The 72,089-nt window shown below is 41.1% G+C and overlaps 2 protein-coding genes across 6 annotated transcripts; one reads left to right on the top strand and one right to left on the bottom strand.

The window, feature by feature from the left end:
- Nucleotides 1-10,459: 10,459 nt before the first annotated feature.
- LOC115176407 (zymogen granule membrane protein 16) lies at nucleotides 10,460-32,371 on the top strand. 5 transcript variants are annotated; one of them, XM_029736433.1, is made up of 5 exons: nucleotides 30,128-30,210; nucleotides 30,524-30,545; nucleotides 30,967-31,019; nucleotides 31,266-31,431; nucleotides 31,756-32,371. In XM_029736433.1, exons 3-5 carry the CDS (start codon nucleotides 30,968-30,970, stop codon nucleotides 32,120-32,122), a joined length of 585 nt encoding a protein of 194 aa, XP_029592293.1. In that variant the 5' UTR covers nucleotides 30,128-30,210; nucleotides 30,524-30,545; nucleotide 30,967; the 3' UTR covers nucleotides 32,123-32,371. The 5 variants fall into 5 exon arrangements, with proteins under 5 accessions (XP_029592296.1, XP_029592297.1, XP_029592293.1 ...); XM_029736432.1 differs by having other exon boundaries at nucleotides 30,137-30,214; XM_029736434.1 differs by lacking the exon at nucleotides 30,128-30,210 and adding an exon at nucleotides 30,395-30,420.
- Nucleotides 32,372-68,298: 35,927 nt separating this feature from the next.
- On the bottom strand, nucleotides 68,299-69,931 carry LOC115176437 (CKLF-like MARVEL transmembrane domain-containing protein 8). Its single transcript, XM_029736480.1, has 2 exons — nucleotides 69,727-69,931; nucleotides 68,299-68,457 (listed from the first exon to the last, which is right to left on the bottom strand). Exons 1-2 carry the CDS (start codon nucleotides 69,877-69,879, stop codon nucleotides 68,299-68,301), a joined length of 312 nt encoding a protein of 103 aa, XP_029592340.1. The 5' UTR covers nucleotides 69,880-69,931.
- Between the last annotated feature and the right edge of the window lie 2,158 nt (nucleotides 69,932-72,089).

Genomic DNA, 72,089 nt, shown 5'->3' on the forward strand with positions numbered 1-72,089 from the left:
GGGAGAGGGAACTACGTCTGTCAAGAAGTATTTAAGGAAGGACTTATGATGTCATTTCAGTTCTCTGTCTGCCCTGCGTGGTGACACAGTGAGCCCGTATATACGAACATCATATTTACCATAAATGTGTTTGCATTAATTAAAGGACAAAGAAATCAGAAGTTACTCTGTGTTAACTGTTTTATTCCAATACCAGATTGAATTGACGCAACCCAACAGTAGTTGTTTGGGTTATCTGTACTTTACTATTTATATTTTTGACAACGTTTACTTTTACTTCACTATATTCCTAAAGAAAATAATATACTTTTTACTCCATACATTTTCCATGACACCCAAAAGTACTTTTGAACAGTCCAATTCACACTAAACACGCATGCTTCGTTTGTAAATTATGTCTGAGTGTTGGAGTGTGCCCCTGGCTCGTTTGCTTAATATAGTGACTTTTTAATTATTTATACTTTTACATTTGATACTTAAGTATATTTTAGCAATTACATTTGCTACTGATACTTCAGTATATTTTAAACCAAATAATTTTTTAGACTTTTACTCAAGTAATATTTTACTGGGTGACTTTCACTTTTACTTGAGTCATTTTCTATTATTAAGGTATCTTTACTTTTACTCAAGTTTGACATTTGGGTACTTTTTCCACCACTGGGCATGTCCAATAAGGACCATAGTCCTGGCCTAATGTACCTTTGCTAAATCAGACAGTTGTTAATGTAGTTTTCAATCATTGATTAGTTACTACTCTCTCCAGTTAGAAACTCGATATCATCACCATGTCCTCAGTGTGACAGTAATAAATGTGTTCTGTGGTGATGTCTAAACTGTACCAGCAGATGGCAGCATATAAACAGACAAAGATCATGGGGAAAGGCAAAGGAAAATGTGAAAACAACTCAAGGCTTAACTACAACTTGTGTATTGTCTTAACAACCAACGTAACAGGCGATGTAATTACATCAAAACAAAATATTATACACGTGTTAATACTGCTAAGAAATGTAGGTATGGACACTTAAGTTCACCCTGTAACAAACTGAAGGGGATTGCATGGCCAGGGACAGGCTGAGAGAGCAGTGGGGAGAGGCATTGTGTGTTAATAAAGCTAGGCTCCTATCTGGGAACCCTCCTCATCACAAATAAATAAATGCAAAACAGGACTTAATCAATTAATTCATAAGTGACTTGTGTTTGACTACGCTACATCTTGTGACCTTGTTGTTTAGAATATTCATAATGATATTTTTTTGTTTTAAGTTCGCTATACACCCAAATGGTATGGAGGCCAAAATACCACTGGGACACTCCATAGTAACCTTCATCAAACACACATCCACTTTGTTGTTTGCATTGTTAATTTATGATTATACAATGGGTGGGTCTAATTCTGAATGCTGATTGGTTAAAACCGCATTCCAGCCATAAAACCGCATTCCAGCCGGTGTCTATTTCACAAGTTATCACCGGCTAAATCTATAACGTTAAAATGCCTATTTGCTCTGTTCCATTTGCCTGCGCAATCCACTGTCTCATCAGCCCAGCCAGGCAATTTATAAACTTGATCTCCACTATAAAAAGCATCTAGACATTACCTCAAGTTTCTTTTAGACTAACATTTTGTTTTCAACAGCGGAGATTTGTATAAACCTTGGGGTCTGTCTCTCCGACTTTGGCAACATTGTTTCAATATTCAAATTCGATCTTCAGCTGTCCCATAGTAATGAACGTGTCAGAGGAGACAGACAGGCAGGCCGCGTTTCTCAGCCAGTCGAGATCATGAATCAGCTGGCATAATTTTTATGGATATATAAGAAGAAATGTCAATAGAAAGCAGGTCAGTTTGAAGTGATTGTGTTAGCTGTGTTGTTGGCTAGCTCCTCTGAGCAACAATGTCCTGATGAGAGAGCACATTTCCTATGCCAGGTGAAATCGCGGCTTATTAGCTCATTGTTATGGATGTATCCAAATGTCACTAGAAAACTGCGTAAACAAATGCAAATACAGCTACTTTGTTGTTTTCTGTCTGCACTGTTTGATGTGACTGAAAGTTAGCCGTAGAAGGCTAGCTAGTAAGCAAGGGATGAGAACGTTGCCAGCTAGTATGGCAATAGAACATTTAGATCGAAAGACTGGGTCGTGTCCATAGATACAGAACAAAAAGACTGAACGACTGGGTTGCGTCTATGGCAACTGAACCGATACAACGAACAACCAGCTGGCATGGGTAGCAACCCTAGATTTGTGTTGGGAGTATATCTTGTGGAAGGATGAAATAGTATGAATAAATGAATCAAAATACATTTTTTAATGAAAATATGTCAATCATTATTTGAACATGTTGGTAACCCTTTGTATAAAAGTGATAATGCCAGAGAAGCTGGTGTTTGGAGGATATATTGCCCCCAGGTGGTAAGGGTAGGTAACAACACATCCGACGCGCTGATCTTCAACACAGGGGCCCCGCAGGGGTGCGTGCTCAGTCCCCTCCTGTACTCCCTGTTCACTCATGACTGCATGGCCAGGCATGACTCCAACACCATCATTAAGTTTGCCGATGACACAACAGTGGTAGGCCTGATCACCGACAATGACGGGACAGCCTACAGGAGGTCAGAGACAACAACCTCTCCTTCAACGTGATTATGACAATGGAGATGATTGTGGACTACAGGAAAAGGAGGACAGAGCATGCCCCCATTCTCATCGACAGGGCTGTAGTGGAACAGGTTGAGAGCTTCAAGTTCTTTGGTGCCCACATCACCAACAAACTAAAATGGTCCAAGCACACCAAGACAATCGTGAAAAGGGCACAACAAAACCTGTTCCCCTTAGGAGAGTGAAAAGATCTGGCATGGGTCCTCAGATCCTCAAAACGTTCTTCAGCCTCACCATCGAGAGCATCCTGACTGGTAGCATCACTGCCTGGTATGGCAACTGCTCGGCCTCCGACCGCAAAGCACTACAGAGAGTATTACGTATGGCCCAGTACATCCCTGGGGCCAAGCTCCCTGCCATCCAGGACCTCTATACCAGGCGGTGTCAGGCCCTAAAAATTGTCAAAGACTCCAGCCACCCAAGTTATCTGTCAATGTGTTGTCCCGGCCCTACCTGTAGATGCACTACACCCCTGCAAGGCATTTTATCTGCTCAATGTTTATATTGATGTTTTTATATGGTTGTGATTTGTGTTTTTATGTTGTAAACATGTCTTTGTATGAAACTTTATGTGCTGCTATTTCGGCCAGGTCTCTCTCATAATATATATATATATATATATATATAAATTCCCATTTGTTTATATTTTTTATTTTACCAAATTAGTCTTATTGAGATAATATATATATATATATATATATATATATATATATATATTATCTCAATAAGACTCATTTGGTAAAATAAAAAATATAAACAAATGGGAATTTCGAATTCATCTGGATTTTGGCATATTCATATAATTGGTATTTTGTTTAGTGTATATATTTTTAAAATTCCTATCAGTGGCGCGTATTCATGGATGCCAAGGGAAGCCAGGCTTCCCCGCAAAAGAAATTCTAAGAAAGAAAGATATAAAATAATGTATCTTTCGTCTGTCTGTGTTTCATAATTTTGATAGTTTTGCTGATAGTGTATCATCATCAAGTCTAAAAACAATTTTCTTTGAAGGGAAGACTTGGTGCTTTTGAAATACTTTAATTTGTCTCTTTCATTATTCTGTTCTCATTTCTCTCTTTTCATTTGTCACACATAAGGCAGTTCTAGGTCTTGTGGCATATTTTGGTTAAACTATCCCCAATTCAATGGAATTGCAACCCTCTGCATGCACAGTGCATTGTTCCATCACATGTGCAGTGCACTCTTCCATCACATGTACAGCTGATTCTCAAGATCTTGCACACTAATGAGATGCTATTGAGCCCACACTACTACACTGTCTGAGCCAAGGACTACATACATTTTGATTACAATACTGGGTGGGGTGAATATATTTTACATGACATACATTTTTTGTTAACTAGGAAATAGTAGCCTACAGCAGTGTTTAAATCATTTCTAACTTGTTATCAATTTCTGCTAGTTAGTTTTTGCAACCATGTGGATTTTAGCTTGCTTGAGCCTGAAGATTGTTAATTCACCTGTTTCCAGACATGTTTCATTTTAAAACATTTATCTTACAAACGAGTTGTTTAACTTTACTAGGGTAGGGGGCAGCATTCGGAAATTTGGATGAAAATCGAGCCCAAATTAAACTGCCTGCTACTCAGGCCCAGAAGCTAGGATATGCATATAATTGAGATTTGGATAGAAAACACTCTAATGTTTCCAGAACTGTTAAAATAATGTCTGTGAGTATAACAGAACTGATATGGCAGGCGGAAACCTGAGGAAAATCCATCCAGGAAGTACTATTATTTTGAAAGGCTGTTTTTCCATTGAAAGCCTATCCACCATACAAAGACTTAGGACCCAGTTCATGATCTCTATGGATTCTTCAACATGTGGCCAGTCTTTAGGCATTGTTTCAGGCTTTTACTCTGAAAAATGAGGGAGATACAGCACTTTCAATGAGTGGACAGGGGAAATTTCCAGACATGAGTCCAGCGCGTGATCGGGAGCGCGCCTTTCTTGTTTCTCCTTTTCTATTGACGAAGCTTTTGTCCGGTTGAAATATTATTGATTATTTATAACAAAAACAACCTGGGGATTGATTTTAAACATCGTTTGATAAGTTTCTACGAACTTTTATTGTACTTTTTTGACTTTTTGTCTGGGTGTTGAGAGCGCGCTTTGTGCCTTTGGATTACTGAACTAAACGCACCAACAAAACGGAGGTTTTTGGACATAAAGAGGGACATTATCGAACAAAACGAACATTTATTGTCTAACATGGAGTCCTGGGAGTGCCACCAGATGAATATCATCAAAGGTTAGTGATTCATTTAATCGCTATTTCTGACTTTTGTGAGTCCTCTCCTTGGCTGTGAAATGTCTGTATGGTTTCTTGTGGCTAGGTGCTGTCCTAACATAATCGCATGGTGTGCTTTCGCCGTAAAGCCTTTTTGAAATCGGACACTGTGGTTGGATTAACAAGAAGTTTATCTTTAAAATGGTGTAAAATACTTGTATGTTTGAGGAATTTTAATAATGGGATTTCTGTTGTTTATATTTGACGCCCTGCAACTTCACTGGCTGTTGTCGAAGTGGGACGCTAACGTCCCAATGATACCAGAGAGGTTAATCTAACTGGTTAACTATTTATCTGTACATGGAATTGTATTTGTTGTTTTTTTACTCATTATTTTCTATTCTTTACAGGAAAATGCCACGGGCACTATCTGTTGTGTGGAGACATTTCACTGCAGCTAATTAAGAAGGAAAGGCTGTGTACATTTGCAGATAGTGTGCCAAATCATATGTGAAGAAGGCAACAAAGATGCAGAATCATCTGGCCAAGTGCATAAAGTTCCCTCAGCACTCAACAAGCAACCTCTGACAAAAGTCCCTCTACATCTATTCGAGGTGAAAATGATGAATCAGACACCTTATCGATAGCAACAGCTCATGGTCCTCCTGGAATCAGACGTTTTTTTGAATCAATGGAGGAACATAGTCAGAGAAATGCTGATGAATGTCTTGCTCGAGCTGTGAATGCAACTGGTTCACCTCTGATGCTCACTGGCAAGATGTATTGGAAGAGGTATTTCTGAATGTTCTTCGCCCAGCATACTTCCCTCCCACCAGACATGTGTTGGGGTTCGTTTCCTTGTTCCTTTTCAATCATTGGCTCATTGATGAAATTAGCATTATGACAATATCTTTAACCTGTTGGGGCTAGGGGGCAGTATTTGCACGGCCGGATAAAAAACATACCCGATTTAAACTGGTTACTACTCTTGCCCAGAAACGAGAATATGCATATAATTACTAGATTTGGATAGAAAACACTCTAAAGTTTCTAAAACTGTTTGAATGGTGTCTGTGAGTATAACAGAACTCATATGGCAGGCCAAAACCTGAGAAGATTCCATACAGGAAGTGCCCTGTCTGACAATTTGTTCTCCTTCTGTGGCATCTCTATCGAAAATACAGCATCTCTGCTGTCACGTGACATTTTCTACGGCTTCCATTGGCTCTCAGAAGGCGCCAGAAAGTGGAATGACGTCTCTCCTGTCTCTGGGCGAAAAACAGCAGGAGATTTTGTGAGTGGTCAGGCTGGGAACAGTGACACTGGAGATGCGCGTTCATGAGAATTTTCAATTTTTTTCTTTCAGCCTTTGAATGAATACAACGTCGCCCGGTTGGAATATTATCGCCATTTTATGAGAAAAATAGCATAAAAATTGATTTTAGATAGCGTTTGACATGCTTCGAAGTACGGTAATGGAATATTTAGACATTTTTTGTCACAAAATGCACTCGCGCGTCACCCTTCGGATACTGACCTGAACGTATTTGAATATAACTATGCATTATTTGGAACCAAAAGAACATTTGTTGTTGAAGTAGAAGTCCTCGGAGTGCATTCTGACGAAGAACAGCAAAGGTAATCCAATTTTTCTTATAGTAAATCTGAGTTTGGTGAGGGCCAAACTTGGTGGGTGTCAAATTAAATAAATTATTTCGCGCCACGTGATTCCACTGGCTGTTGACTAGGGCGGGAAGTTAAAAACCTCTTACATCTAGATGTTCCGCTAGCGGAACACCGCTCCAATATCCAATGATAGGGCATGGCGCGAATTACAAACACGTCAGAAATCCAACACATCCTCCGAGAGCAACTTCTCCCAACCATCCAGGGACAGTTTGGTGACGAACAATGCCTTTTCCAGCATGATGGAACACCTTGTCATAAGGCAAAAGTGATAACTAAGTGGCTTGGGGAACAAAAGATCGATATTTTGGGTCCATGGCCAGGAAACTCCCCAGACCTTAATTCCATTGAGAACTTGTGGTCAATCCTCAAGAGGCGGGTGGACAAACAAAACCCCACAAATTCTGACAAACTCCAAGCATTGATTATGCAAGAATGGGCTGCCATCAGTCAGGATGAGGCCCAGAAGTTAATTGACAGCATGCCAGGGCGGATTGCAGAGGTCTTGAAAAAGAAGGGTCAACACTGCAAATATTGACTCTTTACATCAACTTCATGTAATTGTCAATAAAAGCCTTTGACACTTGTAATTATACTTCAGTATTCCATAGTAACATCTGACAAAAATATCTAAAGACACTGAAGCAGCAAACTTTGTGAAAACTACTATACTAGCAAACTTTGTGAAAACTAATATTTGTGTCATTCTCAAAACTTTTGGCCACAACTGTAGTCACAACTAAAGATGGCAAGACTGACTGATTCTAAAATATAATAATAAACATTCTAATAAGATTTAGAATTTAAATTTTTCCTGTGTACCTACATGATCCAACAGACAAATGACAACTATCGTGTACAATCACATGACTGCATGTTGCTGTCTATGCCTAATGTCTCTACAGAGCTGGGTAAAATGTTTTTCCAGTTGTCTGCCCTGTCCACTTGGAACTAGCGACAATAGGACTTGAAATTACAGGAGCGCCTCTCTTTCAATGACTTTAAAGGTAGGGTAAAAACTATGGTGAAGAATGAAGTGGGGGGATGTCACTGTGTTGACCCCCACCTGTAGATGCACTACACTCCTCCAAAGCATCTTGTCTGCTCAATGTGTATATTGATGTTTTTATATTGTTGTATTTTATTTTTTTATGATGTCAATGTGTCTTTATGTGAAACGTTACGTGCTGCTATTTTGGCCAGGTCTCTTGTGATTTCTTTTTTATCTTGATAAGAATAATTTGGTCAAATTAAGGTCAAATAAAAAATACATAGACAATATATTTCAAATTCATCTAATTTTGGTATATTTATGTGATTGTTCTTTTGTTTAGAGTGTATATTTTTTCAATTCCTATTTCAAATAATTATATTGTAACATTTAAAATGAAAGAACATCCTCTAACTTATTTCCTTGACACGCCCTCCCAAAGTAGCCTCGACCAATTAGAAAACAAGCTAATGATATGTTCAGCATGTATAAATGCAGGAGTTCTAAGAGGAAGAAGTAGACTAGAAGGACCTGACAGAGACAGGGAGATGAGAAGCTCTCAGAGGTCTTCACACAGATCTCAAGATGTGGCTAGTGTCGTGTCTTTGGGCACCATTAAACTGAAGACATGTTTATCAAAATAACTCCCTGTAATTATTATTACGCGATTAAACTGATTCATCGTTTAATTGTAATTAACTAGGAGATCGGGGCACCAAGGAAAATATTCAGATTACAAAGTTATAATTTTCCTAATATAACTTTCCTATATTATAACATTATATATTATATTATATTATAGTATAGGCCGATTATCTTCTGGTTTAAATGGTGTATTTTACCTCGCGTCCGTCTCATTCCAAACGTTGTAAATTGTTGTATCTGCACGAACCCAATCTTTACTAAATCATCCCTACATCAACTGTCTTAAAACCATGTATTTACTAAACAAAGTAATTCACATAAAGCATACAAACAGTAGTTATCGTCACAAAGAATTGGTAGAGTAATGTGCCCTAGTGGGCTAAACCGGCATGGCGGCTTGTTAAACAAACAAGGGGGTTGGGGCAGCTGAGAAGACACAACAGAGTTGATAAATATTAACAATTGATATGCTAATCCTTTGCACACGGGGTGTGCCGATGACTGAGTTAAGCTTTGAACAGAAATACAATTCTATCACATTAACATCAGTACATAGCCTCTCAACATATTCCAAATAGCTTTAATCTTATTAAATCATTGTATACAACCATTTAGATGCAAGTCCCATAGCTGAGGCTATTATATAAACCTTAGTATGGTAATATGGTACTATTGTCTCCAATGGGTATCACAAAATTGTACCAAGCGGACCAGTTCGTAGCTGGATTCTTCACCGGTCTTTTATACCTTCTCCAGAACATAAATGTCATTTGGTTCCCCAATTCTGTGAGTTGGAAGAATTTCCTTTGTCTCTCTATGAAACCCCTCTCTGTCTCAACTGGGCCATGCGGCAGGACATTCTCCTTTAGAATTTTACGACCGCCTTCACAGGGCCTGGGTAGGGAGAGGTAGGTAGGGGGATGGTGCAAGGGGGAGGGGGTCAACTGTGCTCCCTGTTCCCAGAGAGAGGGCAACGTCATGACACTAGGTACACAACTAACTAAATAGAAAATGTGCAATTGGAATGCATGAAACTTGTCTTGGAGCCCTGCAATAGAATATGTCAAAATAGTGACATTGTAGTTGTATATCACGAAGCACGGGAATATATCACTTATAATGATGATAGTAAGAAAATATAACATGTTGATACTGATCATCTCTTGGTACTTGGCTTTATAATTGACGACCCGTTGCATCCATCTAAGTAAAATAATAATAAAAAACATTAAAAATCTGTTAGTTTAAGCTAGTGATGTTTTTTGCATTGGATGCGTCTCAATCCACCACTTCTGCCAATGTAGCACTTCCACACCTGCAGTGAAAAGTGGCAGAGCTGGAACTGTGTTTGTCAGACCATGAGACATCCCAAACATCCGTCTTCTCACAAAAGTGTTATCACCATTCTATTGAAAGATGAGACTCGTTTTCCTCTACGACCCACACAAGTGGCAGGAGACTCATCTGAAGTCACTACCATTAATATGCCAATTTCTGTTTGGTAGAGTCCGAACTGTTTGGGCTACAAACTAATGGGACCTCACTGTGGAAAGGTTGAGATTCTCACGAACACGATGGTGTTCTCTGTTTTGCTCTATAACACCACAAGTGTCACGGACTCATCTAAAGGTAACCGGTACCGGTTTAAAAAAACAAATGGAAGTACAGTATGAAGGTTGTTTTAAGCCTACACAGAAAAGGGGTTCAATCTGTGTATTTGTTTATTTCCTGAGATTTTTTATATCTCCTAGATTTAGGACAGACACTTCAAAACCTTGATTCTCATTATTTATTTTTTGACTGTCCCTTTTTGCCATTTGTGAATGTGTTATTCAATGCATTTCTATAGGCTTTAGCAACCAAAATGAATATTTTATCAAATAATTGTAAAAAAAATGTGGGTATACCTAAAGGGATCCTAAAATTCTAAATCAAAATAGCTAAATGATCCATAGTATGACCATCTTAAAACAATTCCATATGTCAGCTTACACCACCCACCCATCGTCTTAGACTCTAAAGAAATAAACATTCTAGCCCTATTGCCTCTAAATTTCAATTCAATGATCCGACATCTATTTGGCAATAGCTTAGCACTGCAGGAGTGATTGTAGGAAACAAGAGTAGGTTCAACTTTTTAAAGCTGTTTTATAACATTTCACATCCAAGAATGGTTTGTAAAGTCACATTTCACAATTCAAAGTTTATTTTATTTTATTCCCCCCAGGAAACAGTGGTTGACCTGACAGGTAAAATGCTTTAGTTGTTTTTGTGAAATACTATAAACACCAGGTTTAAATTATTTCAAGTTTTAGCATTTGAAGTAAAATAGTGAGAGTTGAATTGTTTGAAATGAAAAGTCTTAGCCTCTATGGGACCGGCGGGATGAATTCGTCCCACCTACGTAACAGCCAGTTGAATCCTGGCGCGATTTTTAAAACGTTTGAAATACTATTACTTCAATTTCTCAAACATATGACTATTTTACAGCTATTTAAAGACAAGACTCTCGTTAATCTAACCACACTGTCCGATTTCAAAAAGGCTTTACAACGAAAGCAAAACATTAGATTATGTCAGGAGAGTGCCCAGCCAGAAATAATCAGACACCCATTTTTCAAGCTAGCATATAATGTCACAAAAACCCAAACCACAGCTAAATGCAGCACTAACCTTTTATGATCTTCATCAGATGACACACCTAGGACATTACGTTATACAATACATGCATGTCTGTTCAATCAAGTTCATATTTATATCAAAAGCCAGTTTTTTACATTAGCATGTGACGTTCAGAAAAAGCATACCCCCCCGCAAACTTCCGGGGAATTTACTAACAATTTACTAAATTACTCACGATAAACGTTCACAAAAAGCATAACAATTATTTTAAGAATTATAGATACATTACTCCTCTATGCACTCGATATGTCCGATTTTAAAATAGCTTTTCGGATGAAGCACATTTTGCAATATTCTAAGTACTAGCCCAGCCATCACGGGCTAGCTATTTAGACACCCACCCAGTTTAGCCTTCACCAAAATCACATTTCCTATAAGAAAAATGGTCTTACCTTTCCTGTTCTTCGTCAGAATGCACTCCCAGGACTTCTACTTCAATAACAAATGTAGGTTTGCTCCCAAATAATCCATCGTTATATCCAAACAGCGGCGTTTTGTTCGTGCGTTCTAGACACTATCAGAATGGTAAATCACGGTCGTGCACATGGCGCAGAACGTGACAAAAAATTCTAAATATTCCATTACCGTACTTCGAAGCATGTCAACCGCTGTTTAAAATCAATTTTTAAGCCATTATTCTCGTAAAAAAGCGATAATATTCCGACCGGGAATCTGCAATTAGCTAAACAGCCGAAGGAAAATACTGCACGGGGTCGAATCGCGCACGCGCCTAATTCCATTGTCCTCTGATGGGACACTTGGAAAAGGGGATTCTGTGTTTCAGCCTGAGGCTGCCTCGTCATGGTTCAGGTTTTTTCCCGGGTTCTGAGAGCATATTGGAGCCCTAGGAATTGTCACGTTACAGCTAAGATCCTGACTCTTCAATAAACAGAAGCAAGAACAACAACACCTTGTCAGACAGGGTACTTCCTGCATGAAACCTTCTCAGGTTTTTGCCTGCCATAGGAGTTCTGTTATACTCACAGACACCATTCACACAGTTTTAGAAACTTTAGGGTGTTTTCTATCCAAACCTGAACAATAATATGCATATTCTAGCTTCTGAGTTGGTGTAGGAGGCAGTTAAAAATGGGCACATATTTTTTTCAAAATTCTCAATACTGCCCCCTAGCCCATAGAGGTTAAGTATTGATGCCTCCCTTCTGCAGATGTCACACCTTCATCTGTTTCACCTGTCTTTGTGATTGTCTCCACTCTGCCTGTCCTTGACCTGTCGTTTGCCTGCCCCTGTACTTCGACACTGTCTGCATTTGGGTCATACCTGAAACCTGATAGTACGAACTGGCCATGACTGACCCAGCAGACTCGGACCAGCTCAGCAATGCCCTCTCCTCCCAAGGAGCCACCATTGGAAGGCACGAGGAGTTGCTTCGCGGTCTTATTGAAGGATTCCAGATCTTGGCCGAACGCCATGACCATGCTTTGAACACATTGCTGGAGGAATTCCGCAGCTTGTCTGTTAGGCAGCCTACCATGACGGTAACCTCCCTGTCACTCAGTAACTTGGCTATTAGCAGCGCCGCCTCCCCGGTCAACCCAGTGTCACGAGAACCCTGCTTACCTCCTCCGGAGCGGTACGATGGAGATTCCGGAACCTGCCAGGCTTTTCTCTCCCAGTGCTTCTTCATTTTTGAGCTGTAGCCTTCTTCATTCCCCTCGGACTGCTCGAGGATAGTGTACATCATTACGCCAATGTCCAGGAGGGCACTCGCCTGGGCCACGGCGGTGTGGGAGCAACAATCCACCATCTGCCTCAGTCTGGAGGAGTTCGTGGAGGAAGTTCGGATGGTGTTTGAATCTCCGTTGTCCAGGAGAGAGGCTTCTCGCAAGCTGCTCCAGCTATGCCAAGACACCGTGACAGACTACGCAGTGGATTATCGCACGTTGGCAGCTGAGAGTGCTTGGAACCTGGAAGCGCTGTTCAACACGTTCCTACACGGAGTATCAGAGGAAGTAAAGGGCGAGCTTGCAGCCCGGGAACTACCGATGGATCTCAAATCGCTCATCGCCTTGACCATTCGGATCGATGTATGACTACGGGAAAGAAGGAAGGAGAGTCGATACCACTTTGCCTCTGTGGTATACTGGAAGTCCCCGACGGCTCTGTTGGTTACCCGAGTTCCCACGGGAGCCTCCGAAGACTGATGATTCACCTCTTCCCGAACCCATGCAACTAGGCAGAGCTAGCCTGTCTCCAGCTGAACAGCTATACAGGCTTCACACTAAGAGTTGCCTATATTGCGGGTCTACTGGTCATTTTGTCTCCACCTGTCCACTAAAAGGCTCTGGTGGGCCATACGGATAACTTTTCCTCTCCCCTTAATCACATTCCTTTTCATGCCATATTGCTGTAGGGGAACCATTCGAAATCTCTCTGGGTACGCATCGACTCTGGAGCTTTATGGACGCTACCCTGGTTTCCGAGCTGGATATCCCCACTCAGCCCCTCTCCATTCCCATGGACTTTAGAGCACTAGACGGGTGCTCTATTGGCCGGGTCACCCACAATACCATCAACCTACATGTGTCAGGGAACTACAGCGAGATGATCCAGTTCCTGCTCAATAAGTCTCCTCAGGTTCCCGTGGTATTGGGACTCTTTGTCGGGTCTGGAGACCAAGACTATGGAGACCTACATTGAGGACTCCCTAGCTGCTGGGTTCATCCGTCCTTCTGCCTCCCACTTATAGTGTTGATACAGGAAGGGGACGAGTGGAAAACTGCCTTCAACATGACCAGCGGTCACTGCAAGTATCTGGTCATGCCATTTGGCCTCAGCAACGCCCCTGCTGTGCTCCAGGCTCTGGTTAATGATGTTCTCTGCGACATGTAGAGCCGGTTTGTCTTCAGCTATCTCGATGACATCCTCGTCCTCTCCTGCTCCACCCAAGAACACATGTGGGTCAAAAAAGCCTGCAACACCCTTCCCTGCTCTGCCACAGGCCTATCACCTTTTGAGTGTTCCCTGTTTTTTTTTTACACTGTCTGCATCTGAGTCATACCTGATACCAGAATGTTCTCAAACCTGTTTGTCAGTGTTCTTGGCCAGCTGTTTGGCAATGCATGAGTAATAACAATACAATTCTGAATTGTAATAATGAATTAATTCGTTTTAGGTTTTCACTTCAAACTGTCTTTTTCAGTTAGGGTTCAATTCAATCTGTATCACGGAAGTTCCCCTTTATAGCGTGATTGAACTGTAATGGCAATGTTCTCGCGTTGGTGGAGACTGCATTCAAGGGAAAAACTGCATATGTGAGCTCAATAGGAAATTATCTTCAACACACACACACACACCCACACCCACACACACACACACACACACACACACACACACACACACACACACACACACACACACACACACACACACACACACACACACACACACAAACTGATTAATGGGCTGCTGAATGTATTTTTTTCTATTGCTTTGTTTGATCTTTCCTATATTATGTCTATCTCTGATAAGCTACCCAGGAAAGGGCTGAAAATAGCCCATATTAATATACTGTGCTGTATGTAGCCTTAGAAATAAGGTTCATGAAATCAATAACTTGCTAACATCAGATAAGATTAATATATTAGCCGTTTCTGAGACTCACTTAGATAATTCATTTGATGATACAGCAATAGCAATACAAGGATATAACATCTATAGAAGAGATAGGAATGCTATTGGGGAGGAGCCATATCCCTGTAATGCTTAGAGAAGATCCTATGTCAAGTGTTATTGAAGTGTTGTGGTTGCAGGTTCACCTGGCACATCTAAAGCCTTTTATTTTGGGCTGTTGCTATAGGCCACCAAGTGCTAACAGTCAGTTTCTAAATAATATGTGTGAAATGCTTGATAGTGTATGTGATGTAAACAGAGAGGTCGACTTTCTTGCGGACCTGAATATTGAATCGTTTTCATCATGTAGTCCGCTCAAGAGGAAGCTTCTCACTGTAAACTGAGGATTTAGGTTATTAATCAACCTACCAGGGTGTTTACAAACACTACAGGAACAAGATCATCCACATGTATTGATCACATTTCTACTAATAGTGTAGAACTTTGTTCTAAAGATGTATCCATACCCATTTGATGCAGTGATCACAATATAGTGGCTGTATCCAGGAAAGCCACAGTTCCAAAAGCTGGGCCTAAAATAGTGTATAAAAGATCGTAAAAAAGATTTTGCAATGACTCTTATGTGGATGATGTTAAAAATATTTGTTGGTCTGATGTGATTAATAAGTGGCATCCAGATGCTGCACTTGATACATTTATGAAATTACTTCTTCCAACTATTGATAAACATGCACCTGTTAAGAAACTTGTTTTTTGAACTGTTAAGGCTCCATAGATTGACGAGGAACTGAAAAACTGTATAACCGAAAGAGATGTGGCTAATAAGTCTGGCAGCACATCTGACTGGCTGACTTACTGCAAATTGAGAAGAAAAAAAGAAGAAGAATAAACTGTATTATGAAGCCAAGATCAATGATATCAAGAATGATGGTAAAACACTTTGGAGTACTTTAAATGAAATTATGGGCAGAAACACAAAAATCAATTGCCAATTATTTTATTAATTACTTTATTGGCAAAGTGGGCAAACTTAGACAGGAAATGCCAACAATCAAGAGTGAGCCATCGTACTCATGTATAAAAAAAACAAATAATGATAGAAAAGCATTGCAAGTTTGAATTTTGTCAATGTTAGTGTGGGAGACGTGGGAAAGTATTGTTATCGATCAATAATGACAAACCTCCTGGCATTGACAACATTGATGCAAAGCTACTGAGGATGGTAGCGGACTCTATAGCCTCTCCTATCCATCAAATCTTTCATCTGAACCTAGAGGAAAGTCTTTGTTCTCAGGCCTGGAGAGAAGCCAAAGCATATCCCCTACCCAAGAGTGGTAAAGCGGCCTTTACTGGCTCTAAAAGCAGACCTATGAGCTTGCTGCCAGCTCTTAGCAAACTGTTGGAAAAAATGGTGTTTGACCAAATACAATGCTACTTCTCTGTAAACAAATTATCAACAGACTTCCAGCATGCTAATAAAGAGCATTCAACATGTACTGTTCTGCACTGACACAAATGACTGATGATTGGTTGAAAGAAATTGATAATAAGACGATTGTCGATAATCAAATCGATAATTTCAATAAGCATTTTTCCACGGCTGGCCATGCTTTCCACCTGGCTACCCCTACCGTGACCAACATCTCAGCACTGGCTTTCTAGCCATTGACGCTCCATTTTTCATATTTCGATTTGTCTTGTCTTGTTTCCATACACACCTGGTTTTCATTTCCCCAATTAAGCTACTTGTATTTAACCCTCTGTTTCCCATCATGTTTTGTGTGTAATTGTTTCATGTTATGTGGTGTTAGTTTACGCGCTTTACTTTTATGTTCTGTTTTTTTGAGCGCGTTTGATTTATGTAGTGCTCTCATTTTGGAACTATAATAAAAGTGCGCCTGTTCATTATACTCTGCTCTCCTGCACCTGACTTCGCCTCCAATACACCTTTTGACAGTGTCAAATTGGAGGGCCTGTTGTCTGGACTTCTGGCAGTCTCTATGGGGTTGCCACAAGGTTCAAATCTCAGGCCAACTCTTTTCTCTGTATATATCAATGATGTCGCTGTTGCTGCTGGAAATTCTATGATCCTCCTCTACGCAGACGACACCATTCTGTATACATCTGGCCAATGACTGGAATGACTTGCAAAATATCTGAAGCTGGAGACTTATATCTCTGTAATGAGGGTCGTCTAAAGGGGACCAAGGCGCAGCGTGTAAATTGCTCATATTTCCTTTTAATGATAACACTTAAACAAAATCACAAAAAATGACAGCCAACAGTTCCGTCAGGTACATAGACAAAACGGAAAACAACTACCCACAAACCCAGGAAGAAAAACCCCTACTTAAATATGATCTCCAATCAGAGGCAACGAGGACCAGCTGCCTCCAATTGGAGATCAACCCCCAAAAAACATAGAAATAGAAAACCTAGAACACAAACATAGAAATAGAAAACATAGAAAAACAGAAAACACTCCCTGTCACGCCCTGACCTACTCTACTATAGAAAATAACATCTGACTAGGCTCAGGACGTGACAGTACCCCCCCCAAAGGTGCAGATTCCGAATGCAACAAACCAAAGAAAAAAAAAAAGGGGGAGGGAGGGTAGGGAGGGTGATAATTGTCTATGGCGGCTCAAATGCAGTCCACATAACCTTAACCTCCAGCATAGGAGGCCGCTCCGGTTCTGGGTGTACTCCCCTCCCCACCCGCTGATCCTTCTGCTTTATTACCACCTGACTGTGGATCGTCGTTGAAGGAACCGGACTGTAGATCATTGCTGGAGGTTCTGGGTTGCAGGCCGCCGCTGGAGGTTCTGGGCTGCAGGCTGCTGCTGGAGGTTCTGGGCTGCAGGCCGCCGCTGGAGGTTCTGGGCTGCAGGCCGCCGCTGAAGACTCTGGGCTGCAGACCGCCCCTGAAGACTCTGGGCTGCAGACCGCCACTGAAGACTCTGGGCTGCAGACCGCCGCTGAAGACTCTGGGCTGCAGACCGCCGTTGAAGACTCTGGGCTGCAGGCTGCCACTGGAGGTTCTGGGCTGCAGGCCGCCGCTGGAGGTTCTGGGCTGCAGGCCGCCGCTGGAGGTTCTGGGTTGCAGGCCGCTGCTGGAGGTTCTGGGCTGCAGACCGCCGCTGAAGACTCTGGGCTGCAGACCGCCGCTAAAGACTCTGGGCTGCAGACCACCGCTAAAGACTCTGGGCTGCAGACCGCCGTTGAAGACTCTGGGCTGCAGATCGCCGTTGAAGACTCCGAGCTGCAGACCGCCGCTGAACACTCCGGGCTGCAGACCGCCGCTGAACACTCCGGGCTGCAGACCGTCGCTGGAGGCTCCGGACTGGGGAGCGTCGCTGGAGGCTCCGGACTGGGGAGCGTCGCTGGAGGCTCCGGACTGGGAAGCGTAGCTGGAGACTCCGGACTGGGGAGCGTCGCTGGAGGCTCCGGACTGAGGAGTGTCGCTGGGTGCCCCGGACGGAGAAGCGTCGCCGGAGGCTCCGGACTGGGAGGCGTCATAATAGGTTCCGGACTAGTGACCGTTGCTTCTGGCTCCATGCCATGGATCATCTCTACAGGTTCCACGCCATGGATCATCACTGGAGGCTTCTTACCATGGATTCTCTCTACAGGTGCCGGGCCAGGGATTATTCCTACAGGCTTCGTGCCCTGGTTTATCCCTACAGGCTCCATTTATAATCCCTCCAGGTTTTTTACCAAGGATTATCTCTTCAGGTACCGGGCCATGGATTACCTCTGGAGGCTTCGTGCCATGGAATATCCCTACAGGCTCCGGGCCATGGATCATCACTAGAGGCTTAGTGCTATGGATCATCTCTACAGGCGTCGGACCATCAATTATCACTGGAGGCTTTGTACGTGGAGCAGGAACCGGTCTCACCGGACTGGGGAGACGCACTGAGTACCGAGTGCTCAAAGCAGGCACCGGCCGTACAGGGTTATGGATGCGCACTGGAGGGAGAGTGCAAAGAACAGGCACAGGACGTACTGGATTCTGGAGGCGCACTGGAGGGAGAGCGCGAGGAGCATGCACAGGACATACTGTGCTATGGAGGTGCACTGGAGAGAGAGTGCGAGAGGCAGGCACATGCTCACCACAAAAAGCACGGGGAGTTGACTCAGGCCTCACCCCTGGCCCAGCCAAACTACCCGTGTGCCCCCCCCAGCCTCTCGTTCTTCCCAGGTAGGCTCCGGGATCTCTCAATTACCTGGCCGCAGGTCCAATTACTCCTCTCCGTCCACTCACTACGTGACCAGGTGTCCATTTTAGCCCGGGCATGCCGCTTTATCCAATCATTGTGGGTAGTTCTGTAACATGGGTCTTATAAAGGGGACCAAGGTGCAGTGTGTAAAGTGCTCATATTTCCTTTTAATGATAACACTTAAACAAAATAACAAAAAACAACAGCCAACAGTTCTGTCAGGTACTTAGACAAAATGGAAAACAACTACCCACAAGCCCAGGCAGAAAAACCCCTACTTAAATATGATCTCCAATCAGAGGCAACGAGGACCAGCTGCCTCCAATTGGAGATCAACCCCCCCCAAAAAACATAGAAATAGAAAACCTAGAACACAAACATAGAAATAGAAAACATAGAAAAACACAAAACACCCCCTGTTACACCCTGACCTACTCTACTATAGAAAATAACATCTTACTAGGGTCAGGACGTGACAATCTCCCTCTCTGACTTTCAGCGTCAGCTGTCAGAGCAGCTTATCAATCACTGTACCTGTACACAGCCAATCTGTAAATAGTACACCCAACTACCTCATCCCCATATTATTACTTGCCCTCTTGCTCTTTTGCACCCCAGTATCTCTACTTGCACATCATCATCTGCACATCTATCACTTCACTGTTTAATTGCTAAATTGTAATTATTTTTGCCTCTAGGGCCTATTTATTGCCTACCTCCCTACTCTTCTACATTTGCACACACTGTACATATATTTTTCTATTTATTTTCTTTTGTGTTATTGACTGTACGTTTGTTTATGTGTAACTCTGTGTTGTTGTTTTTTTTGCACTGCTTTGCTTTATCTTGGCCAGGTCGCAGTTGTAAATGAGAACTTGCTCTCAACTGGCCTACCTGGTTAAATAAAGGTTAAATAAAAATAATTGTGGGTACTGTAGCGTTAGATTTCAGTGAAACCTTTGATATTATTGACCATAACCTGTTGTTGAAGAAAGGTGTGTTATGGGTTTTCAACATCTGCCATATCGTTGATTCAGAGATATCTGTCTAATATATCTCAAGGTTTTTTATTTTTGGGAGGTTCTCAAATGTCAAACATGTAAAGTGTGGTGTACCACAAGGCAGCTCTCTTGGCCCTCTACTTTTTTCAATTTTATCCAATGACCCGCCACTGGCATTAAACAAAGCATGTGTGTCCGCATCAGCAACCACAGCAACCACAGCTAATGAAGTCACTGAAACCCTTATCAAAGAGTTGCAGTCTGTTTTGGGATGGGTGGCCAGTAATAAACTGGTTCTGAACATCTCTAAAACTAAGAGCATTGTATTTGGTACAAATCATTCCCTAAGTTCTAGACCTCAGCTCAATCTGGTAATGAATAGTGTGGCTGTTGAACAAGTTGAGGAGATTAAATTACTTGGTGTTACCTTAGATTGTAAACCGTCATGGTCAAAATATGTAGATTCAATGGTTGCAAAGATGGGGAGAGGTCTGTCCATAATATAAAGAGATGCTCTGCTTTTTTGACACCACACTCCACAAAGCAAGTCCTGCAGGCTCTAGTTTTATCTTATCTCGATTATTGTCAAGTCATATGGTCAAGTTTTGCAAGGACCTAGTTAAGCTGCAGCTGGTCCAGAAAAAAGCGGCACATCTTGCTCTCCATTGTAATCAGAGGGCTAATATTAATAATATGCATGCCAGTCTCTCTTGGCTAAGAGTTGAGGAAAGACTGACTGCGTCACTTCTTCTTTTTATAAGAAACAATGTGTTGGAAATTCCAAATTGTTTGCACAGTCAACATGACACACACACTAACCCCACCAGACAATCCACCATGGGTCTTTTCACAGTCCCCAAGTCCAGAACAAATTCAAGGAAACAGTATTATACAGAGCCATGAGTGCATGGAAGTCCCTTCCATCTTACATAGCACAAGTGAACAGCAAACCTGGTTTCAAAAAACAAATATATCAACACCTCACGGCACAACGCCTCTCCCCCATGTGACCTACTTGTTGTGTATATGTACTGACGTGTGTAACTGATAGATGCACACACACACTACATGTTATTGTTTTGTCTGTAATGTCTTTTTCATTATATGTCGGACCCCAGTAAGCCTAGCTGTCACCATTGGTGTCGGCTAATGGGGATCCGAATTAATCTAATCAAATCTTTTAATTTCAATCAGAACTTCTGCTATATGGATTGAATCTAGCCCTTAGACAACCTCCGATGGATAATTCCAATGTACTTTCAAAATTAAAATGATAAACTGGGTGGTTCGAGCTGACAGCTGTGGTCTAAGCTAGCATATGGAATTGTTTTAAGATGGTCATACCATGGATCATTTATCTTTTTGACTTAGAATTTTAGGACACTCTTATGGATAAAACAAATATGTAAAAAAGCTAATATATACAATTTTGAATTTGGCCTTTACTACTATAGACCACAGAAACGCATTGAATAATGCATTCATAAATGGCAAAAATACAGTCAAAAAATATGTTTTTTTAAGTGTCTCTCCTATATCCTCAAGAAAGCTCTGGAACATATTTAAATAGTTTGTAGGCCAAACCATTCAGACCCTACACACGATTTTGTGAGAAAACCGATTTTCGGGATGTTTCATGGTCTGACAAACACTTCTGTAGCTCGGCCACTTTCCACCGCAGATGTGGAAGACTACCATAGGCAGATATGGTGGATTGAGATGCAGCCCATGCAAAACAGATATCTCTAGCTTAAACTGACAGATTTTAATCGGGATTTTTTTATAATGTTACAATAGATTCTAGGGGATTTTAAACTCTGTAACTGTTATCATGATTTGCCATGTTGGGGAAGGATAATAGGCGCCATATTCTCCCCCCCCCCCATCTCTCTCTCTCCCAACAGTTTTATGACCGGTCGTAAATACTGTGTAGAAAATCTGCCGTTGGGTTTGCAGTATTGATGGGAAAGAAACATCAAAAGTTTGAATAATGAAACATTATTTCTGTAATCCAAAACATTTGGAATGATCCGTGGGTACTTAAAGACCAATCCTGTCAAATGCATTGCTAATTGGTCATGCACAGTAGAACAACATAACTGTATCTTTGAATGTGTATATTTCCCAGTGATCAGATTCACATCTCGATGTTGTGGAACTTACATGATTAAATGTGAAACTATTTGTGTGAAGATGAATGTGACTTCAGTCGTCTAAATGAGAGAATTGTTTTTCATATAAAGTCTTAACTAGTCAGTGACCACACCCACGTGAGCTCAGACATTACGTTAGCATCATGGAATGCCCCCTTTCCCATAGTGCATAAAACCCACTTCTGACAAAATGTTCATTAGACCAGAGATCATGGAGCTGTAGCTACATGTTGAAATGGTTTGCAATTTAAATTTGGTCAATAGCTACCACGCTATTGACCAAGTAGGCGGACGGTGTGAACCGGACATCACAAATGGTTAAGAAATCTACAAAACTAAAGACCAGAGAATGTGAGGAGGTGCGTCCCCACGCTGAAGCTAATGAGACCGACAGCGTTAGCTGAAAGGTTTAATAAGGCTAGGTGTCCATAAAAAGTATGGATATTAAACATTTGGGTACATACTAGTGTCTTTTATATCGGTTAAAAGCTTACATTCTTGTTAATCTAACTGCACTGTCCAATTTACAGTAGGCTTTACAGCGAAAGCATGCCATGTGATTGTTTGAGGACAGTGCCCCACAAAATATTTTTCCACCGGCACAGGTTTCATAAATTCACAAATAGCGATTAAATATTCACTTACTTTTTGAAAATCTTCCTCTGATTTGTAATCCAAAGGGTCCCAACTACAACATGTAGTGTCGTTTTGTTAGATAAAATCCTTCATTATATCCCAAAAAGTCTGTTTAGTTGGCGCCATCGATTTGAGTGATCCACTCATTCCAAATGCAGAGAAAGGAATCCAAAAAGCTACCACTAAACTTTGTTTAACCAAGTCAAAATACGTTTCAATTTAATCCTCAGATACCCTAAAATGTAATTAAACTATAATATTTCATACAGAAAGAAGTATGTTCAATAGGAAAATGATATTAACAGGTGTGTGTTGTCTTCGTCGCGAGCGCATACACTGATTTCCAAGTCTGTGTCCCTGTATCAAAACTCATTATTCTTCCTCGTTTTGGAATTAACAAGCCTGAAACGTTGAACAAAGACTACTCACACCCAGTGGAAGCCATAGGAATTGCATACTCTGAGCTAGATTTAATTTTTTTCCTATACGTTCCATTGGAAGAGCATTGGCTCTCAAGTGACATACAAAAAATATTCTGGTTGGTTTTTCTTTGGATTTTCTCCTACCATATCTATTGTGTTATTGTCACTGCTGCTTTTGTCACTGCTGCTTTTGCACTCTAAAATGATTCGATGGCAATACTTGGTATGTAAAGCATAAACACATTTTGATTATTTAATTGACCTCCAACATGATTGGCATTACTTTTATTGAACTCACATTATTTCCGTATTTTCCAGCGATACGTGTAGTCGGGCTGTCTTCCTTCATGGATCTGTGGAGAAAATTGCTGCCCCACATCTCGAGCAATAAGACCAGGACAGACCTGTACTGGCAGTGTCAGATGAACAACTATCAGGTCTTCAGATCTGCCAATCTGCCAGAAGCTGTTAAATCAGCCAAGTTGAAGAAGCAAGATCAGCATCTCCTGCTTGTTCAGAGTGAGTGGTCTGTCTACCAGAAGATGGTTGCTGACTGCAAGACCACCTGTCAAGACCTGCAGTTGTCTCTGGTGTCCCCTACTGAACCAGCAAGCAAAGTGATCAGGTTGCATTACAGCTTTGATTTTGCATGTAAGTAAGCAACAAGTAAGCAACATTTCCTCCTTTATACTGATTAAGGACATAGATGGCTAGATAGATATACAAACAAAACAAAACAAAACAAATAATAATATATATAATTATATATATATATATATATAATTATATATATATATATATATATATATATATATATATATATATATATATATATATATGGGAGGCAGGCAAATACCTTTCACTGAGCTTTGTAAAGACAGATTGACAGGGGTGAGATAATTAATTGTAATTTATCATAATGTTATTTTGTTGTTTGCAGGCGCACTATCCTTCTGACCCAATGCAGCCAAGTTCCATCTATTTTTTAACTCCTCGCAAGTGTGGCTTGTTTGGTGTTTGCTGTGCAGGAATACCACAACAAGTAAACTATTGATTGACTTGACCTGCATTTGATCTGGCTGACTCACTTAACACAAATGCTTCATTTGTAAATTAGTGTTGGAGTGTGACCCTGGCTATCCGTCAATAAAAAAAAAGAAAGAAAATTGGGCCGTCTGAATAAATATATGGAATTTAAAATGATTTATATTTTGACTTTTGATACTTAAGTATTTTTAAAACCAAATACTTTTAGACTTTTACTCAAGTAGTATTTTACTGGGTGACTTTTACTTTTACTTCTCTCATTTTCTATTAAGGTATCATTACATTTACTCAAGTATGACATTAATACTTTTTCCACCACTGGATGTGGCTGGCGGTTATAGCATTTCTTTCACATGACCCATCAATTTAGACAAATGTGTCTGGGTAAGCGTCATCTAATATTTATAAAGTATTTTTTATCTGGACGCTTTCTGTTTACCTGGAATTTTTCCTTATTGTAGGCTACTACCACTTTTAGTCTTAATCTTTACTACACTACTCACTGTTTAGCATATGACCTCACATATGAATCCTTAAATAGATGGGTGGGGCTGGCTTAAGAGTGTGTGAACAATGCTGAATGGGTGTAGACAAAGGAGAGTTCTCCAGTAGGTACCAAAACATTCAAAGGCCCTTTTCTCAAAAGTGAGTTAACAAGTTTATCAACATTCAAAGCAGAATTACTTTCCTATTATTCCTCAGAAGTGCAGTGTATGATATACCATTTTGTAGCTCTGAGTCTCTACTTTTTACCAATGTAAAAAGCCCAATTTCAAATGTTGCTACATAAGACCGAATCCAGGTGGTGAGTCACATTTGGTTTGCCTCCCTGTTGTGCTGTCTATCTGTCTCAGCATCTTCTCTGCTGTCACTCTGTGCTTCTTCTTGTTCTCTGTCTCTCTGTCTGTCTGCTTAAGCCTTATACTTTATAAAAGCGAATCTAACAACTTAGGCTATATTTTAAATCACGTGTTCCCCTGATTGAACATCTATCCTAAGTGTTACTATTACAGAGCTCCAGACTAACATTTTCCTCTGGTGTCACAACATTTTACAGTTGGGGGCACCAGCCCCGAGTAATCATCTTATTAAGTCATTCTTATTGCTTTATTACAAAGTATAAATAATAAACTACAGAGGTATTCAAGTTGTTTCATCTAACATGTCCAAGCAGGAATGCGTGATGCAACCTAATCCAGCGATTGTCATGAACTTTGGGTTGACAATAGACTATAGTTCTTATATTTTACTGTCAAAGTAGGACTCCAGAATGTCCAGATTTTGTTGTTTTGTTCAATAGAGATGAATTACATACATCTTCATGTGAACTAACTACTGTACACTGAACAAAAAATATAAACGAAACATATAAAATGTTGGTTCCATATTTCATGAGCTGAAATAAAAGATCCCAGAAATTTTCCATACGCACAAAAAGCGTATTTCTCTCAAATGTTGTGCACAAATGTGTTTACATCCCTGTTAGTGAGCATTTCTCCTTTACCAAGATAATCCATCCATGTGACAGGTATGGCATATCAAGAAGCTGATTAAACAGCATGATCACAGATACAGCTTGTGCTGGGGACCATAAAAGGCCCCTCTAAAATGTGCAATTTTGTCACACAACACAATGTCACTGATGTCTCAAGTTTTGAGGGAGTGTGCAATTGGCATGCTAAATGCAAAAATGGCCACCAGAGCTGTTGCCAGATAATTTAATGTTAATTTCTCTACCATAAGCCGCCTCTAATGTTGTTTTTAGATAATTTGGCAGTATGTCCAACCGGCCTCACAACCACAAACTACGTGTATGGCATTGTGTGGGCGAGATTGTGAACGTTGTGAACAAAGTGCCCCATGGTGGCGGTGGGTTATGATATGGGCAGGCATAAGCTATGGACAACAAACACAAACTTTTTATCGTTGGCAATTTGAATGCCCAGAGATACTGTGACGAGATCCTGAGGCCCATCCATTGTCATGCCATTCATCCGCAGCCTTCACCTCATGTTCCAGCATGATAATGCACGGCCCCATGTCGCAAGGATCTATACACAATTCCTGGAAGCAGAAAATGTCCCAGTTCTTCCATGGCCTGCATACTTACCAGACATGTCACCCACTGAGCATGTTTGGAATGCTCCGGATCAGTGTGTATGACTGCGTGTTCTAGTTCCCGGCAATATCCAGCAACTCCGCACAGCCATTCAAAAGGAGTGGGACAACATTCCACAGTCAACAGCCTGATCAACCCTGTCACACCAGACACTGACTGATTTTCTGATCCACTCCCCTAGTTTTTTAAAAGGTATTTGTGAACAACAGATGCATATCTGTATTCCCAGTCATGTGAAATCCATAGATTAGGGCCTAATTTATTTATTTCAATTGATTGATTTCCTTATATGAACTGTAACTCAGTGAAATCTTTGTTATTGTTGCATGATTCATTTTATAGTAAGTTAATAAAGCTGTTCTCCATCATGCTCCTTCCATCTAGAGCTGATGGAATGTTCAGCAGCTGTAAATGTTGTTTGTTAGGTCAGATTTCAAAATTATAAAAAGTGTCTTTTCTTTTCCCCCCTAGGGGTGGTTGACCTGACAGGTAAATTGCCTCGCTTGTTTTTGTGAACTACTATGAAAAACATTATTAACAAAATTATTTCAAGTTTTACCATTTGAAGTGAAGTGAAAGTGAAACTGAGTGAAATGAAAGGTCATTAGGAATTTACATTTACATTTACGTCATTTAGCAGACGCTCTTATCCAGAGCGACTTACAAATTGGTGCATTCACCTTATGATATCCATAGGAACAACCACTTTACAATAGTACATCTATATCTTTTTTGGGGGAGGGGGTTAGAAGGATTACTTTATCCTATCCCAGGTATTCCTTAAAGAGGTGGGGTTTCAGGAAAGGGCAGATCATGGAAAGGGCAGTCCTTCCCCGGGAGGAAGAGCAGCTCCGTCTTGCCGAGGTTCAGCTTGAGGTGGTGATCCGTCATCCACACTGATATGTCTGTCAGACATGCAGAGATGCAATTCACCACCTGGTTATCAGAAGGGGGAAAGGAGAAGATGAATTGTGTGTCGTCTGTGTAGCAATGATAGGAGAGACCATGTGAGGATATGACAGAGCCAAGTGACTTGGTGTATAGCGAGAATAGGAGAGGGCCTAGAACTGAGCCCTGGGGGACACCAGTGGTGAGAGCACGTGGTGCAGAGACGGACTCTCGCCACGCCACCTGGTAGGAACGACCTGTCAGGTAGGACGCAATCCAAGAGTGATCCGCGCCGGAGATACCCAACTCGGAGAGGGTGGAGAGGAGGATCTGATGGTTCACAGTATCAAAGGCAGCAGATAGGTCTAGAAGGATGAGAGCAGAGGAGAGAGAGTTAGCTTTAGCAGTGCGGAGAGCCTCCGTGACACAGAGAAGAGCAGTCTCAGTTGAATGACCAGCCTTGAAACCTGACTGATTTGGATCAAGAAGGTCATTCTGAGAGAGATAGCAGGAGAGCTGGCCAAGGACGGCACGTTCAAGAGTTTTGGAGAGAAAAGAAAGAAGGGATACTGGTCTGTCGTTGTTGACATCGGAGGGATCGAGTGTAGGTTTTTTGAGAAGGGGTGCAACTCTCGCTCTCTTGAAGACGGAAGGGACGTAGCCAGCGGTCAAGGATGAGTTGATGAGCGAGGTGAGGTAAGGGAGAAGGTCTCCGGAAATGGTCTGGAGAAGAGAGGAGGGGATAGGGTCAAGCGGGCAGGTTGTTGGGCGGCCGGCCGTCACAAGACGCAAGATTTCATCTGGAGAGAGAGGGGAGGAATGATGACTATCTTTGGCAGAATGTTCTCAATCATATTTGTCACCACAGGAGGTTGGTGGCACCTTAATAGGGGAGGATGGGCTCGTGGTAATCACATGAGCCGACTGAGTGGAATGGTATCAAATACAACAAACACATGATTTCCATGTGTTTGATGCCATTCTATTTGCTCCGTTCCAGCCATTATTTGGAGCAGTCCTCCCCTCAGCAGTGTTCTTGGCCAGCTGCTTGGCAAAGCATGAATAATAAAAATACAATTGTGAATAATAATTTAATCATTAAATAATAGCTTTTGTGCTTTCATCAACTTGTCTTTTTCAGTTCCTCTGATGGATTACAGCATTGCAGAATGTACTTTAGTAAATTAATCTGCACTTTATTCATAGTGTAAAGATCTTTGAGAAATGTGTTGGTAAAATTAAAATAATGTATACATACATTTGTATTATGAATATAGTGAATATATTGCCCATGTTATTTTAGCCATGAAAGAACTGCACTCGTATTCCTCTGCGGTGGGTCAGGGAGGTGGGACCCCATTTGCTTCCTACGGTGAAGGACGCATCACAGGAGTCAGAGTGTGGGAGACCAACAAGAACTACTACTACTACTACTACTACTACTACAACAGCAACGCCTACATCAGCGGGTGAGCAGACCCTGACCCATGAACAGACACCACTGAATCAGTCCAACTACACTACCCAACAGACACCACTGACTCAGTCCAACTACACTACCCAACAGACACCACTGACTCAGTCCAACTACACTACCCAACACACACCACTGAATCAGTCCAACTACACTACCCAACACACACCACTGACTCAGTCCAAATACACTACATAACAGACACCACTGTCTCAGTCCAACTACACTATCCAACAGACACCACTGTCTCAGTCCAACTACACTACCCAACAGACACCACTGTCTCAGTCCAACTACACCACCCAACACACACCACTGACTCAGTCCAACTACACTTGTCAATGAGTAAAATTAAAAATATAAGTTTTAGTAGAAGGACACATTCTTGGAAATGTGTGTTTGTGCGCGCCATGAAGACATTACGCACCTGCTAAAATTTTCCTATTGAACATATTTCTTTCCGAAATAAATATTATAGTTTGATTACATTTTAGGGTATCCGAGGAGTAAATAGAAATGTATTTTGACTTGTTGAAACAAAGTTTAGGGGTAGATTTTTGGAATCCTTTCTCTGCAAGTTGAACAACTGGATGACTCAAATCCATGGCGCCGATACTTATTTCCCTCATTAAAATGCAAATCAATTTATATCATTTTTGACATGCGTTTTTCTGGATATTGTTGTTGTTATTCTGTCTCTCACTGTTCACATAAACCTACCATTAAAATTATAGACTGATCCTTTCTTTATCAGTGGGCAAACGTACAAAATCAGCAGGGGATCAAATACTTTTTTCCCCTACTGTAAAACAAAAAAGATAACTCAACTTGCATACACAAAAGTAGTTAATATAGCAATTTTGATTTATATTGACAGTTATTTTTGATCAAAAAGGTCCTACATTATATATTTGTATTAATGTGTTAATTGAACTAACAAATATTATGGATAGGTAGTAACAAGTGCCTCAAAGTATTTCACTTTGTCATCTGTATACAAATATTTATTTTCTCACTTTGTAGCTCCTACTGATATTTATCTGGTTAATCTGCAGAAAATGAAATCATATTGTTTTCCTGTAGTAACATGTACAGGTTGCCAGTGATTTAATGAAGATGTGAGTATTGTAACAGACTGCAAAATATGTTGGACAATAATGGAGATGAAAAATTGAGAATCTCATCTGCCCCTCTAGAATTAAATTGAAATACATGTACTGAAACAAATATTCTACAATTAAAAAGGTATATGAGCAAACCTATTAATGACCAGATCCACTTGTCTTTTTCAGCGTGTTAATGTTTGAAGGGAAGGAGTTCCTCTTGGTGTAATAAAACAACTGAAGATTGGGAGACTGATTTTGAGTGATTTTTGTACACATTCGTACGATGTTGGTATATTATTTGAATTGTTCGGTTGTTAGATTGTATCTTTTTTGAATCCCTATTTCAGATCATTCATTTGTTACAATTCAAAAGAATACAATATTTTTTTCCTTATAATATTCCTTGACACTCCCTCCCAAAGTAGCCTCGACCAATTAGTGAACAATGTCTGACGTCTCTACAGTGAGTGACTGACTAAAGGTGTTCTTTGTCATGATCCTTCAATCTAGAGCTGATGGAATGTTCAGCAGGTATAAATGCAGATCTTAGACAAAGCAGTAGACTAGAAGGACCTGGCAGAGAGAGAGATAAGAAGCTTTTCACACACATCTCAAGATAGCACTGTGGGTAACTACACAACTAACTAAATAGAAAATGTGTATTCAATGCATGATACTGGTGTGGGAAATGTTATGAAGTTAATACTCATTATCTCTTGGTATTTGGGCACAAACATTTTTGCCCTTTTGCCTCTAAATTTAAATTCAATGATCTGACATTATTTTTAATGTGACAGTAGCTTAGCACTGCAAGAGTGATTGTAGTAAACAAGAGTAGTATCAACTTTTTAGAGCTGTTTTATAACATTTCACATTCAAGAATGGTTTGTTGTTTGTTACGTCACAATTCAAAAGGTTATTTTTTTTTCCCTCCTAGGAAACACTGGTTGACCTGACAGGTAAAAGGACTTAGTTGTTTTGACAAACTACTATGAAAAACATTATTAACTACATTATTTCAAGTTTTACCATTTAAAGTGAAACGGAGTGAGAGTAAAATTGACTTAAATTTAAGGTCTTATCACGCCCTGGGCATTCTATGCATTCTATTTCTTTGTTTTGGCCGAGTATGGTTTCCAATCAGAGGCAGCTGTCTATCGTTGTCTCTGATTGGGAATCATACTTAGGCAGACTTTTTCCCACCTGTGTTTGTGGGTAGTTGTTTTCTGTTTTGTTAGTGTACCTGACAGAACTGTTTGGCTTTTCGGTTTGTTTGAGTGTTTGTGTAAATAAAATATCATGAACACGTGCTGCGCTTTGGTCCACTCCTTCCGAAAAAAGCTGTTACAGGTCTTAAGTATTGATGCCTTCCTTTTGCAGAATGTTCTCAATCCTGGTTGTCACAGTGTTCTTGGCTAGCTGCTTGGCAATGCGTGAGTAATAAAAATACAATTCTGAATTATAATTATTAAGTAATAGCTTTTGTGCTTTCACCAACTTGTCTTTTTCAGTTAGACTTAGGAGTTCTTCTTTGAGACAAAAGCTGATGGATTAAATCATTGCAGAATGTACTTTAGTTAATTCATCTGCACTTTATTCATAATGTAAAGATCTTTCAGATATGTGTTGGTAAAATATGTATTATTAATATAGTAAACATATTGCCCATGTTATTTTAGCCATCAAAGACCCGTACTCGTATTCCTCTGCGGTGGGTCAGGGAGGTGGGACCCCATTTGCTTCCTACGGTGAGGGACGCATCACAGCAGTCAGAGTGTGGGAGACCAACAACAACTACTACTACTACTACTACTACAACAGCAACAGCAACGCCTACATCAGCGGGTGAGCAGACCCTGACCCATGAACAGACACCACTTACTCAGTCCAACTACACTACCCAACACACACCACTGACTCAGTCCAACTACACTACCCAACACACACCACTGACTCAGTCCAACTACACTACACAACATGCATTCTTTCTGTATTTATTAATTGTGTTTATTACATATTCAGTACATGACCAAACAATAGTGTAATCTTATCTAACCCAGAGTACAATGTAAAATGTCATTCCTTGATATTCTCTGACGCTACCTGCTCTCTCGGTCTGAATGTGCCTTATCAAAACACAACCAACGTGAAAAGCTTCCTCTGTTTTAGGTTCCAGCTGAGATACGGCTCCACCTGGTCTCCTGTGTTCGGTGGTGAAGGGGGTGAAAAGCAGGAGATGGAGCTGTTTAATGATGAGGCCATCGTCGAGGTGTCTGGGAAGTACAACCCAGCAGACTACATCTGCTACCTGGTGTTAACCACCAACATGGGGCGCACTCTGTCAGCCGGCCTGCCCAACCAAGTCTCCTTCAACTTCTACCCAGCCAACATGGGCAATGAGCTGAGGCTGCTCAGCGGTCGCTTCAACGGTGCCGGGATCACCTCCATCGGAGCCCACTGGGGGTTGGTGTACATGGAAGGGGCTGGAAACAGTACTCTGGAAACAGCACTGGAAACAGTAACTCCTATTATTTGAAGAAAATAAAAAAGTATGTCTTGTTCTTTGGGATGGTATCCCGGATACAGATTAAGCCTAGTCCTGGACTAGTTACTTTCATTGTTGATTCTCCATTCAACATGCTTTTTAGTCCAGGAGTAACTTAATCTGGGTCCAGGAAACTGACCCTATATGTTTGGACGGATGTTTGACATAGACGCTGACATAACTATTTGGTGATCCCTCACTTGAAGCAATACAATAAAATATTCTAAACATTCAAATTCATTCAGTTTAAATTCTCATGAAGCACCCATCAGATAGGAATATTAAAGCAGTCCTGTCAGCGTGGGTCACAGACCACATGCGCTGTTACACATCATTTGATGTTGAATTTATCACATTAAATGAAAGAATCATATGGGACTTAAATGATTAATTTTATCTTTGATTAATTGAACAATAAAATATTATGGGGAGATAATAGCCTCTCAGGGTACTTCACCTTCACTATTTTATACACGCTGCATTGTGATAACATCGTATCGTGAGGTCCCTGGCAATTCCCAGCGCTACTATCCAACACAAACATAATGTCTGGAACGTATATCTGCCATACCCATTCATGACATCAAACATTTTGTCTATGAAGTCTGCTCTCCTTCTAGCCTGACATTGCATGTCAAGCGGCATCGTGTTTTAGTTAAAGCTACAGTCTGAGATTTGGGAAGCTGTTCAATGTTCAGCTGTATACCAAAACAAGTGGTGGGGAGGGACAGCACTTTCTTGCTAATCACAGAATGTAGCTTTAACTGTGTGGATGGTCTAGATTAGACAGTTTGATAGATGGGGCTTATACAGAATTTGCATGGTTCAACAGTCAAAGCTGCTTAACTAGTTTTGGTAAGATAGAATGAAATTAGGAAATGCTTTTTATTGTCTTTGTTTTACAGAATAAGTCTGTGGTTCATTGAAACATTGTCTAAGTCCCAGTAAGTCCGAGCTAATTTGAAGAACAGACATCGATTTAAATGAGGCAAAAATAATATGGATTTTTTTCTATTTGCATTTAGTCTAATGTGGATGATACTGCAATGGGATGGTTGCAAATCTTAAAGAAATTGTGTGATAAAAATTAATTAAACCATGAACAATTCTACATTATAGCTTAATCATTTAGCCTAAAATATTAGCTTGACTACAGCTTCACTACTGTATATTCAGACCAGAATCACTAAACAATCTGAGTATCCCCCTGTATCATCACAAAGCAAAACCTGGGCAGCGTTTCAAATGATGTACAGTAGGTGTTTTTGAAGTTTTCATTGTATATACACTGAACAACAAAAAAAACACAACATGTAAAGTGTTGGTCCCATGTTTCCCAGACATTTTCCACACACACAAAAAGCTTATTTCTCAAATGTGTTTTGTTTACAACGGTTAGTGAGCATTTCTCCTTTGCCAAGACAGGTGTGGCATATCAAGAAGCTGATTAAAGAGCATGATCATTACACAGGTGCACCTTGCACTGGGGACAATAAAAGGCCACTCTAAAATGTGCAGTATTGTCACACAACACAATGCAACAGATGTCTCAAGTTTTGAGGGAGAGTGCAATTGGCATGCTGACTGCATGAATGTCCATGAGCGCTGTTGCCAGAGAAGTTAATTTCTCTACCATAACCGCCTTCAATGCCATTTTAGAGAATTTGACAGTACTTCCAACCGGCCTCATAACCGCAGACCACGTGTAACCACGCCAGCCCAGGACCTCCACATCTGGCTTCTTCCCCTGCGCGATCGTCTGAGACCAGCCACCCGGAAAGTTGATGAATCTGTGGGTCTGCACAAGCAAAGAATTTCTGCACAAACTGTCAGAAACCTTGTCAGGAAAGCCACCTCTAAAGTTGTTTTTAGATAATTTGGCATTACATCCAACCAGCCTCACAACCACAGACCACGTGTATGGCGTTGTGTGGGCGAGATTGTGAACGTTGTGGACAGAGTGCCCCATAATGGCAGTGGGGTTATGTAAGGGAATACCCCCCTGATTTGGACAAAATAACATGGCAACATATTGGCATAGCACGAATCATACACACGATTGCAAAAACCACCCAAAGCGGCCCATCTCCGGGCCAATCATATGGCAATTTTCCGATGGCAATTGCCAATTGTAACACCCCAAATTTCCTTTAGATGGCGAGCGCGCTCCACCTTGGATTTTCATACAGCAAATGATACCCAATTCTTACCCAAGTCTCAGATTTTGATAAAATGATATTTTTTTTGAAAACTTAGCATCTTGTAAAAAAGTGGTTTCTGGACCGTTTTTCGAATTTTTTTCGATTGTTATGTCAATTACACATGTATAAGAGCTGTATGAACATGCTTCTGACGTTTTTTATTGATGTCGTTTTTTGGGTTGCTTTTGCTTGTGCGCAAGGCATATGATTTGTGCATTTTGAATATGATTTCATAGGAAAAAAGTGACATTTTTTTTTTCATTTTTTTGGCAAAATGACATATCCAATGCTTTTTTTTGTCACTTGTGGAAGTATTGCAAGTGCCAAATTACAGCAAATATCCAAAAGATAGCTAGAGCTCTCCGCAGTGAATTTTCATATTGCAAATGTAACACAATTCAAGTCCCAAGAGTCAAATTTTGAAAAAATGACATATTTTTTGAAAACTTTTCAACCCTAAAAAAGTGGTTTCTGGACCGTTTTTCGATTTTTTTTTTATTTTTATTTCAATTATATGTATAAGAGCTGTATGGACATACTTTTGACATATTTTATTGACATAATATTTTGGGTTGTTTTTGCTTGTGCATAAGGCATATGTTTTGTGCATTTGGAATATGATTTCATAGGAAGTCAAAAGTGACATATTTGCTTGTGCATAAGGCATATGATTTGTGCATTTGGAATATGATTTCATAGGAAGTCAAAAGTCACATATTTATATTTTTTGCCAAATGCCATTAGAAATGTGCAAATGAAATGTCCAATTCTTTTTTTGTCAATTATACATGTATGAAAGTATTGAATGTGCCAAATCAGTATGTTTGTCCGTTTGCCATGTACGATCATAGGAAGTCGGTTTCCAAACCCAAAAGTCAGTGAACCATGGTCCAAATGGCATTTATACTGCCCAAATGATATATATCCCTATGTTGAGCCATCAATCAACGCAGATGGTCTACTTGTCATGTATGATGAGGGAGAAGTGGGACTCTGTTGTTTTTAACATTTTTAACGAATTTGACATGCTCAGAATGCATAATTGACTGGCCCGATGATCTCGGGATGGCCGTGCAGTGACTGTGGTTCCTCTCCATCACTCGTTGTGTTGATTTCATCATGTCAACTTTGGTGATATTTTTTGCTGTTGAATCATATTGCAAATGCGCGTTACATTTGCAATATTGCGCGTTACGTTTGCAATATGATTCAATGGGCATTTAGCATCACAAATTTAGGCATGCTCAAAAATACTGCAGAAATGCATTATTGACTGGCTCGATGAACTCGGGATGGCCGGGCAGTGACTGTGGTTCCTCTCCATTGCTCGTCACCCAGCAGTCAGCGTCCATCAGTCAATTAGATGTCATTTTGACACCAAACTGATAGCATCTGACACCAAATCCACTTTTTCCAACTCGTATAGAAGCCAACTATCACATATGTCAGAGAAGGCCCATAATTCACAGTGCTTTCAATTTTAACCATAAAAAAACCTAAAACACATAGTTACGTTATAGCTGCGGGTCCAGCTCTGACATTATGTGTAGGCCTATGTGAGGCGACCCCGAATCCGAAGTTTCGGCTCGATAGGTCATTCGGAAGTTCTTACTCAACACACGTTGTCTTTGGGGTAGACATAAACAGAATCCTGAATAAGAAGTCTCTACCTTAAGAATTGACTGAGAAACAGATGGTTGAGTTGCGTGATTTTCACTATGCGCACGTAATATGACAATAGCTCTTGGGTGATTTTAACCACTTCCGGTTGTCACAGGAAGCTCTTGCTTCACACACGTTGTCTTTGGGGTAGACATAAACAGAATCCTGAATAAGAAGTCTCTACCTTAAGAATTGACTGAGAAACAGATGGTTGAGTTGAGTGATTTTCACTATGCTCACGTAATATGACAATAGCTCTTGGGTGTTTTTAACCACTTCCGGTTGTCACAGGAAGCTCTTGCTTCACACACGTTGTCTTTGGGGTAGACATAAACAGAATCCTGAATAAGAAGTCTCTACCTTAAGAATTGACTGAGTAACAGATGGTTGAGTTGCGTGATTTTCACTATATGCAGGTTGACCATATGACAATAGCTCTTGGGTGTTTGTAACCACTTCCGGTTGTCACAGGAAGCTGTTGCTTCACACACGTTGTCTTTGGGGTAGACATAAACAGAATCCTGAATAAGAAGTCTCTACCTTAAGAATTGACTGAGTAACAGATGGTTGAGTTGCGTGATTTTCACTATGCGCACGTAATATGACAATGGCTCTTGGGTGATTTTAACCACTTCCGGTTGTCACAGGAAGCTCTTGCTTCACACACGTTGTCTTTGGGGTAGACAGAAACAGAATCCTGAATAAGAAGTCTCTACCTTAAGAATTGACTGAATAAAAGATGGTTGAGTTGCGTGATTTTCACTATCTGCAGGTGGCAATATGACAATAGCTCTTGGGTGTTTTTAACCACTTCCGGTTGTCACAGGAAGCTCTTGCTTCACACACGTTGTCTTTGGGGTAGACATAAACAGAATCCTGAATAAGAAGTCTCTACCTTAAGAATTGACTGAGTAACAGATGGTTGAGTTGCGTGATTTTCACTATATGCAGGTTGACCATATGACAATAGCTCTAGGCTGTTTTAACCACTTCCCGTTGTCACAGGAAGTTCTTACTCAACACACGTTGTCTTTGGGGTAGACATAAACAGAATCCTGAATAAGAAGTCTCTACCTTAAGAATTGACTGAGTAACAGATGGTTGAGTTGCGTGATTTTCACTATCTGCAGGTGGCAATATGACAATAGCTCTAGGCTGTTTTTAACCACTTCCGGTTGTCACAGGAAGCTCTTGCTTCACACACGTTGTCTTTGGGGTAGACATAAACAGAATCCTGAATAAGAAGTCTCTACCTTAAGAATTGACTGAGAAACAGATGGTTGAGTTGCGTGATTTTCACTATGCGAACTTAATATGACAATAGCTCTAGGCTGTTTTAACCACTTCCCGTTGTCACAGGAAGTTCTTACTCAACACATGTTGTCTTTGGGGTAGACATAAACAGAATCCTGAATAAGAAGTCTCTACCTTAAGAATTGACTGAGAAACAGATGGTTGAGTTGCGTGATTTTCACTATGCGCACGTAATATGACAATAGCTCTTGGGTGATTTTAACCACTTCCGGTTGTCACAGGAAGCTCTTGCTTCACACACGTTGTCTTTGGGGTAGACATAAACAGAATCCTGAATAAGAAGTCTCTACCTTAAGAATTGAATGAGTAACAGATGGCTGAGTTGCGTGATTTTCACTATCTGCAGTTGGCAATATGACAATAGCTCTTGGGTGTTTTTAACCACTTCCGGTTGTCACAGGAAGCTCTTGCTTCACACACGTTGTCTTTGGGGTAGACATAAACGGAATCCTGAATAAGAAGTCTCTACCTTAAGAATTGACTGAGAAACAGATGGTTGAGTTGCGTGATTTTCACTATGTGCACGTAATATGACAATAGCTCTTGGGTGATTTTAACCACTTCCCGTTGTCACAGGAAGCTCTTGCTTCACACACGTTGTCTTTGGGGTAGACATAAACGGAATCCTGAATAAGAAGTCTCTACCTTAAGAATTGACTGAGTAACAGATGGTTGAGTTGCGTGATTTTCACTATATGCAGGTTGACCATATGACAATAGCTCTAGGCTGTTTTAACCACTTCCCGTTGTCACAGGAAGTTCTTACTCAACACACGTTGTCTTTGGGGTAGACATAAACAGAATCCTGAATAAGAAGTCTCTACCTTAAGAATTGACTGAGTAACAGATGGTTGAGTTGCGTGATTTTCACTATCTGCAGGTGGCAATATGACAATAGCTCTAGGCTGTTTTTAACCACTTCCGGTTGTCACAGGAAGCTCTTGCTTCACACACGTTGTCTTTGGGGTAGACATAAACAGAATCCTGAATAAGAAGTCTCTACCTTAAGAATTGACTGAGAAACAGATGGTTGAGTTGCGTGATTTTCACTATGCGAACTTAATATGACAATAGCTCTAGGCTGTTTTAACCACTTCCCGTTGTCACAGGAAGTTCTTACTCAACACATGTTGTCTTTGGGGTAGACATAAACAGAATCCTGAATAAGAAGTCTCTACCTTAAGAATTGACTGAGAAACAGATGGTTGAGTTGCGTGATTTTCACTATGCGCACGTAATATGACAATAGCTCTTGGGTGATTTTAACCACTTCCGGTTGTCACAGGAAGCTCTTGCTTCACACACGTTGTCTTTGGGGTAGACATAAACAGAATCCTGAATAAGAAGTCTCTACCTTAAGAATTGAATGAGTAACAGATGGCTGAGTTGCGTGATTTTCACTATCTGCAGTTGGCAATATGACAATAGCTCTTGGGTGTTTTTAACCACTTCCGGTTGTCACAGGAAGCTCTTGCTTCACACACGTTGTCTTTGGGGTAGACATAAACGGAATCCTGAATAAGAAGTCTCTACCTTAAGAATTGACTGAGAAACAGATGGTTGAGTTGCGTGATTTTCACTATGTGCACGTAATATGACAATAGCTCTTGGGTGATTTTAACCACTTCCCGTTGTCACAGGAAGCTCTTGCTTCACACACGTTGTCTTTGGGGTAGACATAAACGGAATCCTGAATAAGAAGTCTCTACCTTAAGAATTGACTGAATAACAGATGGTTGAGTTGCGTGATTTTCACTATCTGCAGGTGGCCAAATGACAATAGCTCTTGGGTGTTTTTAACCACTTCCGGTTGTCACAGGAAGCTCTTGCTTCACACACGTTGTCTTTGGGGTAGACATAAACGGAATCCTGAATAAGAAGTCTCTACCTTAAGAATTGACTGAGAAACAGATGGTTGAGTTGCGTGATTTTCACTATATGCAGGTTGTCCATATGACAATAGCTCTAGGCTGTTTTAACCACTTCCCGTTGTCACAGGAAGTTCTTACTCAACACACGTTGTCTTTGGGGTAGACATAAACAGAATCCTGAATAAGAAGTCTCTACCTTAAGAATTGACTGAGAAACAGATGGTTGAGTTGCGTGATTTTCACTATGCGCACGTAATATGACAATAGCTCTTGGGTGATTTTAACCACTTCCGGTTGTCACAGGAAGCTCTTGCTTCACACACGTTGTCTTTGGGGTAGACATAAACAGAATCCTGAATAAGAAGTCTCTACCTTAAGAATTGACTGAGAAACAGATGGTTGAGTTGAGTGATTTTCACTATGCTCACGTAATATGACAATAGCTCTTGGGTGTTTTTAACCACTTCCGGTTGTCACAGGAAGCTCTTGCTTCACACACGTTGTCTTTGGGGTAGACATAAACAGAATCCTGAATAAGAAGTCTCTACCTTAAGAATTGACTGAGTAACAGATGGTTGAGTTGCGTGATTTTCACTATATGCAGGTTGACCATATGACAATAGCTCTTGGGTGTTTGTAACCACTTCCGGTTGTCACAGGAAGCTGTTGCTTCACACACGTTGTCTTTGGGGTAGACATAAACAGAATCCTGAATAAGAAGTCTCTACCTTAAGAATTGACTGAGTAACAGATGGTTGAGTTGCGTGATTTTCACTATGCGCACGTAATATGACAATAGGCTCTTGGGTGATTTTAACCACTTCCGGTTGTCACAGGAAGCTCTTGCTTCACACACGTTGTCTTTGGGGTAGACAGAAACAGAATCCTGAATAAGAAGTCTCTACCTTAAGAATTGACTGAATAAAAGATGGTTGAGTTGCGTGATTTTCACTATCTGCAGGTGGCAATATGACAATAGCTCTTGGGTGTTTTTAACCACTTCCGGTTGTCACAGGAAGCTCTTGCTTCACACACGTTGTCTTTGGGGTAGACATAAACAGAATCCTGAATAAGAAGTCTCTACCTTAAGAATTGACTGAGTAACAGATGGTTGAGTTGCGTGATTTTCACTATATGCAGGTTGACCATATGACAATAGCTCTAGGCTGTTTTAACCACTTCCCGTTGTCACAGGAAGTTCTTACTCAACACACGTTGTCTTTGGGGTAGACATAAACAGAATCCTGAATAAGAAGTCTCTACCTTAAGAATTGACTGAGTAACAGATGGTTGAGTTGCGTGATTTTCACTATCTGCAGGTGGCAATATGACAATAGCTCTAGGCTGTTTTTAACCACTTCCGGTTGTCACAGGAAGCTCTTGCTTCACACACGTTGTCTTTGGGGTAGACATAAACAGAATCCTGAATAAGAAGTCTCTACCTTAAGAATTGACTGAGAAACAGATGGTTGAGTTGCGTGATTTTCACTATGCGCACTTAATATGACAATAGCTCTAGGCTGTTTTAACCACTTCCCGTTGTCACAGGAAGTTCTTACTCAACACATGTTGTCTTTGGGGTAGACATAAACAGAATCCTGAATAAGAAGTCTCTACCTTAAGAATTGACTGAGAAACAGATGGTTGAGTTGCTTGATTTTCACTATGCGCACGTAATATGACAATAGCTCTTGGGTGATTTTAACCACTTCCGGTTGTCACAGGAAGCTCTTGCTTCACACACGTTGTCTTTGGGGTAGACATAAACAGAATCCTGAATAAGAAGTCTCTACCTTAAGAATTGAATGAGTAACAGATGGCTGAGTTGCGTGATTTTCACTATCTGCAGTTGGCAATATGACAATAGCTCTTGGGTGTTTTTAACCACTTCCGGTTGTCACAGGAAGCTCTTGCTTCACACACGTTGTCTTTGGGGTAGACATAAACAGAATCCTGAATAAGAAGTCTCTACCTTAAGAATTGACTGAATGACAGATGGTTGAGTTGCGTGATTTTCACTATATGCAGGTTGTCCATATGACAATAGCTCTAGGCTGTTTTAACCACTTCCCGTTGTCACAGGAAGTTCTTACTCAACACACGTTGTCTTTGGGGTAGACATAAACAGAATCCTGAATAAGAAGTCTCTACCTTAAGAATTGACTGAGTAACAGATGGTTGAGTTGCGTGATTTTCACTATGCGCACGTAATATGACAATAGCTCTTGGGTGATTTTAACCACTTCCGGTTGTCACAGGAAGCTCTTGCTTCACACACGTTGTCTTTGGGGTAGACATAAACAGAATCCTGAATAAGAAGTCTCTACCTTAAGAATTGACTGAGAAACAGATGGTTGAGTTGCGTGATTTTCACTATGCTCAAGTAATATGACAATAGCTCTTGGGTGTTTTTAACCACTTCCGGTTGTCACAGGAAGCTCTTGCTTCACACACGTTGTCTTTGGGGTAGACATAAACAGAATCCTGAATAAGAAGTCTCTACCTTAAGAATTGACTGAGTAACAGATGGTTGAGTTGCGTGATTTTCACTATCTGCAGGTTGACCATATGACAATAGCTCTTGGGTGTTTGTAACCACTTCCGGTTGTCACAGGAAGCTGTTGCTTCACACACGTTGTCTTTGGGGTAGACATAAACAGAATCCTGAATAAGAAGTCTCTACCTTAAGAATTGACTGAGTAACAGATGGTTGAGTTGCGTGATTTTCACTATGCGCACGTAATATGACAATGGCTCTTGGGTGATTTTAACCACTTCCGGTTGTCACAGGAAGCTCTTGCTTCACACACGTTGTCTTTGGGGTAGACAGAAACAGAATCCTGAATAAGAAGTCTCTACCTTAAGAATTGACTGAATAAAAGATGGTTGAGTTGCGTGATTTTCACTATCTGCAGGTGGCAATATGACAATAGCTCTTGGGTGTTTTTAACCACTTCCGGTTGTCACAGGAAGCTCTTGCTTCACACACGTTGTCTTTGGGGTAGACATAAACAGAATCCTGAATAAGAAGTCTCTACCTTAAGAATTGACTGAGTAACAGATGGTTGAGTTGCGTGATTTTCACTATATGCAGGTTGACCATATGACAATAGCTCTTGGGTGTTTGTAACCACTTCCGGTTGTCACAGGAAGCTGTTGCTTCACACACGTTGTCTTTGGGGTAGACATAAACAGAATCCTGAATAAGAAGTCTCTACCTTAAGAATTGACTGAGTAACAGATGGTTGAGTTGCGTGATTTTCACTATGCGCACGTAATATGACAATGGCTCTTGGGTGATTTTAACCACTTCCGGTTGTCACAGGAAGCTCTTGCTTCACACACGTTGTCTTTGGGGTAGACATAAACAGAATCCTGAATAAGAAGTCTCTACCTTAAGAATTGACTGAGTAACAGATGGTTGAGTTGCGTGATTTTCACTATCTGCAGGTGGCAATATGACAATAGCTCTTGGGTGTTTTTAACCACTTCCGGTTGTCACAGGAAGCTCTTGCTTCACACACGTTGTCTTTGGGGTAGACATAAACAGAATCCTGAATAAGAAGTCTCTACCTTAAGAATTGACTGAGTAACAGATGGTTGAGTTGCGTGATTTTCACTATATGCAGGTTGACCATATGACAATAGCTCTAGGCTGTTTTAACCACTTCCCGTTGTCACAGGAAGTTCTTACTCAACACACGTTGTCTTTGGGGTAGACATAAACAGAATCCTGAATAAGAAGTCTCTACCTTAAGAATTGACTGAGTAACAGATGGTTGAGTTGCGTGATTTTCACTATGCGCACGTAATATGACAATAGCTCTAGGCTGTTTTAACCACTTCCCGTTGTCACAGGAAGTTCTTACTCACACACGTTGTCTTTGGGGTAGACATAAACAGAATCCTGAATAAGAAGTCTCTACCTTAAGAATTGACTGAGAAACAGATGGTTGAGTTGCGTGATTTTCACTATGCGCACGTAATATGACAATAGCTCTTGGGTGATTTTAACCACTTCCGGTTGTCACAGGAAGCTCTTGCTTCACACACGTTGTCTTTGGGGTAGACATAAACAGAATCCTGAATAAGAAGTCTCTACCTTAAGAATTGAATGAGTAACAGATGGCTGAGTTGCGTGATTTTCACTATCTGCAGTTGGCAATATGACAATAGCTCTTGGGTGTTTTTAACCACTTCCGGTTGTCACAGGAAGCTCTTGCTTCACACACGTTGTCTTTGGGGTAGACATAAACAGAATCCTGAATAAGAAGTCTCTACCTTAAGAATTGACTGAATGACAGATGGTTGAGTTGCGTGATTTTCACTATATGCAGGTTGTCCATATGACAATAGCTCTAGGCTGTTTTAACCACTTCCCGTTGTCACAGGAAGTTCTTACTCAACACACGTTGTCTTTGGGGTAGACATAAACAGAATCCTGAATAAGAAGTCTCTACCTTAAGAATTGACTGAGTAACAGATGGTTGAGTTGCGTGATTTTCACTATGCGCACGTAATATGACAATAGCTCTTGGGTGATTTTAACCACTTCCGGTTGTCACAGGAAGCTCTTGCTTCACACACGTTGTCTTTGGGGTAGACATAAACAGAATCCTGAATAAGAAGTCTCTACCTTAAGAATTGACTGAGAAACAGATGGTTGAGTTGAGTGATTTTCACTATGCTCACGTAATATGACAATAGCTCTTGGGTGTTTTTAACCACTTCCGGTTGTCACAGGAAGCTCTTGCTTCACACACGTTGTCTTTGGGGTAGACATAAACAGAATCCTGAATAAGAAGTCTCTACCTTAAGAATTGACTGAGTAACAGATGGTTGAGTTGCGTGATTTTCACTATATGCAGGTTGACCATATGACAATAGCTCTTGGGTGTTTTTAACCACTTCCGGTTGTCACAGGAAGCTCTTGCTTCACACACGTTGTCTTTGGGGTAGACATAAACAGAATCCTGAATAAGAAGTCTCTACCTTAAGAATTGACTGAGTAACAGATGGTTGAGTTGCGTGATTTTCACTATGCGCACGTAATATGACAATAGCTCTTGGGTGATTTTAACCACTTCCGGTTGTCACAGGAAGCTCTTGCTTCACACACGTTGTCTTTGGGGTAGACATAAACAGAATCCTGAATAAGAAGTCTCTACCTTAAGAATTGACTGAAGTAACAGATGGTTGAGTTGCGTGATTTTCACTATCTGCAGGTGGCAATATGACAATAGCTCTTGGGTGTTTTTAACCACTTCCGGTTGTCACAGGAAGCTCTTGCTTCACACACGTTGTCTTTGGGGTAGACATAAACAGAATCCTGAATAAGAAGTCTCTACCTTAAGAATTGACTGAGTAACAGATGGTTGAGTTGCGTGATTTTCACTATATGCAGGTTGACCATATGACAATAGCTCTAGGCTGTTTTAACCACTTCCCGTTGTCACAGGAAGTTCTTACTCAACACACGTTGTCTTTGGGGTAGACATAAACAGAATCCTGAATAAGAAGTCTCTACCTTAAGAATTGACTGAGTAACAGATGGTTGAGTTGCGTGATTTTCACTATCTGCAGGTGGCAATATGACAATAGCTCTAGGCTGTTTTTAACCACTTCCGGTTGTCACAGGAAGCTCTTGCTTCACACACGTTGTCTTTGGGGTAGACATAAACAGAATCCTGAATAAGAAGTCTCTACCTTAAGAATTGACTGAGAACAGATGGTTGAGTTGCGTGATTTTCACTATGCGCACTTAATATGACAATAGCTCTAGGCTGTTTTAACCACTTCCCGTTGTCACAGGAAGTTCTTACTCAACACATGTTGTCTTTGGGGTAGACATAAACAGAATCCTGAATAAGAAGTCTCTACCTTAAGAATTGACTGAGTAACAGATGGTTGAGTTGCGTGATTTTCACTATGCGCACGTAATATGACAATAGCTCTTGGGTGATTTTAACCACTTCCGGTTGTCACAGGAAGCTCTTGCTTCACACACGTTGTCTTTGGGGTAGACATAAACAGAATCCTGAATAAGAAGTCTCTACCTTAAGAATTGACTGAGTAACAGATGGTTGAGTTGCGTGATTTTCACTATCTGCAGGTGGCAATATGACAATAGCTCTTGGGTGTTTTTAACCACTTCCGGTTGTCACAGGAAGCTCTTGCTTCACACACGTTGTCTTTGGGGTAGACATAAACAGAATCCTGAATAAGAAGTCTCTACCTTAAGAATTGACTGAATGACAGATGGTTGAGTTGCGTGATTTTCACTATATGCAGGTTGTCCATATGACAATAGCTCTAGGCTGTTTTAACCACTTCCCGTTGTCACAGGAAGTTCTTACTCAACACACGTTGTCTTTGGGGTAGACATAAACAGAATCCTGAATAAGAAGTCTCTACCTTAAGAATTGACTGAGAAACAGATGGTTGAGTTGCGTGATTTTCACTATGCGCACGTAATATGACAATAGCTCTTGGGTGATTTTAACCACTTCCGGTTGTCACAGGAAGCTCTTGCTTCACACACGTTGTCTTTGGGGTAGACATAAACAGAATCCTGAATAAGAAGTCTCTACCTTAAGAATTGACTGAGAACAGATGGTTGAGTTGCGTGATTTTCACTATGCTCAAGTAATATGACAATAGCTCTTGGGTGTTTTTAACCACTTCCGGTTGTCACAGGAAGCTCTTGCTTCACACACGTTGTCTTTGGGGTAGACATAAACAGAATCCTGAATAAGAAGTCTCTACCTTAAGAATTGACTGAGTAACAGATGGTTGAGTTGCGTGATTTTCACTATCTGCAGGTTGACCATATGACAATAGCTCTTGGGTGTTTGTAACCACTTCCGGTTGTCACAGGAAGCTGTTGCTTCACACACGTTGTCTTTGGGGTAGACATAAACAGAATCCTGAATAAGAAGTCTCTACCTTAAGAATTGACTGAGTAACAGATGGTTGAGTTGCGTGATTTTCACTATGCGCACGTAATATGACAATAGCTCTTGGGTGATTTTAACCACTTCCGGTTGTCACAGGAAGCTCTTGCTTCACACACGTTGTCTTTGGGGTAGACATAAACAGAATCCTGAATAAGAAGTCTCTACCTTAAGAATTGACTGAGTAACAGATGGTTGAGTTGCGTGATTTTCACTATCTGCAGGTGGCAATATGACAATAGCTCTTGGGTGTTTTTAACCACTTCCGGTTGTCACAGGAAGCTCTTGCTTCACACACGTTGTCTTTGGGGTAGACATAAACAGAATCCTGAATAAGAAGTCTCTACCTTAAGAATTGACTGAGTAACAGATGGTTGAGTTGCGTGATTTTCACTATATGCAGGTTGACCATATGACAATAGCTCTTGGGCTGTTTTAACCACTTCCGGTTGTCACAGGAAGCTCTTGCTTCACACACGTTGTCTTTGGGGTAGACATAAACAGAATCCTGAATAAGAAGTCTCTACCTTAAGAATTGACTGAGTAACAGATGGTTGAGTTGCGTGATTTTCACTATGCGCACGTAATATGACAATAGCTCTTGGGTGATTTTAACCACTTCCGGTTGTCACAGGAAGCTCTTGCTTCACACACGTTGTCTTTGGGGTAGACATAAACAGAATCCTGAATAAGAAGTCTCTACCTTAAGAATTGACTGAAGTAACAGATGGTTGAGTTGCGTGATTTTCACTATCTGCAGGTGGCAATATGACAATAGCTCTTGGGTGTTTTTAACCACTTCCGGTTGTCACAGGAAGCTCTTGCTTCACACACGTTGTCTTTGGGGTAGACATAAACAGAATCCTGAATAAGAAGTCTCTACCTTAAGAATTGACTGAGTAACAGATGGTTGAGTTGCGTGATTTTCACTATATGCAGGTTGACCATATGACAATAGCTCTAGGCTGTTTTAACCACTTCCCGTTGTCACAGGAAGTTCTTACTCAACACACGTTGTCTTTGGGGTAGACATAAACAGAATCCTGAATAAGAAGTCTCTACCTTAAGAATTGACTGAGTAACAGATGGTTGAGTTGCGTGATTTTCACTATGCGCACGTAATATGACAATAGCTCTAGGCTGTTTTAACCACTTCCCGGTTGTCACAGGAAGCTCTTGCTTCACACACGTTGTCTTTGGGGTAGACATAAACAGAATCCTGAATAAGAAGTCTCTACCTTAAGAATTGACTGAGTAACAGATGGTTGAGTTGCGTGATTTTCACTATGCGCACGTAATATGACAATAGCTCTTGGGTGATTTTAACCACTTCCGGTTGTCACAGGAAGCTCTTGCTTCACACACGTTGTCTTTGGGGTAGACATAAACAGAATCCTGAATAAGAAGTCTCTACCTTAAGAATTGACTGAGTAACAGATGGTTGAGTTGCGTGATTTTCACTATCTGCAGGTGGCAATATGACAATAGCTCTTGGGTGTTTTTAACCACTTCCGGTTGTCACAGGAAGCTCTTGCTTCACACACGTTGTCTTTGGGGTAGACATAAACAGAATCCTGAATAAGAAGTCTCTACCTTAAGAATTGACTGAATGACAGATGGTTGAGTTGCGTGATTTTCACTATATGCAGGTTGTCCATATGACAATAGCTCTAGGCTGTTTTAACCACTTCCCGTTGTCACAGGAAGTTCTTACTCAACACACGTTGTCTTTGGGGTAGACATAAACAGAATCCTGAATAAGAAGTCTCTACCTTAAGAATTGACTGAGTAACAGATGGTTGAGTTGCGTGATTTTCACTATGCGCACGTAATATGACAATAGCTCTTGGGTGATTTTAACCACTTCCGGTTGTCACAGGAAGCTCTTGCTTCACACACGTTGTCTTTGGGGTAGACATAAACAGAATCCTGAATAAGAAGTCTCTACCTTAAGAATTGACTGAGTAACAGATGGTTGAGTTGCGTGATTTTCACTATCTGCAGGTGAATATGACAATAGCTCTAGGGTGTTTTTAACCACTTCCGGTTGTCACAGGAAGCTCTTGCTTCACACACGTTGTCTTTGGGGTAGACATAAACAGAATCCTGAATAAGAAGTCTCTACCTTAAGAATTGACTGAGTAACAGATGGTTGAGTTGCGTGATTTTCACTATCTGCAGGTGGCAATATGACAATAGCTCTTGGGTGTTTTAACCACTTCCGGTTGTCACAGGAAGCTCTTGCTTCACACACGTTGTCTTTGGGGTAGACATAAACAGAATCCTGAATAAGAAGTCTCTACCTTAAGAATTGACTGAGTAACAGATGGTTGAGTTGCGTGATTTTCACTATGCGCACGTAATATGACAATAGCTCTTGGGTGTTTTTAACCACTTCCGGTTGTCACAGGAAGCTCTTGCTTCACACACGTTGTCTTTGGGGTAGACATAAACAGAATCCTGAATAAGAAGTCTCTACCTTAAGAATTGACTGAGTAACAGATGGTTGAGTTGCGTGATTTTCACTATCTGCAGGTGGCAATATGACAATAGCTCTTGGGTGTTTTTAACCACTTCCGGTTGTCACAGGAAGCTCTTGCTTCACACACGTTGTCTTTGGGGTAGACATAAACAGAATCCTGAATAAGAAGTCTCTACCTTAAGAATTGACTGAGTAACAGATGGTTGAGTTGCGTGATTTTCACTATATGCAGGTTGACATATGACAATAGCTCTTGGGTGTTTTTAACCACTTCCGGTTGTCACAGGAAGCTCTTGCTTCACACACGTTGTCTTTGGGGTAGACATAAACAGAATCCTGAATAAGAAGTCTCTACCTTAAGAATTGACTGAGTAACAGATGGTTGAGTTGCGTGATTTTCACTATGCGCACGTAATATGACAATAGCTCTTGGGTGTTTTAACCACTTCCGGTTGTCACAGGAAGCTCTTGCTTCACACACGTTGTCTTTGGGGTAGACATAAACAGAATCCTGAATAAGAAGTCTCTACCTTAAGAATTGACTGAGTAACAGATGGTTGAGTTGCGTGATTTTCACTATCTGCAGGTGGCAATATGACAATAGCTCTTAGGGTGTTTTTAACCACTTCCGGTTGTCACAGGAAGCTCTTGCTTCACACACGTTGTCTTTGGGGTAGACATAAACAGAATCCTGAATAAGAAGTCTCTACCTTAAGAATTGACTGAGTAACAGATGGTTGAGTTGCGTGATTTTCACTATATGCAGGTTGACATATGACAATAGCTCTAGGCTGTTTTAACCACTTCCCGGTTGTCACAGGAAGTTCTTACTCAACACACGTTGTCTTTGGGGTAGACATAAACAGAATCCTGAATAAGAAGTCTCTACCTTAAGAATTGACTGAGTAACAGATGGTTGAGTTGCGTGATTTTCACTATCTGCAGGTGGCAATATGACAATAGCTCTAGGGCTGTTTTTAACCACTTCCGGTTGTCACAGGAAGCTCTTGCTTCACACACGTTGTCTTTGGGGTAGACATAAACAGAATCCTGAATAAGAAGTCTCTACCTTAAGAATTGACTGAGTAACAGATGGTTGAGTTGCGTGATTTTCACTATGCGCACGTAATATGACAATAGCTCTAGGCTGTTTTAACCACTTCCGGTTGTCACAGGAAGTTCTTACTCAACACACGTTGTCTTTGGGGTAGACATAAACAGAATCCTGAATAAGAAGTCTCTACCTTAAGAATTGACTGAGTAACAGATGGTTGAGTTGCGTGATTTTCACTATGCTGCACGGTAATATGACAATAGCTCTTGGGTGATTTTAACCACTTCCGGTTGTCACAGGAAGCTCTTGCTTCACACACGTTGTCTTTGGGGTAGACATAAACAGAATCCTGAATAAGAAGTCTCTACCTTAAGAATTGACTGAGTAACAGATGGTTGAGTTGCGTGATTTTCACTATCTGCAGGTGCAATATGACAATAGCTCTTGGGTGTTTTTAACCACTTCCGGTTGTCACAGGAAGCTCTTGCTTCACACACGTTGTCTTTGGGGTAGACATAAACAGAATCCTGAATAAGAAGTCTCTACCTTAAGAATTGACTGAGTAACAGATGGTTGAGTTGCGTGATTTTCACTATATGCAGGTTGTCCATATGACAATAGCTCTAGGCTGTTTTAACCACTTCCCGTTGTCACAGGAAGTTCTTACTCAACACACGTTGTCTTTGGGGTAGACATAAACAGAATCCTGAATAAGAAGTCTCTACCTTAAGAATTGACTGAGTAACAGATGGTTGAGTTGCGTGATTTTCACTATGCGCACGTAATATGACAATAGCTCTTGGGTGATTTTAACCACTTCCGGTTGTCACAGGAAGCTCTTGCTTCACACACGTTGTCTTTGGGGTAGACATAAACAGAATCCTGAATAAGAAGTCTCTACCTTAAGAATTGACTGAGTAACAGATGGTTGAGTTGCGTGATTTTCACTATGCTGCACGTGAATATGACAATAGCTCTTGGGTGTTTTAACCACTTCCCGTTGTCACAGGAAGCTCTTGCTTCACACACGTTGTCTTTGGGGTAGACATAAACAGAATCCTGAATAAGAAGTCTCTACCTTAAGAATTGACTGAGTAACAGATGGTTGAGTTGCGTGATTTTCACTATATGCAGGTGCAATATGACAATAGCTCTAGGGCTGTTTTAACCACTTCCGGTTGTCACAGGAAGCTCTTGCTTCACACACGTTGTCTTTGGGGTAGACATAAACAGAATCCTGAATAAGAAGTCTCTACCTTAAGAATTGACTGAGTAACAGATGGTTGAGTTGCGTGATTTTCACTATGCTGCAGGTAATATGACAATAGCTCTTGGGTGATTTTAACCACTTCCGGTTGTCACAGGAAGCTCTTGCTTCACACACGTTGTCTTTGGGGTAGACATAAACAGAATCCTGAATAAGAAGTCTCTACCTTAAGAATTGACTGAGTAACAGATGGTTGAGTTGCGTGATTTTCACTATCTGCAGGTGGCAATATGACAATAGCTCTTGGGTGTTTTTAACCACTTCCGGTTGTCACAGGAAGCTCTTGCTTCACACACGTTGTCTTTGGGGTAGACATAAACAGAATCCTGAATAAGAAGTCTCTACCTTAAGAATTGACTGAGTAACAGATGGTTGAGTTGCGTGATTTTCACTATGCAGGTGACATATGACAATAGCTCTAGGCTGTTTTAACCACTTCCCGTTGTCACAGGAAGCTCTTACTCAACACACGTTGTCTTTGGGGTAGACATAAACAGAATCCTGAATAAGAAGTCTCTACCTTAAGAATTGACTGAGTAACAGATGGTTGAGTTGCGTGATTTTCACTATCTGCAGGTGGCAATATGACAATAGCTCTAGGCTGTTTTTAACCACTTCCGGTTGTCACAGGAAGCTCTTGCTTCACACACGTTGTCTTTGGGGTAGACATAAACAGAATCCTGAATAAGAAGTCTCTACCTTAAGAATTGACTGAGTAACAGATGGTTGAGTTGCGTGATTTTCACTATGTGCACGTAATATGACAATAGCTCTAGGCTGTTTTAACCACTTCCCGTTGTCACAGGAAGTTCTTACTCAACACACGTTGTCTTTGGGGTAGACATAAACAGAATCCTGAATAAGAAGTCTCTACCTTAAGAATTGACTGAGTAACAGATGGTTGAGTTGCGTGATTTTCACTATGCGCACGTAATATGACAATAGCTCTTGGGTGTTTTAACCACTTCCGGTTGTCACAGGAAGCTCTTGCTTCACACACGTTGTCTTTGGGGTAGACATAAACAGAATCCTGAATAAGAAGTCTCTACCTTAAGAATTGACTGAGTAACAGATGGTTGAGTTGCGTGATTTTCACTATCTGCAGGTGGCAATATGACAATAGCTCTTGGGCTGTTTTAACCACTTCCGGTTGTCACAGGAAGCTCTTGCTTCACACACGTTGTCTTTGGGGTAGACATAAACAGAATCCTGAATAAGAAGTCTCTACCTTAAGAATTGACTGAATGACAGATGGTTGAGTTGCGTGATTTTCACTATATGCAGGTTGTCCATATGACAATAGCTCTAGGCTGTTTTAACCACTTCCCGTTGTCACAGGAAGTTCTTACTCAACACACGTTGTCTTTGGGGTAGACATAAACAGAATCCTGAATAAGAAGTCTCTACCTTAAGAATTGACTGAGTAACAGATGGTTGAGTTGCGTGATTTTCACTATGCTCCATAATATGACAATAGCTCTTGGGTGATTTTAACCACTTCCGGTTGTCACAGGAAGCTCTTGCTTCACACACGTTGTCTTTGGGGTAGACATAAACAGAATCCTGAATAAGAAGTCTCTACCTTAAGAATTGACTGAGTAACAGATGGTTGAGTTGCGTGATTTTCACTATGTGCACGTAATATGACAATAGCTCTTGGGTGTTTTTAACCACTTCCGGTTGTCACAGGAAGCTCTTGCTTCACACACGTTGTCTTTGGGGTAGACATAAACAGAATCCTGAATAAGAAGTCTCTACCTTAAGAATTGACTGAGTAACAGATGGTTGAGTTGCGTGATTTTCACTATATGCAGGTTGACCATATGACAATAGCTCTTGGGTGTTTTAACCACTTCCGGTTGTCACAGGAAGCTTCTTGCTTCACACACGTTGTCTTTGGGGTAGACATAAACAGAATCCTGAATAAGAAGTCTCTACCTTAAGAATTGACTGAGTAACAGATGGTTGAGTTGCGTGATTTTCACTATGCTGCACGTGAATATGACAATAGCTCTTGGGTGTTTTAACCACTTCCGGTTGTCACAGGAAGCTCTTGCTTCACACACGTTGTCTTTGGGGTAGACATAAACAGAATCCTGAATAAGAAGTCTCTACCTTAAGAATTGACTGAGTAACAGATGGTTGAGTTGCGTGATTTTCACTATGCGCACGTAATATGACAATAGCTCTTGGGTGATTTTAACCACTTCCGGTTGTCACAGGAAGCTCTTGCTTCACACACGTTGTCTTTGGGGTAGACATAAACAGAATCCTGAATAAGAAGTCTCTACCTTAAGAATTGACTGAGTAACAGATGGTTGAGTTGCGTGATTTTCACTATCTGCAGGTGCAATATGACAATAGCTCTTGGGTGTTTTAACCACTTCCGGTTGTCACAGGAAGCTCTTGCTTCACACACGTTGTCTTTGGGGTAGACATAAACAGAATCCTGAATAAGAAGTCTCTACCTTAAGAATTGACTGAGTAACAGATGGTTGAGTTGCGTGATTTTCACTATATGCAGGTTGTCCATATGACAATAGCTCTAGGGCTGTTTTAACCACTTCCGTTGTCACAGGAAGCTCTAAGCTTCACACACGTTGTCTTTGGGGTAGACATAAACAGAATCCTGAATAAGAAGTCTCTACCTTAAGAATTGACTGAGTAACAGATGGTTGAGTTGCGTGATTTTCACTATGCGCACGTAATATGACAATAGCTCTTGGGTGATTTTAACCACTTCCGGTTGTCACAGGAAGCTCTTGCTTCACACACGTTGTCTTTGGGGTAGACATAAACAGAATCCTGAATAAGAAGTCTCTACCTTAAGAATTGACTGAGTAACAGATGGTTGAGTTGCGTGATTTTCACTATCTGCAGGTGAATATGACAATAGCTCTTGGGTGTTTTTAACCACTTCCGGTTGTCACAGGAAGCTCTTGCTTCACACACGTTGTCTTTGGGGTAGACATAAACAGAATCCTGAATAAGAAGTCTCTACCTTAAGAATTGACTGAGTAACAGATGGTTGAGTTGCGTGATTTTCACTATATGCAGGTTGACCATATGACAATAGCTCTAGGCTGTTTTAACCACTTCCGGTTGTCACAGGAAGCTCTTGCTTCACACACGTTGTCTTTGGGGTAGACATAAACAGAATCCTGAATAAGAAGTCTCTACCTTAAGAATTGACTGAGTAACAGATGGTTGAGTTGCGTGATTTTCACTATGCGCACGTAATATGACAATAGCTCTTGGGTGATTTTAACCACTTCCGGTTGTCACAGGAAGCTCTTGCTTCACACACGTTGTCTTTGGGGTAGACATAAACAGAATCCTGAATAAGAAGTCTCTACCTTAAGAATTGACTGAGTAACAGATGGTTGAGTTGCGTGATTTTCACTATCTGCAGGTGGCAATATGACAATAGCTCTTGGGTGTTTTTAACCACTTCCGGTTGTCACAGGAAGCTCTTGCTTCACACACGTTGTCTTTGGGGTAGACATAAACAGAATCCTGAATAAGAAGTCTCTACCTTAAGAATTGACTGAGTAACAGATGGTTGAGTTGCGTGATTTTCACTATATGCAGGTTGACCATATGACAATAGCTCTAGGCTGTTTTAACCACTTCCCGGTTGTCACAGGAAGCTTCTTACTCACACACGTTGTCTTTGGGGTAGACATAAACAGAATCCTGAATAAGAAGTCTCTACCTTAAGAATTGACTGAGTAACAGATGGTTGAGTTGCGTGATTTTCACTATCTGCAGGTTGACAATATGACAATAGCTCTAGGCTGTTTTAACCACTTCCGGTTGTCACAGGAAGCTCTTGCTTCACACACGTTGTCTTTGGGGTAGACATAAACAGAATCCTGAATAAGAAGTCTCTACCTTAAGAATTGACTGAGTAACAGATGGTTGAGTTGCGTGATTTTCACTATCTGCAGGTGGCAATATGACAATAGCTCTAGGCTGTTTTAACCACTTCCCGTTGTCACAGGAAGTTCTTACTCAACACACGTTGTCTTTGGGGTAGACATAAACAGAATCCTGAATAAGAAGTCTCTACCTTAAGAATTGACTGAGTAACAGATGGTTGAGTTGCGTGATTTTCACTATGCGCACGTAATATGACAATAGCTCTTGGGTGTTTTTAACCACTTCCGGTTGTCACAGGAAGCTCTTGCTTCACACACGTTGTCTTTGGGGTAGACATAAACAGAATCCTGAATAAGAAGTCTCTACCTTAAGAATTGACTGAGTAACAGATGGTTGAGTTGCGTGATTTTCACTATCTGCAGGTGACATATGACAATAGCTCTTAGGCTGTTTTAACCACTTCCGGTTGTCACAGGAAGCTCTTGCTCACACACGTTGTCTTTGGGGTAGACATAAACAGAATCCTGAATAAGAAGTCTCTACCTTAAGAATTGACTGAGTAACAGATGGTTGAGTTGCGTGATTTTCACTATGCGCACGTAATATGACAATAGCTCTAGGCTGTTTTAACCACTTCCGGTTGTCACAGGAAGCTCTTGCTTCACACACGTTGTCTTTGGGGTAGACATAAACAGAATCCTGAATAAGAAGTCTCTACCTTAAGAATTGACTGAGTAACAGATGGTTGAGTTGCGTGATTTTCACTATGCTGCACGTAATATGACAATAGCTCTTGGGTGTTTTAACCACTTCCGGTTGTCACAGGAAGCTCTTGCTTCACACACGTTGTCTTTGGGGTAGACATAAACAGAATCCTGAATAAGAAGTCTCTACCTTAAGAATTGACTGAGTAACAGATGGTTGAGTTGCGTGATTTTCACTATCTGCAGGTGGCAATATGACAATAGCTCTTGGGTGTTTTTAACCACTTCCGGTTGTCACAGGAAGCTCTTGCTTCACACACGTTGTCTTTGGGGTAGACATAAACAGAATCCTGAATAAGAAGTCTCTACCTTAAGAATTGACTGAGTAACAGATGGTTGAGTTGCGTGATTTTCACTATATGCAGGTTGACCATATGACAATAGCTCTAGGCTGTTTTAACCACTTCCCGTTGTCACAGGAAGTTCTTACTCAACACACGTTGTCTTTGGGGTAGACATAAACAGAATCCTGAATAAGAAGTCTCTACCTTAAGAATTGACTGAGTAACAGATGGTTGAGTTGCGTGATTTTCACTATGCGCACGTAATATGACAATAGCTCTTGGGTGTTTTAACCACTTCCGGTTGTCACAGGAAGCTCTTGCTTCACACACGTTGTCTTTGGGGTAGACATAAACAGAATCCTGAATAAGAAGTCTCTACCTTAAGAATTGACTGAGTAACAGATGGTTGAGTTGCGTGATTTTCACTATGCTGCACGTAATATGACAATAGCTCTAGGCTGTTTTTAACCACTTCCGGTTGTCACAGGAAGCTCTTGCTTCAACACACGTTGTCTTTGGGGTAGACATAAACAGAATCCTGAATAAGAAGTCTCTACCTTAAGAATTGACTGAGTAACAGATGGTTGAGTTGCGTGATTTTCACTATGCGCACGTAATATGACAATAGCTCTTGGGTGTTTTTAACCACTTCCGGTTGTCACAGGAAGCTCTTGCTTCACACACGTTGTCTTTGGGGTAGACATAAACAGAATCCTGAATAAGAAGTCTCTACCTTAAGAATTGACTGAGTAACAGATGGTTGAGTTGCGTGATTTTCACTATCTGCAGGTGCAATATGACAATAGCTCTTGGGTGTTTTAACCACTTCCGGTTGTCACAGGAAGCTCTTGCTTCACACACGTTGTCTTTGGGGTAGACATAAACAGAATCCTGAATAAGAAGTCTCTACCTTAAGAATTGACTGAGTAACAGATGGTTGAGTTGCGTGATTTTCACTATATGCAGGTTGACCATATGACAATAGCTCTAGGCTGTTTTAACCACTTCCCGTTGTCACAGGAAGTTCTTACTCAACACACGTTGTCTTTGGGGTAGACATAAACAGAATCCTGAATAAGAAGTCTCTACCTTAAGAATTGACTGAGTAACAGATGGTTGAGTTGCGTGATTTTCACTATGCGCACGTAATATGACAATAGCTCTTGGGTGATTTTAACCACTTCCGGTTGTCACAGGAAGCTCTTGCTTCACACACGTTGTCTTTGGGGTAGACATAAACAGAATCCTGAATAAGAAGTCTCTACCTTAAGAATTGACTGAGTAACAGATGGTTGAGTTGCGTGATTTTCACTATATGCAGGTGGACATATGACAATAGCTCTAGGCTGTTTTAACCACTTCCGGTTGTCACAGGAAGCTCTTGCTTCACACACGTTGTCTTTGGGGTAGACATAAACAGAATCCTGAATAAGAAGTCTCTACCTTAAGAATTGACTGAGTAACAGATGGTTGAGTTGCGTGATTTTCACTATCTGCAGGTGACATATGACAATAGCTCTTGGGTGTTTTAACCACTTCCGGTTGTCACAGGAAGCTCTTGCTTCACACACGTTGTCTTTGGGGTAGACATAAACAGAATCCTGAATAAGAAGTCTCTACCTTAAGAATTGACTGAGTAACAGATGGTTGAGTTGCGTGATTTTCACTATGCGCACGTAATATGACAATAGCTCTTGGGTGTTTTAACCACTTCCGGTTGTCACAGGAAGCTCTTGCTTCACACACGTTGTCTTTGGGGTAGACATAAACAGAATCCTGAATAAGAAGTCTCTACCTTAAGAATTGACTGAGTAACAGATGGTTGAGTTGCGTGATTTTCACTATCTGCAGGTTGCAATATGACAATAGCTCTTGGGTGTTTTTAACCACTTCCGGTTGTCACAGGAAGCTCTTGCTTCACACACGTTGTCTTTGGGGTAGACATAAACAGAATCCTGAATAAGAAGTCTCTACCTTAAGAATTGACTGAGTAACAGATGGTTGAGTTGCGTGATTTTCACTATCTGCAGGTGCAATATGACAATAGCTCTAGGCTGTTTTAACCACTTCCGGTTGTCACAGGAAGCTCTTGCTTCACACACGTTGTCTTTGGGGTAGACATAAACAGAATCCTGAATAAGAAGTCTCTACCTTAAGAATTGACTGAGTAACAGATGGTTGAGTTGCGTGATTTTCACTATCTGCAGGTGGCAATATGACAATAGCTCTAGGCTGTTTTAACCACTTCCCGTTGTCACAGGAAGTTCTTACTCAACACACGTTGTCTTTGGGGTAGACATAAACAGAATCCTGAATAAGAAGTCTCTACCTTAAGAATTGACTGAGTAACAGATGGTTGAGTTGCGTGATTTTCACTATGCGCACGTAATATGACAATAGCTCTTGGGTGATTTTAACCACTTCCGGTTGTCACAGGAAGCTCTTGCTTCACACACGTTGTCTTTGGGGTAGACATAAACAGAATCCTGAATAAGAAGTCTCTACCTTAAGAATTGACTGAGTAACAGATGGTTGAGTTGCGTGATTTTCACTATCTGCAGGTGAATATGACAATAGCTCTTGGGTGTTTTAACCACTTCCGGTTGTCACAGGAAGCTCTTGCTTCACACACGTTGTCTTTGGGGTAGACATAAACAGAATCCTGAATAAGAAGTCTCTACCTTAAGTATTGACTGAGTAACAGATGGTTGAGTTGCGTGATTTTCACTATCTGCAGGTGCAATATGACAATAGCTCTTGGGCTGTTTTTAACCACTTCCGGTTGTCACAGGAAGCTCTTGCTTCACACACGTTGTCTTTGGGGTAGACATAAACAGAATCCTGAATAAGAAGTCTCTACCTTAAGAATTGACTGAGTAACAGATGGTTGAGTTGCGTGATTTTCACTATGCTGCACGTAATATGACAATAGCTCTTGGGTGATTTTAACCACTTCCGGTTGTCACAGGAAGCTCTTGCTTCACACACGTTGTCTTTGGGGTAGACATAAACAGAATCCTGAATAAGAAGTCTCTACCTTAAGAATTGACTGAGTAACAGATGGTTGAGTTGCGTGATTTTCACTATCTGCAGGTGGCAATATGACAATAGCTCTAGGGTGTTTTTAACCACTTCCGGTTGTCACAGGAAGCTCTTGCTTCACACACGTTGTCTTTGGGGTAGACATAAACAGAATCCTGAATAAGAAGTCTCTACCTTAAGAATTGACTGAGTAACAGATGGTTGAGTTGCGTGATTTTCACTATATGCAGGTTGACCATATGACAATAGCTCTAGGCTGTTTTAACCACTTCCCGTTGTCACAGGAAGTTCTTACTCAACACACGTTGTCTTTGGGGTAGACATAAACAGAATCCTGAATAAGAAGTCTCTACCTTAAGAATTGACTGAGTAACAGATGGTTGAGTTGCGTGATTTTCACTATGCTGCAGGTGAATATGACAATAGCTCTTGGGTGTTTTTAACCACTTCCGGTTGTCACAGGAAGCTCTTGCTTCACACACGTTGTCTTTGGGGTAGACATAAACAGAATCCTGAATAAGAAGTCTCTACCTTAAGAATTGACTGAGTAACAGATGGTTGAGTTGCGTGATTTTCACTATATGCAGGTTGACCATATGACAATAGCTCTAGGCTGTTTTAACCACTTCCCGTTGTCACAGGAAGCTCTTACTCAACACACGTTGTCTTTGGGGTAGACATAAACAGAATCCTGAATAAGAAGTCTCTACCTTAAGAATTGACTGAGTAACAGATGGTTGAGTTGCGTGATTTTCACTATGCGCACGTAATATGACAATAGCTCTTGGGTGTTTTTAACCACTTCCGGTTGTCACAGGAAGCTCTTGCTTCACACACGTTGTCTTTGGGGTAGACATAAACAGAATCCTGAATAAGAAGTCTCTACCTTAAGAATTGACTGAGTAACAGATGGTTGAGTTGCGTGATTTTCACAATGCGCACGTAATATGACAATAGCTCTTGGGTGTTTTTAACCACTTCCGGTTGTCACAGGAAGCTCTTGCTTCACACACGTTGTCTTTGGGGTAGACATAAACAGAATCCTGAATAAGAAGTCTCTACCTTAAGAATTGACTGAGTAACAGATGGTTGAGTTGCGTGATTTTCACTATATGCAGGTGACCATATGACAATAGCTCTAGGCTGTTTTAACCACTTCCGGTTGTCACAGGAAGCTCTTGCTTCACACACGTTGTCTTTGGGGTAGACATAAACAGAATCCTGAATAAGAAGTCTCTACCTTAAGAATTGACTGAGTAACAGATGGTTGAGTTGCGTGATTTTCACTATGCGCACGGGCAATATGACAATAGCTCTTGGCTATTTTTAACCACTTCCGGTTGTCACAGGAAGCTCTTGCTTCACACACGTTGTCTTTGGGGTAGACATAAACAGAATCCTGAATAAGAAGTCTCTACCTTAAGAATTGACTGAGTAACAGATGGTTGAGTTGCGTGATTTTCACTATGCAGGTTGACCATATGACAATAGCTCTAGGCTGTTTTAACCACTTCCCGTTGTCACAGGAAGTTCTTACTCAACACACGTTGTCTTTGGGGTAGACATAAACAGAATCCTGAATAAGAAGTCTCTACCTTAAGAATTGACTGAGTAACAGATGGTTGAGTTGCGTGATTTTCACTATATGCAGGTTGACCATATGACAATAGCTCTAGGCTGTTTTAACCACTTCCGGTTGTCACAGGAAGCTCTTGCTCACACACGTTGTCTTTGGGGTAGACATAAACAGAATCCTGAATAAGAAGTCTCTACCTTAAGAATTGACTGAGTAACAGATGGTTGAGTTGCGTGATTTTCACTATGCGCACGTAATATGACAATAGCTCTTGGGTGATTTTAACCACTTCCGGTTGTCACAGGAAGCTCTTGCTTCACACACGTTGTCTTTGGGGTAGACATAAACAGAATCCTGAATAAGAAGTCTCTACCTTAAGAATTGACTGAGTAACAGATGGTTGAGTTGCGTGATTTTCACTATGTGCAGGTTATATGACGATAGCTCTTGGGTGTTTTTAACCACTTCCAGTTGTCACAGGAACCTTAGAATCGACACAGGTAGACCTCACAGTAGCCTGATGGATTGTTGTAGAAGACAGGTTCATAAGGCATTCATAACCCACATAGGCTTCAGGTTGAATTTTGGAAAATAGTCCATGTGTTCCTATGGGGAGAGAAGTCATTGCACACAGTTTGATCTAAACACCTTCTTTTCACTGTGAAGGGTTAATGCCACAGGGTCAAGGTTGGCTTGCACAGATCGGGAGGACCTCAGGAACGCTCCTGGTTCCTCTCCATCGCTCGTTGTGTTGATTTCATCATGTCACCTTTGGTGATATTTTTTGCTGTTGAATCATATTGCAAATACACGGATGCGCATTTGCAATATGATTCAATTGGCATTTAGCATCACAACTTTGGCATGCTCAAAACCACTGCAGAAATGCATAATTGACTGTCCCGATGAACTGGGGATGGCCGTGCAGTGACTGTGGTTCCTCTCCATCGCTCGTTGTGTTGATTTCATCATGTCAACTTTGGTGACATTTTTTGCTGTTGAATCATATTACAAATACACGGATGCGCATTTGCAATATGATTCAATGGGCATTTAGCATCACAACTTTGGCATGCTCAAAACCACTGCAGAAATGCATAATTGACTGTCCCGATGAACTGGGGATGGCCGTGCAGTGACTGTGGTTCCTCTCCATCGCTCGTTGTGTTGATTTCATCATGTCAACTTTGGTGATATTTTTTGCTGTTGAATCATGTTGCAAATGCGCGTTACATTTGCAATATTGCGTGTTACGTTTGCAATATGATTCAATGGGCATTTAGCATCACAAATTTTGCATGCTCAAAAATACTGCAGAAATGCATAATTGACTGTCCCGATGAACTGGGGATGGCCGTGCAGTGACTGTGGTTCCTCTCCATGGCTTGATGGTGAGTTTTTTAGTGATTTTTTGAAAAATGTCCAAAATGACTAGGTGCGCCCCATACTGGATGGGCACTGATGGAAGGTGCTCCCTACCCAACCGTGGACCCCTTGCACCACCCTAAAGGCATTTAAAACCATTCTAAAAAATTACTCCTGGTAACCCATTTCGGGTCACCATGTGCACTGATGCGCATTTGCAATATGATTCAATGGGCCTCAACATCACGAATTTGGCATGCAAAAAACACTGCAGAAATGCAAAATTAACTGTCCCGATGAACTGGTGATGGCCGGGCAGTGACTGTGGTTCCTCTCCATGGCTTGATGGTGACATGAGACAAGTGGGATTGTCGTTTTTTAGCGATTTTTTTGAAAAATGTCCAAAATGACTAGGGGCGCCCCATACTGGATGGGCACTGATGGAAGGTGCTCCCTACCCAACCGTGCACCCCTTGCACCACCCTAAAGGCATTTAAAACCATTCTAAAAAATTACTCCTGGTAACCCATTTCGGTTCACCATGTGCACTGATGCGCATTTGCAATATGATTCAATGGGCCTCAACATCACGAATTTGGCATGCTCAAAAACACTAAAGATATGCAAAATTGACTGTCCCGATGAACTGGGGATGGCCGGGCAGTGACTGTGGTTCCTCTCCATGGCTTGATGGTGACATGAGAGAAGTGGGATTGTCATTTTTTAGCAATTCTTTTGAAAAATGTCCAAAATGACTAGGGGCGCCTTATACTGGATGGGCACTGATGGAAGGTGCTCCCTACCCAACCGTGCACCCCTTGCACCACCCTAAAGGCATTTAAAACCATTCTAAAAAATTACTCCTGGTAACCCATTTCGGGTCACCATGTGCACTGATGCGCATTTGCAGTATGATTCAATGGGCCTCAACATCACGAATTTGGCATGCTTAAAAACACTAAAGATATGCAAAATTGACTGTCCCGATGAACTGGGGATGGCCGGGCAGTGACTGTGGTTCCTCTCCATGGCTTGATGGTGACATGAGACAAGTGGGATTGTCGTTTTTTAGCGATTTTTTTGAAAAATGTCCAAAATGACTAGGGGCGCCCCATACTGGATGGGCACTGATGGAAGGTACTCCCTACCCAACCGTGCACCCCTTGCACCACCCTAAAGGCATTTAAAACCATTCTAAAAAATTACTCCTGGTAACCCATTTCGGGTCACCATGTGCACTGATGCGCATTTGCAATATGATTCAATGGGCCTCAACATCACGAATTTGGCATGCTCAAAAACACTAAAGATATGCAAAATTGACTGTCCCGATGAACTGGGGATGGCCGGGCAGTGACTGTGGTTCCTCTCCATGGCTTGATGGTGACATGAGAGAAGTGGGATTGTCATTTTTTAGCAATTCTTTAGAAAAATGTCCAAAATGACTAGGGGCGCCTTATACTGGATGGGCACTGATGGAAGGTGCTCCCTACCCAACCGTGCACCCCTTGCACCACCCTAAAGGCATTTAAAACCCTTCTAAAAAATTACTCCTGGTAACCCATTTCGGGTCACCATGTGCACGGATGCGCATTTGCAATATGATTCAATGGGCCTCAACATCACGAATTTGGCATGCTCAAAAACACTAAAGATATGCAAAATTGACTGTCCCGATGAACTGGGGATGGCCGGGCAGTGACTGTGGTTCCTCTCTATCGCTCATTGTGTTGATTTCATCATGTCAACTTTGGTGATCTTTTTTGCTGTTGAATCATATTACAAATACACGGATGCGCATTTGCAATATGATTCAATGGGCATTTAGCATCACAACTTTGGCATGCTCAAAACCACTGCAGAAATGCATAATTGACTGGCCTGATGAACTCGGGATGGCCGGGCAGTGACTGTGGTTCCTCTCTGTCGCTCATTGTGTTGATTTCATCATGTCAACTTTGGTGATATTTTTTGCTGTTGAATCATATTGCAAACGCACGTTACGTTTGCAATATAGCGCGTTACGTTTGCAATATGATTCAATGGGCATTTAGCATCACAAATTTAGGCATGCTCAAAAATACTGCAGAAATGCATAATTGACTGGCCCGATGACCTCGGGATGGCCGGGCAGTGACTGTGGTTCCTCTCTGTCGCTCATTGTGTTGATTTCATCATGTCAACTTTAGTGATATTTTCTGCTGTTGAATCATATTGCAAACGCACGTTACGTTTGCAATATAGCGCGTTACGTTTGCAATATGATTTAATGGGCATTTAGCATTACAAATTTAGGCATGCTCAAAAATCCTGCAGAAATGCATAATTGACTGGCCCGATGAACTCGGGATGGCCGGGCAGTGACTGTGGTTAATCTCCATTGCTCGTCACCCAGCAGTCAGCGTCCATCAGTCAATTAGTTGTCATTCTGACACCAAACTGATAGCATCTGACACCAAATCCACTTTTTCCAACTCGTATAGAAGCCAACTATCACATATGTCAGAGAAGGCCCATAATTCACAGTGCTTTCAATTTTAACCATAAAAAAACCTAAAACACATAGTTACGTTATAGCTGCGGGTCCAGCTCTGACATTATGTGTAGGCCTATGTGAGGCGACCCCGAATCCCAAGTTTCGGCTCGATAGGTCATTCGGTGCCCGAGCAATGGCCTAATTGGTGCTGAAAATCCACTTTTTCAGGGCGTTACTACGGGGTCTCTGAATGAGATATCGGACAGAGACATTGGGGTCCGTCTCTATGGGCCGAGGCGGTTTCAATGCACCTAGTCTTGCGACTCTGGGACATTTCTACATGTCGCCATGTCCGTGATATTCAAAATGAATTGAAAATATTGCAAATGTACGAGGCGGTTTCTCGGTCAGAGAACCTTCTAGAGCCCCATAAATCACCGTGCACTATCGACTTGAGCTCTAGAACAGGTTTCTAAAATTTCGGAGCTCTAGGTCTGACGGTTCTTGAATCGTTTGAACGAAAGTAACTATTGAAGGCGGTATAAGACTCTAAGCCCCACACTATGTCCCTATGGCCAAATTGTGTGTGTGTGTTTTTGTTTTTTTTGCAAAAAGAATAAACACACGTTGTCTTTGGGGTAGGCATATACAGAATCCTCAATATGAAGTCTCTACCTAAAGAATTGGCTGGATGACATAGGGTTGAGTTGCGTGATTTTCACTATATGCTGGTTGACCATATGACAATAGCTCTTTGCTTTTTTTAACAACTTCCGGTTGTCACAGGAAGCTCTTACTCAACACATGTTGTCTTTGGGTTAGACATAAACAGAATCCTGAATATGAAGTCTCTACCTTAAGAATTGACTGAATAACAGATGGTTGAGTTGCGTGATTTTCACTATATGCAGGTTGACCATATGACAATAGCTCTTGGCTGTTTTTAACAACTTCCGGTTGTCACAGGAAGCTCTTACTTCACACACGTTGTCTTTGGGGTAGACATAAACAGAATCCTGAATATGAAGTCTCTACCTTAAGAATTGACTGAATGACAGATGGTTGAGTTGCGTGATTTTCACTATCTGCAGGTTGCTTATATGACAATAGCTCTAGGGTGATTTTAACATTTTCCGGTTGCTCCAGGAACCTTAGAATCGACACAGGTAGACCTCACAGTAGCCTGATGGATTGTTATAGAAGACAGGTTCATAAGGCATTCATAACCCACATAGACTTCAGGTTGAATTTAGGAGAATTGTCAATGTATTCCTATGGGGAGAGAAGTCATTGCACACAGTTTGATCTAAACACCTTCTTTTCACTGTGAAGGGTTAATGCCACAGGGTCAAGGTTAGGCTTGCACAGATCGGGAGGACCTCAGGAACGCTCCTGAGGTTGAATTGTGCTTCTAACCCTAATGGTTCTCTCACTGTCACCCATAAGCACTTGACATATTGGTGCAGGCCTCATTTTGGGCCTAGTTTTCTCACGGTCACTGCGCTCATACCGAGCAAGCTACGGTCAAGCGGGGCGTCTCATTGAACTCGTCTCAGCCTAGAGATAATGGTAATGCCATTGCAGGCTCTTTGTGTATTTAAGCACCGCACTGTGTCACTCCGTCCTTGCTGTGTGTGTGTTTGAGAGAGCTTTTCTTTGACATCTGATGGGATAAATGACTGATTTACAGTTCATGAGGGTTGCCTAGTCACACATATGAAGTTGTGGAAAGATCTGACCTTTTTAACCCTTCAAAACAGCCCCTATGACACCATTATAAGGCATTTCTGGTTGACACAGGAATCTGAACATTAGGCTCTTATAGAATATTGAGTTTTAAGTGTTTCTCTTAAGAACTGACTTATTTACAGAGGGTTGAACAAGTGTGTGTTGTTTCAGAAAATCACAGAAAATCACAGAAATCTCGCAGAGCTCCGAAACCTGCCTTAACGGACTCATCTGAACACGCTGCAACTGGATATGTAACTTTTTTGAAAAAAAAACTCTTGTTGTTGAATATCACCAATGTGTCATTGTACAATTTCTCTGAAATGAACATTGGTAAATGCATGGTTCCTTTTCTCCTGACACCGTAGGCTCATGTAGTTTGATGTGAAGCGGTCAAATCAGCACTCTATTTTCCTCTTTGACTTTCAATCCCAGAAAAATAGCCTTAACTCGAAAAGCGTCGAGGCCTCGACTCCATCCTGTTCGGGGCCAACTGCCCATTATGCCAAACCCACGCAGACCGAGTTTCGTCTTCGAATTATCTTCCGTTTAGGAGAAAAAGCCGTGTCGCGATTGGTGATATATGTTACATTTGCAATATGATTCCATACGCCCTCTCGTGGAATAATCCGGGACTGCAAGGAAATGACCAAAATTTGAAAATTTAATTAAACGGAAACCGAAGGTCCGAGAGACTCCGTTCGATGACTTCCTGGAAGATCCGGCCCCCGTGAGCGGCCCGACGCCGTCCGCGGATTTATCGGACGTGGTCGGACGTCTAGTAAGGGAGGGTACATTTGCAACATGGACTTTCTCACTAACCATACGGATGGCGCACGCGACGTCCCTTCATGTATGGTATGGGCAGGCATAAGTTATGGAGAACGAACACAATTGCATTTTTATCGCTGGCAATTTGAATGCACAGTGATACCGTGATGAGATCCTGAGGCCCATTGTTGTACCATTCATCCACCGCCTTCACCTCATGTTTCAGCATGATAATGCACAGCCCCATGTCGCAAGGATCTGTACACAATTCTTGGAAGCAGAAAATGTCCTAGTTCTTCCATGGCTTGCATACTCACCAGACATGTCCCCCATTGAGCATGTTTGGAATGTTCTGGGCCAGGGTGTACGAAAGCGTGTTCCAGTTCCCGCCAATATCCAGCAACTTCGCACAGTCATTGAAGAGGAGTGGGACAACATTCCACTTGAGGGAAATGGTGGTAACACCAGATACTGACTGGTTTTCGGATACCCACCCCTATTTTTTTTAAGGTATCTGTGACCAACAGATGCATATCTGTATTCCCAGTCATGTGAAATCCATTGATTAGGGCCAATTTTTTTATTGACTGATTTCCTTATATGAACTGTAACTCAGTAACATCTTTGAAATTGTTGCATTTATATTTTTGTTCCGTGTAGCAGACTCATAGCTAGCTAAACAATGAACCATAATCCCAACTCATGACGTTATCAACCTGGCTCAATGTTACCTAGCCAAGCAAATGGCTCTGAGATACGAATAACAAGATCATACACGTAATGTTAGCTAGCGAGCCTGCCAGCTAACGTTAGTTAGCTAACAGTACACTTTGGCATGAAACGAAACCACTTTCTTTCTGTCCAATCCATTTTAATATTGGAGTTAAAGCTTTGATCTCCAGCTTCAGGGAAATAGAATAGGCACTTTGTTAGCTTCAGTCATTTTCATCCAAATGTATAAAAACAAATGAATGAGTTCATAAGAAGTAAAACATCACTTAGGATCAGGCTCTGTCATTGGAACAGATGAAACACACCATTACTCCAAAATAACAGAAATATAACAGAAATAAAATAATAGAGAAATGCATTCCAAAGGGAAGGAGTGGTTGTTATATTCTTCATGTGTTCCATAATGGATATACTTTAGCTGTCCTTTGTGATTGGCTATTATTCCTCATCTCTTGATCTCCACAACTGAATACTTAATATGTACTTCCTGCATAGCAGAGTGTGACCAGGAAGGAAAATAACTGAAAAACAGACAGATGAAAATATTAAAATTCAGTACAATACTGGGTCTGAGTAGAGTAGGCTTAAATGGACCAAATAGACATCATTCTGGATGGTACACAGTGGCATCATACCTCTCTTATCTGACTTGTAGGCATATATTTAGCATTTTAATATTGTATATTTTAATATCGCTGTAATCATAAATCATTTTTGTGGTATATTTTAAAAGTTGGCGTGATTTAAATGTCTGTCTGGGAGATCTGAGGTGGTTTTCTTACTGTGGATGCGACCCAGCAGGTGTAGTTATGGCGCCCCTTAACAGCATGGCTGATTGAGGCTGCGTCCACTGCTGCTGCCACCACATACATCACTGTAGCACTACTGTTGAAGAACAGGCCCTGTAGAACACCACATACATCACTGTAGCACTACTGTTGAAGAACAGGCCCTGTAGAACACCACATACATCACTGTAGCACTACTGTTGAAGAACAGGCCCTGTAGAACACCACATACATCACTGTAGCACTACTGTTGAAGAACAGGCCCTGTACTACACCACATACATCACTGTAGCACTACTGTTGAAGAACAGACCCTGTAGAACAACACATACATCACTGTAGCACTACTGTTGAAGAACAGGCCCTGTTGAACACCACATACATCACTGTAGCACTACTGTTGAAGAACAGGCCCTGTAGAACACCACATACATCACTGTAGCACTACTGTTGAAAAACAGGCCCTGTAGAACACCACATACATCACTGTAGCACTACTGTTGAAGAACAGGCCCTGTACAACACCACATACATCACTGTAGCACTACTGTTGAAGAACAGACCCTGTACTACACCACATACATCACTGTAGCACTACTGTTGAAGAACAGGCCCTGTAGAACACCACATACATCACTGTAGCACTACTGTTGAAGAACAGGCCCTGTAGAACACCACATACATCACTGTAGCACTACTGTTGAAGAACAGGCAATGTAGAACACCACATACATCACTGTAGCACTACTGTTGAAGAACAGGCCCTGTAGAACAACACATACATCACTGTAGCACTACTGTTGAAGAACAGGCCCTGTTGAAAAACAGATACATCACTGTAGCACTACTGTTGAAAAACAGGCCCTGTGCAACACCACATACATCACTGTACCACTACTGTTGAAGAACAGGCCCTGTAGAACACCACATACATCACTGTAGCACTACTGTAGAAGAACAGGCCCTGTAGAACACCACATACATCACTGTAGTCTACTGTTGAAGAACAGGCCCTGTAGAACATCACATACATCACTGTAGCACTACTGTTGAAGAACAGGCCCTGTACAACACCGCATACATCACTGTAGCACTACTGTTGAAGAACAGACCCTGTAGAATGACAACAGGTTTCCTGGCTGGCTGGCTCACATACTGTAGGGTAGTACACATTATAGAATGGCTTCATTTGAACACATTCATAAAGACTTGGTTAATCTATTTGCTCTCTCCCCCAAAATCATCAAGGCAGTTAACTCCATTGGTTTTATGTTACATAAATAGTCCACAATTATTAATTTACTAGATATATAATAAACATCCTCAATCCCTCATGTTTGAAATAATGTGCTGTTGTATTATGTGTCGTAGTATGTGTCGTACCACAGTTGTCCAGGGGACCTGAGGGATCCTGTTGTAAGCCATGGTCAGGTAGATGATGAGGAAGATAACCGTCAGGACCCAGTATAAGATGGCCACAAACATGACCCACCCAAAGGCAGACACACGGAAGTACTCCGTCCCTGCTTTCAGCATCCATACCAGCAGACCAAACACCTGAGGGGACAGGGAAGCATATAGCCAGCATTCCAAATGGTATCCTATTCCATTTATAGTGCACTACTTTTGAACGGTGCCCATAGGGCTCAAGTTTAATGTAGTGCACTATACAGGGAATAGGATGCCATTTGGGACACATCCATAGTCAAGGATGGCTGTGCTCTGGTGGTGCCTACTTTATCGTGTATTTAAATGCATTTGCTGTGCTTATCTTGATGGCATACTGTAGAAAGACATTACAAAGAAAGGAATTAATATAGCCTAAATCAAATCTAAGTTTATTGGCATATGCACAGGATCCAGTGCAGTGTAGAGTGAAAACAGTACAACAGCTATATGATTTTTCATCGTTTTTTTTCTGGAACAGAAATTGACCCCGCCGCTGACTGACACCTATCTGATCTGACAGCATTCTGAAAGAATGTCGTAACACATTGATCATGATAAATCTATAGATGCAGATTGTTATACTGCGTGCTACTGTAAATAATGGGACGTTTTGTCCTCTGTTGCACTGCAAACCTCCCTTCCTGTTATTAAAATAAAATAATGTTTCATTGGTTGCTTCGTATCACAGGAAAAAATAATGTCTGGCCTACGTGGAAGAGGAGACTCTTATGGTCACATTCTCCTCTGATGCTGGAAGAAAAGGGACAATAAAACTGACCTTGTTTTTAAGCAAATTCCCTTTACAGAGAAAAATAAAACACTGTACTGAGAACCAATATCTGTCTACACAGAAATAATTCTATATTACAGAAAGTATTATATATTACAGAAAGTAGTCTATATTACAGAAAGTAGTATATATTACAGGGAGTAGTCTATATTTCAGAAAGTAGCCTATATTACAGGATGTATCCGATATTACAGAAAGTAGTCTATATTCTAGAAGGTAGTCTACATTACAGAAAGTAGTCTATATTACAGAAAGCTGTCAAAATTACAGGCAGTAGTCTATATTACAGAAGGTAGTCTATATTACAAGAAGTAGCCAATGTTACAGAAAGGAGGATATATTACAGAAAGTAGTCTATATAACAGAAAGTAGTCTATATTTCAGGAAGTAGCTTATATTACAGAAAGTAGTATATATTACAGAAAGTAGTGACTATTACAGGAAGTAGTCTATATTACAGAAAGTAGTCTATTTTACAGGAACTAGCCCATATTATAGAACGTAGTCTATACTACAGGAAGTAGTCAATATTACAGGAAGTGTCCTATTTTACAGAAAATAGTCTATATTTCAGAAAGTAGCCTGTGTTACAGGAAATAGCCTATATTACAGAAAGTAGCCTATATTACAGGAAGTAGGTTAAAATTATGTTCATTTTCTCCAGTTACATTTCCTTGAACAATGTTAAATAATTTAAACTTCATTCAGTGCAGTGTTCAATACAATGTCACGTCACCATATGTGAAAAAAACATCATACATTATTAGCCTATGCAAAATGTGTATAAAATGCACATAAAATATACAGGTCGAACAGAATGTAAATCTGTATAAAGGTAATGGAATTCAGCAAATGGCTAACTCTTCCCTTTATCAGAACTAATTGTGCCCCTATGATAAGGGTACAATTAGCCATGTGATACAAGGTATGAACAATATAAAATGTCTGATCATCATAATGTGTTTAATTTGTTTAATCAACAATGCAGTATTGATTCCCTCCATGAATTCTGATAGCAGCTATTGTGAGAAAGATGGTAAAAGACACTGCCATAGTGATTTCAATAAATTATTATATCGAACTTGGACACAAATATGTTTGTGTTGCAGTTAGGACATCACTCTCTGCAACTGGATCCTGGACTTCCTGACGCGTAGACCACAGGCTGTGAGGATTGGCAACAACACCTCCTCTACACTGACTCTTAACTCAGGGGCCCCCTAGGGGTGTCCTCAGTCCTCTGCTGTACTCCCTGTTCACCCACAACTGCGTGGCTTTGCACAACACCAACTCCCCCATGAATGTTGCTAACGACAACACAGTTGTAGGCCTGATAACCAACAACAACGAGTCAGCCTATAGGGAGGAGGTAAGTAAACTGGCATTGTGGTGTCATGACAGCAACCTCTCCCTAAAAGTCAGCAAAACAAAGGAGTTGATTGCTAACTTCAGGAAGCAGAGGTGGGAACATGCCCCGATCCACATCAACTGGACTGCAGTAGAGAGA

Source organism: Salmo trutta, chromosome 37 (genome assembly GCF_901001165.1).
Source record: "Salmo trutta chromosome 37, fSalTru1.1, whole genome shotgun sequence".
Taxonomy (NCBI): domain Eukaryota; kingdom Metazoa; phylum Chordata; class Actinopteri; order Salmoniformes; family Salmonidae; genus Salmo; species Salmo trutta.

Excerpts from the sequence above, each read along its gene's own strand:
- LOC115176407 (XM_029736436.1), top strand. The coding sequence starts at position 30,968 with ATGTTCTCAATCCTGGTTGTCACAGTGTTCTTGGCTAGCTGCTTGGCA. Across the intron at positions 31,020-31,265 it reads GGCTAGCTGCTTGGCAATGC|CCATCAAAGACCCGTACTCG; the intron begins GTGAGTAATAAA and ends ATGTTATTTTAG. Across the intron at positions 31,432-31,755 it reads AGCAACGCCTACATCAGCGG|GTTCCAGCTGAGATACGGCT; the intron begins GTGAGCAGACCC and ends CCTCTGTTTTAG.
- LOC115176437 (XM_029736480.1), bottom strand. The coding sequence starts at position 69,879 with ATGCTGAAAGCAGGGACGGAGTACTTCCGTGTGTCTGCCTTTGGGTGG. Across the intron at positions 68,458-69,726 it reads AGGTCCCCTGGACAACTGTG|GGCCTGTTCTTCAACAGTAG; the intron begins GTACGACACATA and ends GGTGTTCTACAG.